Here is a 72,089-nt window from a genome sequence, read left to right on the forward strand (position 1 = left end):
TTTCTGACTCAGCGGGCAACCAATTTCTAAAGTAATTGATAATGTATTATCTCTAAATTGTCAATTTGACTATTTTTATAATTTAACTATTCGAAAAATCTAGCCTTAAGAAAAGAACGGCACAGCTCTTACAAACGTATACGACAGTTCGAATTTAAACTTAAATTACACCCACACTAGGTCGCTATTGCAACTTCACGGTTGAGTGGGACACGAGTTAGTAGAGGTTGATGATTTGTCAATGGAATCATAAGATCCATCTGTCACTTGTTTATATTTATGCAGTGTGTGGCAATGGCTCGAGTCAGGCAGCCGCGCAAACATAAAATGCAATCGAATTAGTCAAGCGATAAAAAAATTTATTGTTTTTTTTTAATCCTATAAGTGAGTGTTAAATTTGTGCAACAGTGAACATGGATCATGATTTAAGTGCCTATTAAGCGGATCTAATTTTGCTAAAATACATATATCATTTTATATACCATAACTATTCTAGGTACTGATCAAAAACATTCGTTTTTTTGGAAAAATATTCATAAGGCAAACAACGTTTTAATAAATATATCTTATAATTGAAATTAGCAATAATTATACAGTATCAGTACCAATCAAAACTAATGCTTTTTTTTCACCCCTTAACAAAAATAGGTATTCAAGTTATTTTTCAACCATAGTTAAGAGACTTCGGAGTACAGTTGGATGGATTACGGTATTGTAATAAGTTAAATTCGTTAATAGCAACCGCAATAACAATTAATTTTTTATGTTTGTTAAACACAAAGTAAGTAGTAAGTGTTAATATTAGTAACTTAATAGAAACTCAAACGTAGTTTTGTTTGTTATCGGAATTGAATTAGCAGGTAAAGTATTTTTAAGTACATGTGTACATTGCATCTGTATTTGTGTCAAATGTGAAATATAACTTTGTATAAATATAAAATACCGAAGCTACTTAAGTCAATACATAATCACCTAATGCCACTAAAGAATCAAAGATGACTAAAATATCGGAGAAAGTACACTTAGACGACATTCTGGAGAAATTCGGCGTATGGGACCGTTACCACACTGTAGCGACGGTATGGTTGACGCTAATAAACGTGTTTAACTCCATAGCGTACACCAACTATGTGTTTATCACCGAGGAGGTCAAGTACAGGTAAACATTGTCTTATTTGTGACCGCGACCGGCAAAGCGTCTCACTTTGCCGCTTACCATAAGGACGCCTTGACAAGTTATTCGTAATAAAGATGCAAGTGAATCTCGTCATTATGGCAAGCGACAAAGTGGGATGTTTTGCCGGCGGCGGTCACTTTTATTACCCAACAGCTAAAGGTCAAGCCACACTGACTGCATGTCTCCGGCTCCTTTCGCAGTTCATCGCGCAACGTGCAGGCGTATTCTTAACAAGATATAAATTATATTATCAAGATTAAGATTAGCTATGGATCTGATGTCCGTGTCAAAAGTGACATTTCTTCAAGCAAAAACGTCACTTGTATACTAACAGAAGACATCCATTTCTAATCCAGATCTAATTAATATCTCGTTATTAAAATCAGATTACACCTGGTAAGTGATGTCTCTTGACATATACATGATTTATTGGTAATATGACAGGTCGCTATAAAAGAAGTCACAACCGTACTAAATTGCACATGCTGTGTGCATCGGCCTGAAAAAGTAAATTGTAGTGATTTTTGTCATTCATTTTACCTCAAACTTTTGAGAATGTTGAACTTTGGTCAAAGACTTTAATCTTTGATAAAGCTTAGTCCGTGTCATCCACGATGACGCTCAGATTTGTCAAATCTAACCTTTAATAACGTGACAATACGAGTCAAGGCACGCGTCGTCGTGAATGCCACGATCTATATAAGGAAAACAAGAGAGTCAATCTTAACGAAAAACGAAAAAATAAACAAAAAGTAGAATGTTCAAGTACTACTTATATTACGTTATTCGTATTCGATTTTTGTTATATAAAATTGGTTCGAACGAGATCTAGTAAGTAGTTTTTTTTTAATACGTCATAAAAATTAAAAAAATTTTTTTTTTTCATCAAACCCATACGTGTGGGGTATCTAGGGATAGGTCTTCAAAAATGATATTTAGGTTTCTAATATCATTTTTTTCTAAACTGAATAGATTGCGCGAGAGACACTTCCAAAGTGAAAAAATGTGTGTCCCCCCCCCCTGTAACTTCTAAAATAACAGAATGAAAAATCTAAAAAAAATATATGATATACATTACCATGCAAACTTCCAACGAAAATTGGTTTGAACCAGATCTAGTAAGTAGTTTTTTTTAATACGTCATAAATGGTACGGAACCCTTCATGGGCGAGTCCGACTCGCACTTGGCCGCTTTTTTTCATGTCCATTTGCCATTTGGGGACCTCGAGGAATCGCAGCCATCTTGGAAAATGTGTACCATCCTGGAGCACTTTACTTAAAATCTACGTTATCTAGGAAAATATGATGTAAGACTTTATTAAAGCTTATTAAATTCAACACGAAAAAGTCCTAGACATATTTGCGAAAAAATACGTCTTGTTATTGAAAATACTTGCTGAATCTAGGTTTAGCGCTTATACACTTCTAAGGGGCATTCTCTTAAATGGAAACTCGGAGAAATATGAATTCCACTTTTGTCTATACATTTGTACATGATCTATCCCAATATCAACATTTTACTCGACTGCGACTTCACCAGAAAGTAATAGGATTATGGGCATAAATACTGATGATTCAGAACATTCTGTAGCTTAGGATACTGGCAAGACTTTTAAAATAACATGTCGGTAGATTTCTTTTGCCCTGCACAACCTGTTTACTCTTGTTTTATTAAAGAAAACTCAGTACAGCCGCCTTGACGGAACGACCAATATTAAATCATTTTTTTACAAGCTTTTATTTAACTAGCAATTACCTATGTATGTAGGTACGGGTCAAATCATGCAAGTTAAATTTGACCCACTTCCCGATTTCCAATGTAGTGGAAAATTTGCACACATATGTCAGTCAGGTGACAATGCAATATTATGGTACCATCACGGTACCACCGAGCTGATTTGATTATGATTACATGAGGTGGCCATTGGAACTCTGTGATAAAACAACGCAACCTAATAGTGTTTAGGGTTTTTAAAATTGCCATTGATGAGTATTAGTTGCCTGTGGAAAGAAAAGTAAAGTCAGCGATAAAAGCTTATACCAAACATATTTTTTTTGCCAAAAACTTATTTCTTTTTGATACTGTGGTCGTTTTGCGTTCTGGACCTCATGCTAAACAGGTCATTTTGAGATTCAGTCGTTTTGATAGTAACCCCTTCTAGTGCCAAATTATTGACCGAATTTCAATAAAACAAACATCAGTAGATTAATAATTGGTACACGAGTGCTATACAATACAAAGTTAATAAACGGAGGAAAAATATTTAGGGCTAAATATTGTGATTGCAAAAACATATTTTAGGTCTTAAATGGGGTTCAAACAATACCGACAGTAATCAAATTTCACACATATATCTCTGGGATCCATGTTAACGTTCCTTAAAATTCGAGCTTTGGAGACCACGAGGATCAGATGTCCTCTTGAGAAGTATACGTCTTTTTGTATTTTTCTCAGAATCTATGAGTTTCATGTTAATATTGTGTATGGCAAAACGGAAGTTTATTAATTTCCAGTCAAAATTGATTCATTATGACACTATGTCCCTAAAACGAAGCCTTCTTCTAGAAATCGTCATCATCCAATTCTTTGACACGCCCTACAACTCAAACGGCTGGACGGTTTTTGACATAGAGAGGGTGTCGTTGAATTCGTCAGAATTGTGTTAGTGACATAGCCTACTATATATATTTTGGAAATGGCGCCTGTGTGTGAAACAAGGGGAGACGAGTTTTTTTTATTTTCTTACCATAGCAATATGGGTATGATAAATATATGTTACTAAAAGTAAAAATACCTTTCTTGCGGCATTAACGACCGTATCTTTTTTTGTAGGTTTACTTATAAGTTTGATTTTTTCGCAGCTTCTACTGACTGTAGACCTGAATATATGTTTTTAATTTCAACTCAATACCTCCGTGCGTTCCTGAGATAAAGGTTCTTGACAGACAGACGGACGGACGGATAACTAAGTGATCAAGTAAGTAAGTGATGAAGTAAGGGTTCCGTTTTTCCTTTTGAGCTACGAAACACCTCACTCGGCGTAATATTGTTTAGGTTCTTCGCAGTAGAATTTTCGCTATAGTCAACTACTAACATGGATGAGGTAACAAATTGTCACTTTCCTATTTTAATTATTTTCTAGTGTAGCGAAATACATATCTTAAAATCGCATGTTGTTAACCGCACTCACAAGTGGCCAATATACACGCTTAGCCTAGTTTGGTCTGTGGAGAATATCCTAAATTCTTGAGTACAACTTGCTTTTTAGGGTTCCGTACCCAAAGGGTAAAACGGGACCCTATTACAAATTTTTTCACAATTTTATTTTGACTTTGATGGCATTTATCTTTAAATAACAAAGAAAGACTCCGCTGTCCGTCCGTGTCTGTCTGTCCGTCTGTCATCAGGCTGTATATCATGAACCGTGATAGTTAGATAGTTGAAATTTTCACAGATGATGCCGCTATAACAACAAAATATACTAAAACAGAATAAAATAAATATTTAAGGAGACTCCCATACAATAATCGTGATTGTTTTGCCGTTTTTATAGATAATGGTGCGGACCCCTTCGTGCGCAAGTCCGACTTGCACATGGCCGTTTTTTAAAGTAAATAAACATTGTTGTATTTTCTTTCCGCACATTACTATAATCGGTTATCTGCAGACAAATCTATAAATTTTTTTCCGAGTATACCATGTCAAGTGTAATAACACTTTATGTACGCCTGATTTTCTACACCCAATAACTAATAACAATGACTTAATAATATGGAAAAATAAAACCACAATCAATCGTTAAAAAAGAATAAAATAATAATGATAACGAATACTAATCATTAGCAATTAATTTTACCTGTTGTGAAGTAAGGTAACAAGTAATACGCATTCCAGTGTTTTTTCTGTGGTGGCATAATATATGTAGGTGATTTTAACTTATTAAATCACCTTTAATAAAATGTAGTAAATGTACAAAATAAATAGTCATCTTAAGTTTTCGAATGAAACAGCAAAACTGTCCTCGTCTGCAAAGCAAGATTTCATTTCGGGTGCAAATACTTCAATTTCTTTATACACCAATGTACGCCCTTCCCATAAGTAGAATATCATTTTGCTCCCTTGTGATACAATGTAGGTTCTATTTTAGATGGGCCACTTAATAAAAAAAGCATGCAACTAAATAAACTACCTATTTAATTTTTGAAACTTACTCATCTACCATCTACTTGATGTTGATCAAGGATGATCGCCATGTGTCCTCGCTCCGCTAAAGTTGGATACCGGAAAACAGATATTTTCCTCGACCACGCCACGTACAGAATAATATAGATTCTACCTTTCCGGGACCATAGAGAAATAAGTAAGCATAGAGTGCTCTTTACATATAAAGCCCGACCAGAAATATATGATCATTATCAAGCGGTGCCCATGAGGAAAGGGAATTTTTTTTACCACGCATTGCTGGGGTCATAAGGAATAATAAATGTTATATAAACATAAGTCGAATTATGCTTTTTAATTTTGTTAACTTTTTCATACATAATTGGGACCGTGCGCGTTGGAGGGTCTGCCATCTTGTGGTCTGAATCGGAACCATAAACATGCACATTTACACGTCAAGTGTTTTCTTGTGCATAGTAGGTTCTGTCATCTTGTGGGCTACATCGGAACAATAAACCTCACATTTACGCTTCGCGCCAAAAATCTGACAGCTCCTGTGCTGCCTCCTACAGTTCATGCACGCTCCCTATAAATACATAACGTTTGATTCTCTAGTGTAAAAGTGCCTTAGGGCGAGCTGGCAACGTTTATTGTTGCTATCTCTTTTATTTTTACAAGAGGCAATGTCATGAAGACTTTTTTGGGCATAGATTATTCAAAGTCAGGTCTAGATCCTTCTTTGTTAATAACCGCAACAAACACCGCACTGAATATTAAATAATAAAAAGGTTGGTTAATACAAAAATACGAATACGAAATATGTCTTCCTCGCTTTCTTCCTTTTACAAGAGTTTCGCCATCATAGATACTCCTTAGATTAGATGCGATAAATGAATCGCCACTTAAAAATTGTCCACGTCATTCAACATTCAGAATTACTTTAAACGTCAGTGGTGTTGTTGTTAATTTTAGAAATGGACCTGAATTTCTAGAAATGTACTTTTAAACGAATAAAATTAGTTTTACGAAGTACATACATGAAATTCTCAAAGAGGCACCGATTGATTAAGATAAAAAGATAAATCAATAATATTAAGAAAAAGAGGGTTATCTAGTTCAGACGGTCAGCCTTTAATAACGGAAGTTTAAATGGTTTAAGGAAATGATCTGTTTGAGTGTAACACTCATGGTGAAATAAGTTCCATCATGCACCTTCCGGCAACATCGTGACTTAAGTATTTAGAATATTTAGATGTTCCAGATGGGAGGACGGATCCCGGATAGCCATCAAGGATTTGCAATCAAATTATTCTTGAAAATCGTATTGGTGATAGTGAATAGTGATACTAGTATGTATTGTATGATTTTAATTGAATAATACCTGGGTTGTAATTGTAAATAGAATTTCAGGTAGGTAGCCTTTTTTTAAATAAATGAATACTAAAGATATTGTGTACGTTAATTTATGGGCTAAATGAGATACATAATACTCGTAATAAGCGTAAACTTTTAATTAAACTCAATAATTACAAAACGAACTTGAAACTACATTACTACCTTTTACTGCCATATCCGTCATGGAAAAAGGCATTTAATCTCCTAAACAAATATCACTTTCATTTAAATACAACATTGTTGTAGTTATGTGGCTTTCCACGTTTAATAGTAAATACGAGAACAAACGATTCACAATTCAAAACTTGTTGTGGGCTTGCGGGCAATTCATTGCAAGATTCCAATTATTTCGTAAATTGTTAGATTTTTCATATTTACTGATGTTCTGTATTTTGGGAGAGAAAATATTCTGAGGGTTAATAATAAGCAACAATGACATTATCCAACTCGATTTGACTTATGCAGTCAATTTAGACGTGTCAATCTTGCAACGTCGCAATCATAAAGGTGTTTTGTACTGGTGATTTACTTACAACTTTTTTACACAAAAATGGCAATATCTCTAAAATAAAGCCGAATTTAGCAGACATTAATTGACATTTTTAACTTCTAATATGGTCAGGAATATGATGTTAAATTTTTCCCTTTTCTCATGGGCACCGTGTATAGATAGGGTGGCAGTTCAGTTTAGTATGAAAAATTTAGTTCTAATGAAATTCCGCAATATGGCGCGAGATTATATATTACTGGTGAGTCTTTAGTTACATCAGTTTTGTACTAATTGCTAATTCTAACTCTAAAGCAAGGAGAATAAGTTACATATGTTGAAAAAATCCGGTCTTTTCCATTAAATTTCAACTTCTTCACACTTTATTTTAACGTTCGTAACACACGACTGACACGACTGAGCGGTTACTACAATATGGGAAGGAGAGCGATCATACGATCTTACCCTCCATCCGATTTTATCCGGGTATACCTTATAATTACAATGATTTCAAATACATCACGACGTTGACTACTAGCGCTGTAAACGGCCCACAACGTCGGGATGTATTTGAAAATACATTCATTATAATTGGTATAATCCGTTCAAATAGGTACTTTTATTTGAAGGGTTCTAGGTTCTAGGGATAAGACCTTATAACAATGAAACGAATACACATATTACAGTCTTTCTTAAACAAATTATGCTTATCATCTCACCTGTTCATTTCCTGTTGTTTTTTCACACTGTTTAACATCGTAAGCATTTTTACAATTCGCTTCTGACGCTCGTACCTTATTTGAGTTTGGCGCACAAAAAAGAAATTGTGGGTACATAGTAGGTACTCTATAATTAGGTTCGTATGTAGTTAGATAAAGATGGTCTGGCAGTATTGTTGGTTATGACTTTTTTACTAATTTTAATTTGATTGTTCACTGGAATTTTATTACCTGCTTTACAAAAACTTTAGACATATCTTTTATAAGTAGAGCAATGAATCGTCTCTAGTTAGTATTAATTGTTTGCCGGTGTACTCAAACTTATTTTTTGTTACTTAAGTTGGGTGTCTGGCAGCTGTTCGTCGGTGAATATGAATAGGCCAGATAAGAGGTTGTAATAGAAGGTAGATTAGTAATAAAGGCCGGGACATAGAGATTATAAACAAGGCAGGGACTTCCTTATTAACGCAATTAGATGATCTGTGTTAACGCCGAGATACGTGTAGAAGTGGTTTTCTCAAATAAACGTGCGAAAATATGTATTACCTACCTACAGGATTATTAAATTATTATTACCTACTATTTTATAACCTTAAAACTATTCGAGATCTCTCGGCCTGCTGGTGGTTGCAATTAGGGGACATAAACATCAGCAGTAGTTAAAAATCCATTGCCGGCGCCTTTCATTATAGCACCCACAACATTATGTTTTGCAGCCTAGTGTCACGAACACAAATATACCTAATATTTCCGCGTATGCTTAAAAAAAATATATTGAAGATCAGCCGTTTACAAAGCTCTGGCTTTGGTTAAAGACTTATGAAGGTATTGAATTAGAATTAGTAGTGTAAATATGTATGTTCCATCTCAAAACTATTCCGCCAGAGGGCGCCACTTGGTAGTTCGGCAAAGATCCGTTAGATGGCGCCACTTGGTAGTTCGGCAAAGATCCGTTAGATGGCGCCACTTGGTAGTTCAGCAAAGATCCGTTAGATGGCGCCACTTGGTAGTTCGGCAAAGATCCGTTAGATGGCGCTACTTGGTAGTTGTTCATTGATCCCCGTCAGATGGCGTTACTTTGTACGTGTAAGTAAGTTAGTTATCGATGAATTTAAAAAGTTCGGCAAAAAAAGTTTGCTGCCCCTGGCCCTACCGCCGCCTTGCCTCAGTTTAGGTATTTGTCTCCCGACGTGTTGCATCAGCCGCCAATGTGGCGCCGACGGCCACCTGCAAATTCCTACGTGGGCGTCGAGGTCGATCGAGATAAGAGAGAGAATAAGTTAGATTTAAAATATGCATATATATATCGGCTTATTTTTCTTTTTGTATACCACGTCGGTGGCAAACACTGCCCGCCTGATGGTAAGCTGTCACCGTGGCCTATGGACGCCTGCAACTTTTTTTTATACCACGTCGGTGGCAAACACTGCCCGCCTGATGGTAAGCTGTCACCGTAGCCTATGGATGCCTGCAACTTCAAAGTCGTTACATGCACGTCAGCCCGCCGCATTCCCGAGTCGAGGTCGATGGCCTAGGAGCCTCGCCCCCTCCCCCGCCTTCCCCGCCGCTGCCGCAGCCGCCTCCCCGCCCTCCTCCGCCTCCTCACCGCCGCTGCCCCTGGCCCTGCGCCCCTTGGTAGTTGTGCATATATCCTCGCCAGTTGGCGCTACTTTGTATGTATCTGACGCCACAGAGCACGTGTACATTTTTGAGTCAAGGTCGAGATCGATGGCCTCGGCTCGCTCCCCGGTGCGGTTGGTTTTGGAGCTTGTGGTCAACAAATATATGGACTTTGTACTTTTCCAACTGCCCAATAAGTTTGTTTTAAAATATGCATACGGGCATATTTGCAAGAGCACATAATATAGAGTGGTTACAACCGGATAGAAAAATATATATTTTCTTGAATACCTGGGTATTCGATATTTATCAAGGTACTAGTCGTAATGTTAAACATACATGTTTTTACTTACAGTACGGGATGTTTCATGTTAATCTAAAAGTTGTAACTATTTCTAGTTACATCTGGTAACATTTACATCACACTTTTTAGAAAAGGGAGTTTCTAAACCTAATTATGTCGTTAACTAGCAAAGTCGAGTATATCTGTATGTGAATAATAAATAAATATCGAATACCCAGGTATTCAAGAAAAAATACATTTTTCTACCAGGTTGTAACATCTCTATATTATGTAATAGGTATTTTTTAGCTGACCTAATTCCGATTCCTGGTACTGGTGAACTTATTTATACCACGTCGGTGGCAAACACGAATACTGTCCGCCTGATGATAAACTGTCATCGTAGCATATGGACGCCTGCAACTTTTTTTTTATACCACGTCAGTGGCAAACACGAATACTGTCCGCCTGGTGATAAGCTGTCAACGTAGCCTATGGATGCCTGCAACTTTTTTTTATACCATGTCGGTGGCAAACACGAATACTGTCCGCCTGATGATAAACTGTCACCGTAGCCTATGGATGCCTGCAACTTTTTTTTATACCACGTCAGTGGCAAACACGAATACTGCCCGCCTGGTGATAAGCTGTCAACGTAGCCTATGGATGCCTGCAACTTTTTTTTATACCATGTCGGTGGCAAACACGAATACTGCCCGCCTGATGATAAGCTGTCACCGTAGCCTATGGATGCCTGCAACTTCTAAGTTGTTACATGCGCGTTGTCGATCACTGGTATTGGTGAACATTTTTATACCACATTGGTGGCAAACAAGAATACGACCCATCTGATGCTAAGCAATCACTGTAGCCTATGGATCATGCGCGTTGTTGATCATTAAAGTATGCGAAATGTTGTGAAATTGCATACGGCGCGACCTGCCTGATTGTAAGTGTAGTCAGTGTAGCCTTTGGACGCCTGCAACTTCAAAGTTGTCACATGCGCGTTGCCTCGCCCCAGTTTGCGTGTTTGAGGACTACTAACGTATTCTAATCTAGAAGAACTTGTGTTATACAACTATTTCTACAAGTCATGGAATTGAATAAATATAACATCACCCAATTTCTCGATCCTGCATTTTATATGTACTAGGACGTCGGTGGCAAACAACCATACAGTCCGCTCAAGTAAGCACCCTAGCCTATGGATGCTTGCAAGTACTATAGTATGTAATGGTGAATGTTTATTTTCGGTTGGTTTTGGTCAGATAAACGCCAGTCCATACAATAAGTATGACCATTGGGCGAGGTTTTCCACAGAGGGGTAAGCTCTTAAAGGCGACTCCGGTTTAAATGCTCTAAGGATTGTAGGAATTTAACGGAAAATTTGAGGAAATATTCAACCTTAAACGCTTTGAAATAAGCTTCATTAATAATTCACGAGAGCTGATATTTGCTTGTAATTTCATACAAAATATTAAGGACAGTAGACCTTATTAACCTTAAATACGGCTTACCATATTACCATACCGTATTAAACCTTAAGCACTTTGAAATAATACAATACTTAATTCACGAAGACTGATATTTGCTTGTAACTTCATACAAAATATTAAGGACGGTAGATCTTATTAACCGTAAAACTCTATCTGTCAAAATCAAATATATTCTAGATTAACATAAAGAATAATGTCAAACAACGATCAACTCTAAGTACTAGAAATAAAGTAGAATTTTACTCAAATCGGCCGGCTGTTATGCGACATGCATAATTGAGGCGATGGAATAAAAGTTTCACTTTAAGGGGCTCCCTAGTGCCAATGACCTTCGATCTGAATCCCCTTAGTTACCTTACCATAGCTAGTAGCCAGCTTACCATATTTACTTCAAGTTTATTGTCTTCGAGATATTTGGCATCAAAGTTGAACAATTTTAGGCCAAAAAACTGGTTTTCTGGACATAACTTTTGTGTTAGTTAACTAGTTAGTTTAAAATTAAAATCTCTGACGAGTTTTTAGAGACGACAGACGAACCCAAATGTGTAGATTTCGTGTATGTAAAACCCTTCACAGCAATCGAGTAACGAAAAAAAGTGTTTTTATAGACAATATTTAAAAAAATCATAAATAAATAAGTGTTCATGTTTCTTTTAAAATCGGCAGACCAGAATGGAGATAAAATATTGAAGACCCGACAGCCGTTCGTCATAAAATTCTATCTATAGTGCAAATGTAGGAGTAACGACTCAAAACTTGTCAAAAATCTGGACTGGGGACTGTGACAAGAACAAACAATAGCAACGCCTTCTCTGCTACTCCTACTGAAAGATAAATAAGACTATCCCGTTCGGTCATTTCCCCCACCGCTCATGCCATGGTTCAGAGAAATGTTATCATAAATGAGACCACATTACCGGCAACCTGCCACTAGCGCATACGCATTCTAAAATTAATTAAAAATCAGAAAATAACAATGGAGTACGTAATTGAGCTCGTTGTGAGGCTGTGGTTCAGTAACAAGGGGTTGGGGTATAATTATAAATGCGGAGATAGCGACGAAACAAATATTGCTTTCATCTCATCAATCGAGGTGCTAGCACCTGACGTGGACATCTACAAGTGGGAGGCAGCCCGGAGCGATCTGAAGAAGCTGATCAAAGAGATTTTGGAGGAGAGGTCCGTCCTCCAGTTACACTCGGGATACCATGCGGAGGGGCTACTGCTGGAGGTGCTAAGGAAACACAACATTAGATCATTGCTCTCCGTGCCTGTTAAACAGAAAACTTTAATCTGGAAAGACGCGGGGTTGTGGTTCGTGGAGGTGATTAACCCGAAAATCATAAAAAAAATATATGTGTTTGCGGACTAAGAATAATTGTATTTGTATGCATTCCGAAAATAAAAAAGTTTAAAAGTGAATGACTAATTATTTATTTATTTACCAATCATTTAGGTATTTTATAACGTCCCCATGCAAAGGTTTTAATACCATCGTCTAAAATTAACCCTTTACCGCATACGAAGCTATGTATGGCGGATATGATATTCAACTATATTGACAACTGTTAAAGTTCAAATTTCAACAAATATCTTTATAACATGTGTAAAGGGGTTAATCTCTTTTTCATTCTTTTAATTTGTACATATTGTGCTTCATCATCATCATCTCAGCCAAAAGACGTCTACTACTGGACAAAGGCCAAATTATACATGTTATCATAAAGAGGTTTACGTAAGTCTAAACAGCAAGAGTATTTATTAAAATTTAATCGTTGTCGTACAGGAGCGGCATTAATACCTTTCGTTTTTTACACATTTAATTTTGTTTATGTCGTCTGAGGCCAATATACACGCATACATTTTTGGTCTTAACGCAACCAATTCTCGCACTATTCTCCATTTGTTTTCATCCTTCATCATGCCTAAAACTTTTTATTGACTTGTGGTAAATTATATACATTGTTATGAGAGGTCACATTAGAGTAAATTGTCTATTTATAAGGGGGATTCTACGTGTTTGCTTCGGCTCCACGCACGCATACCAAATTTCAGGTCCTGAGATTATGTAAATGACAGAGATAATAATTAAGTAAGTAAATATTCTTTATTGCACCACAAACAAAACAAATTTAAAAACAGATTTACAATGTAGAGAAAGGTAGCAACAGGCGGTCTTATCGCTGTAAGCGATCTCTTCCAGACAACCTTAGGGTATCAGGATAAAAAGAACAGTAAGTTTTTATAACAGGTAGTGCACGAATATATTAGAGGAATAGGAAAATTACACAAACATTAAGCAGACAGTACATACAGTACATTTACAATTTAAATAAACAAATAAATATTACAATACATACCAATATTAAAATAAATAAATATTAGTTACATATCTAAATATACATACATAATACATACATACCTAATATAACACAGTGACACATTAAGAGAGACAAGTAATGATTTTTCAGTAGGGTTTTAAAGCTAATTAATCCCTTGCTTTTAGATTAAATTGTCTTAAAGGACCTCTGCGCTGTTGGCTTCGGCCCCAAGCATGCCTCCCAAAGGTCCCGAGATATGGAAAGGACAAACAAACAAAATAACTAACTAACTAATAACTGGAACTGGAAGAGATCCCTGAAAGGGATAAGTTCGCCTTTGTACACATGATGTGTTTTTTTTTCTGTTTTATGTTTCTTTTTGTACAATAAAGTGTTTTACTACTACTACAATAATAATAACTCTAGACCCTAGCTAATTACGAGCGTGAGCTCTAATATGCCCTCGTAAAGCCGAAACTCTGTCGCAGGTGGGGTAGTAAAGTTGACGAGAATCATTGTAGGTATAATTATAGGAGGGTTTCGGTAGGGATTTACCTATCTGACGTTTCGCATCAAGTTCAATGAGACTCGTGCCTTCAAAGTTCTTTACACTTGTTTTAAAACGAGAACGTCATTCTGACCGCAGAGATGCATAAGTACTCCTCCCATTTGTCAGGTGGTATAGCGTAGGTGGCGCGTAAGCACGTCCTTATTACGTAGGTGCTGCCCACATTGCTTCCGATTACCAGTTGATAGCTGGGAATAGAAAACGGCTTTCCAGTCCAGTCTGCAATCCGCCATACGCCAAACATGCCTACACCACCTTAGCTGACCCTTCATTAAGAGCGCCTCCATGTCAGGCATCTTGCATCGACTAAGAACTTCAGTGGTGGGCACGCGATCTTACCATCTTAATCGCAGAATGGAACGTGGCTTGCAAGCGAATGTCGCCTTTGTACAAATACCAAGAATCGAAAGAACCATGGCTCTGTACATCGACAACTTCGTCTGCAGCTTTAGAGTATGCGATCCCCAGATACGATGTGTTAACCGACTGAAAGTGGACGCAGCAACCCTAGTTGGGATCTCGGAGGCTAGTCTGTTATCCTTTCTGATTTGGCTCCCAAGACACTTGTAAGAAGACACTTCTGTTAGGAGTTTCCCTTCTATAGTAATAATATCAAGGACCGAGGCACTTTAAGAACCAATTCCAAAACAGGTCACAACAGAACAGGCAAACCAGAATAGTTTAGAACAGGTTGACGCGTGACATACCCCATTCTATTAACTATTAAAACAGACCAATTCCAAAACCTGTTCTAACCTATTCTGGTTTGCCTGTTCTGTTGTGACCTGTTTTGGAATTGGTCTGTTTTAATAGTTAATAGAATGGGGTATGTTCTATAAGGGCCATGAACACAACGGCTCAGATAGACTGGGACAACTACTATGAAGCCAAGGCCAGGTACATACTGCGGTACTGGAGATCATGGAGGAACGTCTGCAGCAGCATCGAAAAACAAGCCCACAGCACAACTGGGCAGCCCGATGGTACATACACATCTTCCCCTACAGAGACCCAACGCGTTCTCTCCCTAGTAACCCACTTTCTAGGACGCGTAAGTCTCAACAATGAAGATCAGCAGGACGAGGAATACAGTACAACTGACAAATGGCGTACAGAATCTCGTCACCGCTGAAAAACTCAGGCGTGGGCCCATTGACAGCTTTCATCCCTACAAGACGGCTGGTTCGGATGGGATCTTCCCTGCTCTCCCACAGTGGGGTCAAGGGCTCATTTAGGAAACCCTGACTGCATTAAAAACATTTATGCCCACTAGATTTTACTCAAATCATGGTGAGAGAGCACATATTTCATTACAAGACCTTTCAACATTACTTGTTCTATATTTCTTAAAGTGCCTCGGTCCTTGATATTATTACTATAGAAGGGAAACTCCTAACAGAAGTGTCTTCTTACAAGTGTCTTGGGAGCCAAATCAGAAAGGATAACAGACTAGCCTCCGAGATCCCAACTAGGGTTGCTGCGTCCACTTTCAGTCGGTTAACACATCGTATCTGGGGATCGCATACTCTAAAGCTGCAGACGAAGTTGTCGATGTACAGAGCCATGGTTCTTTCGATTCTTGGTATTTGTACAAAGGCGACATTCGCTTGCAAGCCACGTTCCATTCTGCGATTAAGATGGTAAGATCGCGTGCCCACCACTGAAGTTCTTAGTCGATGCAAGATGCCTGACATGGAGGCGCTCTTAATGAAGGGTCAGCTAAGGTGGTGTAGGCATGTTTGGCGTATGGCGGATTGCAGACTGGACTGGAAAGCCGTTTTCTATTCCCAGCTATCAACTGGTAATCGGAAGCAATGTGGGCAGCACCTACGTAATAAGGACGTGCTTACGCGCCACCTACGCTATACCACCTGACAAATGGGAGGAGTACTTATGCATCTCTGCGGTCAGAATGACGTTCTCGTTTTAAAACAAGTGTAAAGAACTTTGAAGGCACGAGTCTCATTGAACTTGATGCGAAACGTCAGATAGGTAAATCCCTACCGAAACCCTCCTATAATTATACCTACAATGATTCTCGTCAACTTTACTACCCCACCTGCGACAGAGTTTCGGCTTTACGAGGGCATATTAGAGCTCACGCTCGTAATTAGCTAGGGTCTAGAGTTATTATTATTGTAGTAGTAGTAAAACACTTTATTGTACAAAAAGAAACATAAAACAGAAAAAAAAACACATCATGTGTACAAAGGCGAACTTATCCCTTTCAGGGATCTCTTCCAGTTCCAGTTATTAGTTAGTTAGTTATTTTGTTTGTTTGTCCTTTCCATATCTCGGGACCTTTGGGAGGCATGCTTGGGGCCGAAGCCAACAGCGCAGAGGTCCTTTAAGACAATTTAATCTAAAAGCAAGGGATTAATTAGCTTTAAAACCCTACTGAAAAATCATTACTTGTCTCTCTTAATGTGTCACTGTGTTATATTAGGTATGTATGTATTATGTATGTATATTTAGATATGTAACTAATATTTATTTATTTTAATATTGGTATGTATTGTAATATTTATTTGTTTATTTAAATTGTAAATGTACTGTATGTACTGTCTGCTTAATGTTTGTGTAATTTTCCTATTCCTCTAATATATTCGTGCACTACCTGTTATAAAAACTTACTGTTCTTTTTATCCTGATACCCTAAGGTTGTCTGGAAGAGATCGCTTACAGCGATAAGACCGCCTGTTGCTACCTTTCTCTACATTGTAAATCTGTTTTTAAATTTGTTTTGTTTGTGGTGCAATAAAGAATATTTACTTACTTAATTATTATCTCTGTCATTTACATAATCTCAGGACCTGAAATTTGGTATGCGTGCGTGGAGCCGAAGCAAACACGTAGAATCCCCCTTATAAATAGACAATTTACTCTAATGTGACCTCTCATAACAATGTATATAATTTACCACAAGTCAATAAAAAGTTTTAGGCATGATGAAGGATGAAAACAAATGGAGAATAGTGCGAGAATTGGTTGCGTTAAGACCAAAAAATGTATGCGTGTATATTAGCCTCAGACGACATAAATAAACAAAATTAAAATGTGTAAAAAACGAAAGGTATTAATGCCGCTCCTGTACGACAACGATTAAATTTTAATAAATGCTCTTGCTGTTTAGTCTTACGTAAACCTCTTTATGATAACATGTATAATTTGGCCTTTGTCCAGTAGTAGACGTCTTTTGGCTGAGATGATGATGATGAAGCACAATATGTACAAATTAAAAGAATGAAAAAGAGATTAACCCCTTTACACATGTTATAAAGATATTTGTTGAAATTTGAACTTTAACAGTTGTCAATATAGTTGAATATCATATCCGCCATACATAGCTTCGTATGCGGTAAAGGGTTAATTTTAGACGATGGTATTAAAACCTTTGCATGGGGACGTTATAAAATACCTAAATGATTGGTAAATAAATAAATAATTAGTCATTCACTTTTAAACTTTTTTATTTTCGGAATGCATACAAATACAATTATTCTTAGTCCGCAAACACATATATTTTTTTTATGATTTTCGGGTTAATCACCTCCACGAACCACAACCCCGCGTCTTTCCAGATTAAAGTTTTCTGTTTAACAGGCACGGAGAGCAATGATCTAATGTTGTGTTTCCTTAGCACCTCCAGCAGTAGCCCCTCCGCATGGTATCCCGAGTGTAACTGGAGGACGGACCTCTCCTCCAAAATCTCTTTGATCAGCTTCTTCAGATCGCTCCGGGCTGCCTCCCACTTGTAGATGTCCACGTCAGGTGCTAGCGCCTCGATTGATGAGATGAAAGCAATATTTGTTTCGTCGCTATCTCCGCATTTATAATTATACCCCAACCCCTTGTTACTGAACCACAGCCTCACAACGAGCTCAATTACGTACTCCATTGTTATTTTCTGATTTTTAATTAATTTTAGAATGCGTATGCGCTAGTGGCAGGTTGCCGGTAATGTGGTCTCATTTATGATAACATTTCTCTGAACCATGGCATGAGCGGTGGGGGAAATGACCGAACGGGATAGTCTTATTTATCTTTCAGTAGGAGTAGCAGAGAAGGCGTTGCTATTGTTTGTTCTTGTCACAGTCCCCAGTCCAGATTTTTGACAAGTTTTGAGTCGTTACTCCTACATTTGCACTATAGATAGAATTTTATGACGAACGGCTGTCGGGTCTTCAATATTTTATCTCCATTCTGGTCTGCCGATTTTAAAAGAAACATGAACACTTATTTATTTATGATTTTTTTAAATATTGTCTATAAAAACACTTTTTTTCGTTACTCGATTGCTGTGAAGGGTTTTACATACACGAAATCTACACATTTGGGTTCGTCTGTCGTCTCTAAAAACTCGTCAGAGAATTTAATTTTAAACTAACTAGTTAACTAACACAAAAGTTATGTCCAGAAAACCAGTTTTTTGGCCTAAAATTGTTCAACTTTGATGCCAAATATCTCGAAGACAATAAACTTGAAGTAAATATGGTAAGCTGGCTACTAGCTATGGTAAGGTAACTAAGGGGATTCAGATCGAAGGTCATTGGCACTAGGGAGCCCCTTAAAGTGAAACTTTTATTCCATCGCCTCAATTATGCATGTCGCATTACAGCCGGCCGATTTGAGTAAAATTCTACTTTATTTCTAGTACTTAGAGTTGATCGTTGTTTGTCATTATTCTTTATGTTAATCTAGAATATATTTGATTTTGACAGATAGAGTTTTACGGTTAATAAGATCTACCGTCCTTAATATTTTGTATGAAGTTACAAGCAAATATCAGTCTTCGTGAATTAAGTATTGTATTATTTCAAAGTGCTTAAGGTTTAATACGGTATGGTAATATGGTAAGCCGTATTTAAGGTTAATAAGGTCTACTGTCCTTAATATTTTGTATGAAATTACAAGCAAATATCAGCTCTCGTGAATTATTAATGAAGCTTATTTCAAAGCGTTTAAGGTTGAATATTTCCTCAAATTTTCCGTTAAATGCCTACAATCCTTAGAGCATTTAAACCGGAGTCGCCTTTAAGAGCTTACCCCTCTGTCGAAAACCTCGCCCAATGGTCATACTTATTGTATGGACTGGCGTTTATCTGACCAAAACCAACCGAAAATAAACATTCACCAGTACATACAATAGTACTTGCAAGCGTTCATAGGCTAGGGTGCTTACTTGAGCGGACTGTATGGTTGTTTGCCACCGACGTCTCAGTACATATAAAATGCAGGATAGAGAAATTGGGTGATGTTATATTTATTCAATTCCATGACTTGTAGAAAAATAGTTGTATAACACAAGTTCTTCTAGATTAGAATACGTTAGTAGTCCTCAAACACGCAAACTGGGGCGAGGCAACGTGCATGTGACAACTTTGAATTTGCAGGCGTCCAAAGGCTACACTGACTACACTTACAATCAGGCAGGTCGCGCCGCATGCAATTTCACAACATTTCGCATACTTTAATGATCAACAACGCGCATGATCCATAGGCTACAGTGATTGCTTAGCATCAGATGGGTCGTATTCTTGTTTGCCACCAACGTGGTATAAAAATGTTCACCAATACCAGTGATCGACAACGCGCATGTAACAACTTAGAAGTTGCAGGCATCCATAGGCTACGGTGACAGCTTATCATCAGGCGGGCAGTATTCGTGTTTGCCACCGACATGGTATAAAAAAAAGTTGCAGGCATCCATAGGCTACGGTGACAGCTTATCATCAGGGGGGCAGTATTCATGTTTGCCACTGACGTGGTATAAAAAAAAGTTGCAGGCATCCATAGGCTACGGTGACAGTTTATCATCAGGCGGACAGTATTCGTGTTTGCCACCGACGTGGTATAAAAAAAAAGTTGCAGGCATCCATAGGCTACGGTGACAGCTTATCACCAGGCGGGCAGTATTCGTGTTTGCCACTGACGTGGTATAAAAAAAAAGTTGCAGGCGTCCATATGCTACGATGACAGTTTATCATCAGGCGGACAGTATTCGTGTTTGCCACCGACGTGGTATAAATAAGTTCACCAGTACCAGGAATCGGAATTAGGTCAGCTAAAAAATACCTATTACATAATATAGAGATGTTACAACCTGGTAGAAAAATGTATTTTTTCTTGAATACCTGGGTATTCGATATTTATTTATTATTCACATACAGATATACTCGACTTTGCTAGTTAACGACATAATTAGGTTTAGAAACTCCCTTTTCTAAAAAGTGTGATGTAAATGTTACCAGATGTAACTAGAAATAGTTACAACTTTTAGATTAACATGAAACATCCCGTACTGTAAGTAAAAACATGTATGTTTAACATTACGACTAGTACCTGGATAAATATCGAATACCCAGGTATTCAAGAAAATATATATTTTTCTATCCGGTTGTAACCACTCTATATTATGTGCTCTTGCAAATATGCCCGTATGCATATTTTAAAACAAACTTATTGGGCAGTTGGAAAAGTACAAAGTCCATATATTTGTTGACCACAAGCTCCAAAACCAACCGCACCGGGGAGCGAGCCGAGGCCATCGATCTCGACCTTGACTCAAAAATGTACACGTGCTCTGTGGCGTCAGATACATACAAAGTAGCGCCAACTGGCGAGGATATATGCACAACTACCAAGGGGCGCAGGGCCAGGGGCAGCGGCGGTGAGGGGGCGGGGGAGGGCGGGGAGGCGGCTGCGGCAGCGGCGGGGAAGGCGGGGGAGGGGGCGAGGCTCCTAGGCCATCGACCTCGACTCGGGAATGCGGCGGGCTGACGTGCATGTAACGACTTTGAAGTTGCAGGCATCCATAGGCTACGGTGACAGCTTACCATCAGGCGGGCAGTGTTTGCCACCGACGTGGTATAAAAAAAAGTTGCAGGCGTCCATAGGCCACGGTGACAGCTTACCATCAGGCGGGCAGTGTTTGCCACCGACGTGGTATACAAAAAGAAAAATAAGCCGATATATATATGCATATTTTAAATCTAACTTATTCTCTCTCTTATCTCGATCGACCTCGACGCCCACGTAGGAATTTGCAGGTGGCCGTCGGCGCCACGTTGACGGCTGATGCAACACGTCGGGAGATAAATACCTTAAACATAGAAAGTAGCGCCAACTGGCGAGGATATATGCACAACTACCAAGGGGCGCAGGGCCAGGGGCAGCGGCGGGGAGGGGGCGGGGGAGGGCGGGGAGGCTCCTAGGCCATCGACCTCGACTCGGGAATGCGGCGGGCTGACGTGCATGTAACGACTTTGAAGTTGCAGGCATCCATAGGCTACGGTGACAGCTTACCATCAGGCGGGCAGTGTTTGCCACCGACGTGGTATAAAAAAAAGTTGCAGGCGTCCATAGGCCACGGTGACAGCTTACCATCAGGCGGGCAGTGTTTGCCACCGACGTGGTATACAAAAAGAAAAATAAGCCGATATATATATGCATATTTTAAATCTAACTTATTCTCTCTCTTATCTCGATCGACCTCGACGCCCACGTAGGAATTTGCAGGTGGCCGTCGGCGCCACGTTGACGGCTGATGCAACACGTCGGGAGATAAATACCTTAAACATAGAAAGTAGCGCCAACTGGCGAGGATATATGCACAACTACCAAGGGGCGCAGGGCCAGGGGCAGCGGCGGGGAGGGGGCGGGGGAGGGCGGGGAGGCGGCGGGAAGGGGGCTAGTGGCGCCATCTAACGGATCTTTGCCGAACTTTTTAAATTCATCGATAACTAACTTACACGTACAAAGTAACGCCATCTGACGGGGATCAATGAACAACTACCAAGTAGCGCCATCTAACGGATCTTTGCCGAACTACCAAGTGGCGCCATCTAACGGATCTTTGCCGAACTACCAAGTGGCGCCCTCTGGCGGATCTTTGCCGAACTACCAAGTGGCGCCCTCTGGCGGATCTTTGCCGAACTACCAAGTGGCGCCCTCTGGCGGATCTTTGCCGAACTACCAAGTGGCGCCATCTAACGGATCTTTGCCGAACTACCAAGTGGCGCCCTCTGGCGGAATAGTTTTGAGATGGAACATACATATTTACACTACTAGAATTGTTTTATTTAATAATAATATGGCACAATAATTAAAGGTTTGCAAAGGTGTTCTTAAAATTACGAACGTCGTTCCGGGTTTAGAGTCTTTTATCTTTTAACTGTAGGTTCATTTTAACATTTTTGAACATTGCAGATGCAAACATTCTGATAATGGTTTGAACATAAGTCAACATAACAGATCTGAATTTGGAGACTGCCGAGTCGATTCTATTTGCACCGAGTGGGTCTATGACGACCCGCGAAGCTTTGTGGCAGAGGTAAATTTTAAGATAAAATCTCAATTAGACTTAACTGTGACTTTCTCATTAACACGGTGCGAGAACTCGTATGTGAATTCATTACACTGCGGTATGTGATCGGTTGACTGAATTGGATGTTGTTACCTATATCAGTTTGCAGTGCAACTAAAATTGCATGCGAGTTGGCGCGCCGACTAAGAGGTCGTCCTAATACAACGTGACTTCGCGATTATCGCAAAGGAAAAAAAAAAAAAAAAAAAATGAGGACTATGTTTATATGGATAAGCGGCCGTCCCCTTTCCTCTTAAAGATTTAAGGATGTTTCACGCTGGAAAGCATCAAGTGATCTGCTCTGTAGGTCCAACGCCTAAGATGGATTAATCCGTCACAGACCACAGAGCAACATAGACCTGCTTCCATATGCATAAAGTTCAATTTCAGTTTTCACACTTCGATGTCGTGGTGTCCGAGTGACAGTTTTTGTGTTTGACACGGCGTCGGCAAGGTAAACACATACATGAAATTGCATAAAAATGTTTTCTAATAATGCTAAAATCTGGAGGCCAACGGAGAATGCGTTTGTATGGCCAAGCGGTCACGTGACGTCATCCCCTTCTTTCCTCGAAATTATTCTAGTTTAATTTTGTTTTCTTATTTTGTTTGTTAGTTCGACTTGGCGTGTCAAGAATGGAAACGGACACTGGTAGGCACCATGCACAGCTTTGGATACATGGTGGGATTGCTCATCGTGGGACCGCTTTCCGATAGGTAGGTAAGGGTATATACATACCTATGTATTATATTATATTATTTATTTATGGACAACATAATACGACAATATGCAGTAAATAAACTAACTTATCATTAAAACTAAACCACCTGTTATACCTTGTGTATAAAACTTAAAATTAACTTATATATAAATAAAAAATGCTCCCCAGGTCGCTATCATTTGTGTTTAAAGGTGCCGTGTTATAATGTTGACCGTTTGTGAATTATTTGCTGAACAAGAGTTGTAGCTCTATTTTTTATTTATTGTCAGCTAAATTATTGTATGCTCTTTAAATGATTTAAACGGCTGATCATTTAATTACTTCCCTTTCGCAAACAATTATTCGCATAATTTCATTTTGCCGAATGATCAAGTGGCAACTCAACACAATAATTAGTTTGTTTTCCAACCTAACTGCTAGCAACTGTATCTTTTGCTAACAACATCAAAACGACACTTTTTAAATCGCAACGTTTTAGGTAGCAGACTCACTTCGTAAGTCTAACACAAAATATAAAAGTGTAATTTTTGTTATTTAACATCGTACGATACAAAAAAACTCGGATCTGGCGCTAGCCGGCCGCTATTACGGCTTGTTCGCTTCGCTCGCTCGGCGCCGCTGTGCGCTGTTTGGTCCAGGGTTGCCAACTCCAAATTTTTTTTACCCCTAGAGCTCAACTTAAAAGCCCCTAAAACTGTACTATTGTTTTGGAAAACCCACTAAATAAAAAATAAAAGAAATTATACGTTTAATTAATTCTTTATTTGTACATTTTCCAGAATTTCGTACATTAAATCATTGTCAACCGGTTCGACACTTTTATGATCATACATATGAACGGTAAATAGTTTTAACATTTTATTTGTTGGAGTTAATGTCACGCAAGATCCTAATCGCTGTAGTGTGAAGCGGACCATCATCACACTTTGCAGCATTTCAATGGATAATCTATTCCGCAGCTTATTTTTTACTATATTATATATAGACAACGCGCGTTATACCCTTGCATTTGAAATGGGAACTGTTATAAACGCCAACCCGCATTTTGCGATATTTTCGAAACGTTTGCAGCCAGCAGCATCGCAATCGTCGTATACTTCAGAGTAAAAATCCGCTGATGTTGAAGTGTTTGACCACATTTTATTACTCAATTGGTCCCACTCAGATTCGATATCATTTTTGTTTCCGTAAATATGAGGTCGCTGAATGTGATTTAAAACTGATTTTATGTCAGGTTTTACTTGAGACGTAACAACTTTTGGGTCTAAATTAGCAATTACTTTCAGGATTGATAAATTATCCGGCAGCCGTTTTTGTATCTGTTCTGCAAGGCAACATAAAAAGTTCTTGCATCTTTCGCTTACATCCAATAACGTGTGCGCACCCGTCGTACTCAAGTTTGCCATCAAATCCAAGAATCAACAGCCACGACGCCACAGACCCAATATAGAGCGCTAGAAGCTTATTTACACGATACTTTTGGTGGGGCCCAACACCTAGATCAAACTTATAGCCATAACAGACTACCGCACGTATGGAAGTACCCTGCCTCTCCCTGCTCCACCGTACTTGCTTTTTATTATTAACATTACGGACTTTCTATTTCTATACGTCTTCCGTATGAAATGACATGTGCAAACGAGACAGCTGTATGAATGTGTATAGCGACGTTCCGTTCACACAGGTCATTTCGTAAGGAAATCGGGTAAAAATTCCGTATGTATGTGGCCGGCCTAACACTGCACGACCCGACAAAGGGGCCCGACCATAAATGATGGTCTAAACCGCCTTTACAGCGACGAAATATCATACAACCACGTTACAAATCACTGTGTAGCTTAGATCGGAACGTTCAGCCGTGTATGTCCTTCTCAATCGCACTTGGGTCTTTCCGCGTAACTCGGACATGACAACGAAAAAATAAACTATTGAATTTAGAATGTGTCTGAATGTAGAATAAGCAAATGAGGGTAGCAGAACAAATTTTATAACCTTAAGTCAATAATAAGTCAACGGTTGTCATAATTTCCGACATTGTAAGTGCTGCTTGCGGAATCAACAACAACGAACGTAAAATAAGTGATTATAAATATTACGACTTTAATTGATTTTTACGCAAAGAAGAGGTAAGTAACCTTTATTTATCTGTTGTCTATTAAATTATTCACGCGGTACTTTGATTACAATTATCATAAGTTGAAAGAAAATTATGTAAGAGGAGAATGAAAATTGCATGTCGTTGAGTAACGTGAGTAACGCAAAAAACAATATTTTTCATTTACTGTACTGAAGCTTTGGACAAATGAACTTATATTGAACACATAGTATATGATTTGGCTTAGATGATGTCATTCTCGCGGTTTATTTCTCCGCAAAAGTGTTATTTTAAAGAAATACTTGACTTGGGATACTTGTAACGTGAGTCACAGTGAATCGCGTTATTGCTACTGTAAAGAGAGTAACTAAATATTTTAATGTATTTTGGAGCTACAATGCCTCAATCAGCGGCAGAAAGGGCAAAAAGAAGAAGACAGAAGCTGAAAGACGAAGGAAAGTATGAAGAGTATAAGAAAAAACATAGGCTTGCCGTCACTGGCATATCAAAGTGTCATATAATGTATTGGCATTGTGGTAAGTTGAAAAAAGCACAAATATCTCAAGCATTCGACAAAGGTGTAAAAGAAAAACCAGGTTATTAACCCCAAATTATACATTATACCAAAATGGAAAACAAGATGACATAAACCCACTAGCTGAATAAAAAAATATAATTTATAGCCTTTATACAATTTATTTTATCTAATTCTAATAATAATAAGTAAAAAATATGCTATTTGTTTGCTAGAAATGATAAAAAAATATCAAAATATTCTAGGTAGTCGCAAGTAACGTGATTCACGAAATCGCTGTAACGTGAGTTCGTGAGGTTTTATAGTTTATTTTAATAAGTGTGTATCTTTGATTTCATTTGGTTAACTATTAAAGAAGCTTGATTATTTATGTAATTGTGTTGTTATTTTGTTAAAACAAATTCATTCAATAATCAAAGGGAAATCAATAAACACAAAAGGCGAAAAACTCCGTGTCCATTTCTTGTAACGTGAGTCACAGAGTTATTTTCTACTTTTCTCCAATTTCCATAATTTGTTGGAGAAAAAGTACTTCGACAATTCATTCGCAGTAATGTACTCTGTGATATTATTATCAAGTTTTCGAGGTAGAAAGCTCTTGATCTCAAATATACGACAAGATTGTTAGGAATAGTGACTACAAAGTAACGTGAGTCACCGTGGATTTACCCACTTGCGAATTCAAGCAACACAGAGTGGGATACACTATGGTATCGAGAACGTTTCATTTCCAGTATAATATGTAGCTTCTCACATCGTGAACACTTTTAGAATAATCCCTAAAAAAAACACTAAAAATACTTAGCCCCTAAAAAAACCACTGGCTGCTTTTTTTCCCCCTAAATTTAGTGGTAAAACCACTAAGTTGGCAACCCTGGTTTGGTCGCAATTAACCTAACACGCTCCTTCTCGCTTTGCTCGTCGTCGCACCTATCTTGACTCTTTCAAAAGACTGGACGTTATTGTATTAATAAATAGTTGGCCAATTGAATTATTTCGCGAGTGTAATGTATTCCAAATGTTGTATATCATAATAATAATCTACTTAACAATAATTCTAGCAAGTGAAACGTTACCATAATGACAATTACCGAATGTTGGTTGCCAATGTAAATCATCTGCGAAACATTGGTTGGCAAGTGAGATTCGGACATTAAAACTTCGGCGAAAAGGCAGAACACCTTATTGCAGGTGAATACATTTACACTCTGTATAAATTATATAATTCATTGAGACTTGTAAAGTTTTGGTAAGGTAAGAGCTTGGCCCCGGAAAATGATAAATGATAATGAGGGTAACATAACTTATAATATAAAAAACTAAGTAAATTAGGCTGAACGTTGTCTGGCAGAGTTCGCTTTTTAGCGATAAGACCGCCTGTTGTTTACTTTTTCTTAATTTGCTGTATTTCTATTCCTTGTCAGTATTGTTTTCTGTATTGAGGTGTGCAATAAAGAGTATTTATATTGTATTTTATTCTATTGTTAATTATGAATATATCCAGATTACTTGTTGTGCATCAATAAGCTTATCGCTAAAGTTATGGTGATAAACAATTTTTTGCTGAACAATTAAATAAAAAACTGTCCAAGCATGTTTATGACCGTGACAACATCGAATCGAAGCAATGATGCATACAACAAAACCGGACCAAGTGCGAGTCAGACTCGCTCACCGAGGGTGCCATACTTTGTAAATGGGTTAAAATTCTTTCCGTTGTCTTTTGTTGACCACTCTGTTACTAATAAATAAATTTTATCTAATAAATAAAATAGTCGAGTGCTATTTAATTGTACGTCTTTCTACTTGTACATTATATTTTACATGAGAAGTATTAAAAACAAAATTTCATCTCATACAAAAAGTTCCACTCTGTCGCATTTTTAGGGGACATAAAACAAGCCAACGAAAAGAATTTTGACGCAGAACCTTATAATAATTAGTTCAGAAATAATGATTTAATTACAAAATGTAAGTGCAGTTTTCAGATTTTTCCCTATACTTGGAGTACAAAACGGTATTACTTGCCAAATTCCAAATGTGTAGGTCAACGGAATGTATCTTATAATTTTAATTCCCTTAAGCGTGTCTAAATATACGTTTTTAGTGGCATTAACGGTCTTTTCTTTTTTTAACGTTAATTTATAAGTTTTATTTTCTCACAGCTTCCAGGGACCGTAGACCTGAGTATATGGTTTTAATTTCAACTCGGTACCTTCACGCGTTCCCGAGATAAAGGGACTTGACAGAGAGACGGACGGACGGACAGACATACGGACAACAAAGTGATCCTATAAGGGTTCCGTTTAATCCTTTTGAGGTACGGAACCCTAAAAAATAGTAATATACTTTGGATTTCACAGTTTATTACAAGTTACGAAAACTATAGGTACTCGTAAAGTGACATTACATGTTTGTGTAATGAAGGAATATAAAAATATGACTTTGTTAATATGTAAATAGTTTGATAGTAATACTAAATGACCTCCGTATTTATGTGACGGAGCACATGCTCATAAGCTCCATGCATTTGGTATATATATATATATATATTGGTATATATGTATATTTATATATTGGTTTCGATTCGAACTTTCGATGCATGTCTAAGTTTATCCACCCAAATATTTATTTGATTGGATCAACTTTTTGAGTTTCTAGAAGTTGTTAGTTAGAAGAAACGTTGTATCACAAAGTTCAAAGTGTTTTTTATTTGTAAGTATAATTAATGAAATATGTGTATTCGATTACAATGGCGGTAAATAAATATACATAATATTTTTGTAGCACTATGCCTTGCGATGACGAATAAAAACTTGAATTATTTCTATACATATGATAATTTAATATCTTTTTTATATTTTATCTCTGACACTTAGAGACTTTTAGTATTTTATGGTTTTATTTTTTTATCATAGTTTTTTTTGTGTAATTTGACATTTAGAGACAGTATACATCTCTAATAAAGTATTTATTATTTCATAGATTCGATATTTGTAATTGTTTTTTTTATTTATTGTTTGTAAAAATGGACATGTAAAAGTGCCCCTGTGGCCTATTTGCTGAATAAATGTTTGATATTTGATATTTGATGGTCCTGGGTTCTAATCCCGGTAAGGGCATTTATTTGTGTGATAAGCACAAATATTTGTTTATGAGTCATAGTTGTCTTCTATGTATTTAAGTTTTTTTTTAAATATTTCTATAATTGTTATATTTATCATTATCTAAGTACCTACAACACAAGCCTTATTGAGCTAACTGTGGGAACTAATCAAATTGTTTAATAATGTCCTATTTTATTTATATAAACAATAAACATTGCAAATTACCCATCGAAAAACCCTTTTCAAGGAATACGGCGAATTTCCAATCACCTGTATTTCACAGCGCGGTTTCGAATTAAGTACCATTGTCCTTCACAACAATAGTTAAAACAATACGAGTATCCGACTACGGTAATACCATGAAATCGGACTCAATCAATATTATTGGCCTCTTTATTTTTTTGTTTTGTATGGCCGTCAGTAATTTATTCTCGTTCAACAACTATTTCGATAACATGAATGTCAAAGCATAATAATATTAATAATATTAACGCAGGGCAGCTTGTGGCGAGCTGTTGGGGAGTAGCGACCTCACGTACCCGAGTGCTCCTGGGGAGTTCTGTTAGCCGCAAGGAGGGTGGGTGGGACAGGATTCTCTGCCTCTGGCTTGCCTTAGCCGGCCGGCCAGAGTGGAGTCGTTAGAGCTATAAGCTCCAGGGGTGGAAGTGAAAAATTGCATAAGACGCGAGTTGGCACAGTGGCTGCTCGCAGCCACTGGGTAGAAAGCGGCGTACACCTCTCGACACCCCTGAGCCCTCACACCGGTGTTGCCCTTGAGCCATCCTAGATGTCGCTTTTTGTGGGGGCCCATCTTGTGGGGGCGAGTCACCGTCTGCCGGAAATAAAATTGAATACCCTTTTATTAGGCAGGCGTCCGGTTTTTTATCCCATAGCCCAGTATTTAGTCCATCGCTTTCACCCAATAGCCCAGTTCATTTTAGATTCCATCAACCCTCAAATAGTCCTTACACCCTGGCGGGTGCTGCCTCTGCGTGCGTCCCATGACACGGGCAAGGGCAGCATCCGCTAGGTGTACCCCTTACATTTCATTAAAGTGTCAAAAGGGCCTCTACGTGTTGGCTTCGGCTCCGCGCACGCCTCCCAAAGGTCCGGAGCACCATTGTTCCGTGATGGGAAAGACATTTAATAATATATCCCCACTATTTAAGGTACAAAGTGTACCTTAAATAGTGGGGATCGATTTAAGGACATAATCGGTATCGTGTTCTGATTAGGGATTAGAACATTAGTATAGAGGCCGGGAAACGAGGGGTTGCAGGCTAAGTAGATATAGACGGCCGAGCGTAGCGAGTTCGGATAAGGATACGCGGCCGGCAAACCCGTTGCTCACCGGGATTTGTATAGTGTTTTCTCAAAACTTTCAACTTTCATTTTTGACCTTCGGGAAAAGTCCTGCCCTGACCTTTTGGGAAAAGTTTTCCTCGATATGAGACTTTTCTGGCCGGAATTTTTTTTGGTCGCATACAAGCTTTGATCCTCGATAGGAATGGGATCGATTGGCATCCAAAAAAAAAGTTTGTCAAAAATTACCTTTTTCTCACATCCTGTATGTTTTTTTTCCAAAATCTGTAATCGCCAATGTTCATTGATTGGAAATTGAAGGAAGGTCTTCTAAGATTGTTTTCGCGTATCAGCACGGAGTCTGATAGCTGCCCTCACTGACCCAAAATACCACCCTGTAAATATACACGTCACAGGTCAGGGCAAACTTTCAATAGTTAATGTATGTGAAGTGTATTTTTTTCCATATTTATTATTAAGTTAGAAAAATTGAAAAAAAAAAACATTTTTTTCTGCACAATAATCGCACCCCTTGCCGTATTAACGCCGGCTTACTAAAACCAAAATCTTACTTCGATAGATATATTTCACTTGCCCAGCGCTAAATATAGAAAAGCCTTATTAGATTGTTCAATATTATTATAGGTATAAGCCTATACGGTGTCCGCTGGGCATAAAATAAATAGTCAGTCGATGGAACTTGAAATATATACAACTAAGTATATACAGGGTGTGGCCTGTAACACGAGCAAAAAATTAAACCCTGTACTCCTCAAACTGACCAAAATTTGTTCAGCGACTTTTGTATATCGTTTCCAAGCAAATAGTATGCCGGATTTAGAGGTCTGAAGGCATCAGGTCATAAAGGAGTGCAGCCCCCTTGGCCCCAAATTATTTTCCAAATAAAATAGTAAATTTTCTGAAGTCTCTTTTGTGGAGGCCCCGGGGCTGTTGCTCTCCCCTAAATGCGGCCCTAAGTCCCACACTGTGATAGGTTATTTGTATAAAGCCCGACCAGAAATATATGATCATTGTCAAGAGGGCGCTGTTGTGTCTCATGTATACAGTTCAATTTAGTATGAAAAATTTGGTTCCAATGACATCCCGAAATATGGCGCGTGATCATATATTACTGGTCAGGCTTTAAATATACAACCAAATCTCGCCCTTATATTATATTTACCTACAGTAACGGACAAAGTCAACCATGATAAAATTTAACTAAATGTCGGCAAGAAAACTCGATAATTTTGTTTTTCCTTTGTAATTGTAATTTTACACTGTCATTTCCAACCTTCATGGCACTCTAGGCGAGATTTCAAAACAGTACACACATGTAGTGTAGTATGTTAGCAAGGTCACCATGCTTGGCTGGTCACGTAGCTCTCAGCAGATAATAAATAATTATTATCGAGACATGTTCGTAGCAGTAGTTAAAACAATGTCGGTACTCACGGTACGTGCCATATGATGGAATGCTTGACAGAAAAACTCAGTTAATTAAAGATAATTAAGATATAACAATATTACCTATGTAAAAAATATTACACCTGCTGTAAGACAGTAAATCTTCTAATTACCATTCATATACTGCACTCTGCCAACAGTTTCTTTTCTAATTTGACTAAAAAATCCCACCATCTTGTTGAGGTATTACTAAACCATACCTTATGGACGTCACTCAAAAATATTTTTCTCTATTATGCTCGGAGATGCTCATCAAATGCTCATGCTCACCTAATTGTAGCAAAAATAGGAAGGAAAGTTCTTTTTTATGGTCAAAATCAAATTTTTAACATTCAAATCGTTATTATCCTGTTTTGGCGGGTGGGGAATTATTACTGTATTGTTTTTTACCTTTTAAAAATATGTACCTACTAAAATAGATCAATGCAAACAGCCAATTATTATTATAGCCGCGTCTACACGGGTTAGCAGTCATTTCAAGCTATAGGTTAGAGTGAGAGAGGAAGATAAACCAACTTACCTACATGTCTTGATCTTACAAGACCGTAGTGAATAATCGTGCGAATACTGCTTAAATTGTTTTTGACGTTTTTGATATGAAGGTTTGAGTATAGTTCCAGTGATGATTGATGCTTAAATAATCACCGAACCTAATCTAACCACTCTAATCTTACCTTATTTCCTCGCAAATTGCAAATCGAAACTCATCCACGAATTGCCGTTTCCCGGCCTCTGCAATAATGTACTATTTATTGATGTGATTCCAGGTTAGGAAGGAAAACTCTCACAGTGGTGACATGTATACTGGGGAGTTTCCTCGGGCTGGCGCGGAGCTTCACAACGAATTACTGGCTGTATGTGACTCTCGAGTTTCTGGAGGCTGTGGTTGGAGATCCTTGCTCTTCGTCCTTTATGATGTGTATGTACACAATTCTATATTTACACATTATACACATGTGAAGTTAATTAAGCATTCGAATTACCGCATATATTTGAATTTATGACATTTATTTTAAGTTAGACCAAGCTAAGTTAGCAGCGATTTTGATAGCTCAGACTGTGCAAGTGTTATAAATAACACTAATATGACTAAGAACGACGAAATGCAGAGGGAGGTATACCACGTGATCGTCCATACAAAAAGAGAAAACGTTTTTCCACTTCTAAATATTTTCTATTCTCCATGGTTTTTTTGTATGTTATTGACACAATGAAAAACTAGGTTTATAAGTTTTCCTTTTTTTTCAAAATTTGTAGAACAATTTTTTTTTAATTGATATCAAAATCAACGTCGTTTGTTAAGATTTAGTAAGTGGAAAAATTTTTATAGAAAAAATATCGTTATTTCGCTAGGGTCGCAAACCTATTCTTACCTCTTAGGATACTCTTCTATGCCCGGAAGGCATGCAACAGCTCATGTCCAGTTTCGACGAGTCCTGTCGCAGGTTTGGGCTCAAGATCAGTGTCAAGAAGACTGAGGTGATGTCGCTGGACGTTGTCAGTCAACAGACACTGGTCGTTAGACTCGGTGAGGACCAGCTGAAGCAGGTAGACAAGTTCCGCTACCTGGGGAGCACGTTAACATCCAAGTGCGACCTTGATGCTGAAATTAACAGCAGGATCGGGGCTGCGGCTGCAGCTTTTGGCAAGTTAGACCACAAGGTTCTCAGCTCACACGACTTAAAACTGGCCACTAAGATATCCGTTTATATGGCAGTCGTGCTGCCTAACCTTCTATACTCCGCTGAAACGTGGACCGTTTATCGCCGCCATATTCGCATGCTGGACCGATTCCACCTCAGATGCCTACGCAAAATACTGAAGATCCGATGGTCTGATCGTGTTCGGAATACCGAAGTGCTGCGTAGAGCAAATGTGGGTGGTATCGAGGTATACCTTATGCGACGTCAGCTTCGTTGGTGCGGTCACGTTTCACGGATGAACGACCAGCGTGTGGCTAGGCGCATCTTTTATTCTGAGCTTGAGGAAGGCAAGCGGAAACAGGGTGGCCAATTCCTCAGGTACAAAGATGTGCTTAAGCGGCACATGAAAAAGTGTCGTATAGAGCCCTCGCGATGGGAGCAGCAGGCAGCCATACGAATGGAGTGGCGGGCTACTATAAATGCCAAAGTAGCTGATTTCGAAGCTCGTCGGCGCTTAGAGCTGGACGCCAAGCGCGACGATATAAAAGCCAGACCACCCGCGGCTACGCACTATAATTACGAAAATGGTGTGCTCACATGCCCGCAATGTTCGCGAACTTTTAGTAGCAAGATCGGCTACATCAGTCACTTGCGAGCACACCAGAGACAGCAACGGAGTTGATAGCAGTCGCCGTGGCCGAATCGGCCGTGGAGTTATTATTATTATTATTACTCTTCTATGCCACCATTTTGACTCTAAAATGTTTCTTTTACTATCTATAAATGAAATAGGTACCTAATATATCAAATCTCGTCGTAAATTAAATTATATATTTTATTTATTCCAGCTATAGAAATGGTCGCAACGGACAAACGTGTATTGTACACCACGATCAGCGGCTTTGGCTACACAATTGGAGGCATTCTATACCCTCTATTCTACTGGCTCGTTCCTTATTGGAGACACTTTCTTCAGGCAGTCTACGCACCTGGACTGCTTTTCATTTTCTACATATACCTGATAGATGAGAGCCCCCGATGGCTCCTAACTAAAGGGAAGAAAAACGAAGCTATAACCATCATAGACACCGCTGCTAAGATGAACAAATTGCAGTTAGAAATGGACATAAATCAGATTTCTTACCAAGAAGAGAAAGGAGCAAATTTTTCGAGAGTCCTACTAGAAACATTCAAATCCAAGTCAATGTTAAAGAGATTTTTCGTTTGCTCGGTGTGGTGGATAGCTTCTACGTTTGTCAACCATGGACTGACAATCAACTCTATATCTCTGCAAGGAAACAAGTATGTGAACTACGCATTGACGTCCATTGTAGATGTTCCTGGACGATTCGTTGTGGTGTACATACTGAACAGGTTCAAAAGAAGGGTGCCTTTGATATTCACTTTCGTAGCATGTGCCGCTCTGTGTGTTGCTCAACCATTTGTTCCGAGCGGTAAGATTTTTTTCTTGTCATGAAACTTTACTTTGTCCCCACGAATATAATTATAAGTACCTACTTTTATTTTTTTCATTTTTCCATTAGTAACATTTTAGAGCGGGCCTTAATTCGTCGAAGTTCTATTTTTCTACGAGGCACCCGCTTAATGTGAAATCTACCACTAATAAAAAAAAAGCAATGTATTTTATTTCAGAATTTTTAAATACATCATAGGGTTTGCTACCGCACTTTGAAAATTTGAACCCCCTATACAATTTATTTTTTTCGATTTATCCTTGTGCGGCGATGAGGTGTGTTAATGTGCACCTCAGGGTGTGTTAATGTGCAACTTATAATATAAAATAACGCCGCTGATTTTTCTAAAACATTTTAGGGATTTGTAAGTATTGATTTAGAGGTGTGTCCATATTTTCTTTAAACGCAAATAAAAAATACTATAAAAATTTGCAATGTTATTATAACTTAAATTGGACATTAATACCTACACTTTGAATCGTCCTTCGACAATTAAAAAACGAAAAAAAAAACATCATTATCAAAGTGCGGTAGGGACCATCAAATGTATTTAAAAATTCTAAAATACATTGGTTGTTAGTGGTAGATTATATATTAAGCGCCGCTCCGTAGAAAAAAAAAATAACTTTGGCGAAATAAGGAACACCCTATTAAATATGTACTAATATTACCTCTAAAATGTAATGCAGGTACTAATATAAGGAAATACAAGACCGCAGCACTCTCGCAGAATATTTTTTAACGATGACTCTTTTAACAGCACTACCCTGGCTCTCCATAACTTTGTACATGTCGGGCAAGCTCATGTCTTCGTTCTACTTCGCCATCACTTACATCTTCACATCGGAGCTGTTCCCCACGTACACCAGGAACTCCATGCACGCTCTGTGCTCCTCTGTGGGCAGGATAGGCTCCATCGTTGCTCCGCAAATGCCTCTGCTGGTATGTTTTAAATATACTTAAGCGCGTATAGTCCCCAAATGAATCCTTACAGAAAACGGCAGCCAAATAACACTAGACCCTAAACATAGTGTTGTGTTCCTGCTGGTGAGTAAGGTTGCCAGAGCTCAATGAGGGTGCGGGATGTTAGACCGATTGCAACACCGATGGAGTTGCAGGCGTTCATAGGCTACGGAGACTGCTTACCATCCGGTGGGCCGTATGCTTGTTTGCCACCGACGTAGTATAAATATATATATATAAATGTAAACAAGGCAGATATGATAACATAAATACTTCCATGCATTTTTTCATATTACGTATAATTAATTAAATGGATTTATTTGGATTGTCTTACTTACTTTTATTTTTCTGACTATCACAATATATATTATTATAAATTGACATTAATGTAATTTGTACTGTAATCATAATTATGTTGTGTAATAAATAAATCTAATCTAATCTACTTTTTACAACATGGTGCTACTTTACCGCACTAGTGCGATAATTAGCACATTACGTAAACTAAGTCTAAAATTTAAAGAACTATATGCATGCAGGCAATTCACAACTCATATCGATTTAAAACACTCCCTTCGGTCGTGCTTATCCCCACTCGTTATAAATTTCCTAATTTTTCGCACTTGTATCGTAATGTTCTATTATTGCACATCTCAAAAATTCAAAATACTCAATACGAATCCTTTACTTTTTTGTGAACTTTTTTACGTAAAATAAAGTGACATACATAGATAGTTACGTACATACATACAAGTTACAAAATAAATATCTTAGCGCTAAAAAACGATCCCTTCCGGACTACAATAAATGTCCGATAATAAATGCAAAAAAACTTGTAATAATGATAAACCCGTATTTCGCAAACGTTTGGGCTATTATTATCAAACTGGCCGGTAATTATCTGAAAATTGCATGAGCATGCGTGCACCAAATTATGCTTAGGTGTACACTAAACACAGATAATCTATTGCTTTTAACGCATAAATTTAGTAAGTAAGTCTAAATAGGCTCTCTAACCAATCAATATTGGCCGGGAACTTAACGATGTTTTTAATGCAAAATTTATACAGGAAGTTTATTTAGTCACCTGCAATAATTTACGAAGTGAATATATTATATGTCATACTGAACAACTTTTACTATAGGACCAATCCCGAAATCGCAAAAAAATTGCTGTTAGGTACATACATTTTGACTCTCTGACCTTGACATTTTCTATGGGAGAGTAAATTTTTTTTTGGGGTTTCGGGGTTGATTTCTTAGTAAAAATTGCTCAGTGAGCCCAGTGAGAGTGAGTGAAATTATTTCAGGTGACTAAAGAAACACTATGTATATGTCACTATATTTTTGTATTAAGACGCTTTGATGTGCTTATGAAGATATATTTATTAATCCACTTATTTCCGATTCGCTAAAAAATATCTTGTGGAAAATATGAATTTAAAATTTGGTTTAAAATAGATACATTTATATCGGTATAATTTATGACTTGTTTATATTTTTTTGAACACGGGCCCTTAAGTTTACGGCCCCTAAGCTAGCAAAAGAGGCTAATGTATTGTCCAGTCGCCATCAGATATACCGAAGCGACGACGTGCTGAGAAATATCTGCACACGCCTCTATTGTCAAGGCGCTCGCGCGCGTGCAGATATTTTTGAGCACCTCGGCCGCATCGATATATCTTGATGGCGACTGTCCATGTCCAATACTTGGAAGTACAAAGAAGTCATTACAAAATTCAAAGCGTGCCAACTGATAACCAAAGTCATAAAGCTGTGAGATACAGATAACTAATTTAATTAGACACGAGAGAAACACAGTATACATACATTCTAAACGATAAGGCTTTACACGAGGCTCTAAAGCGTCCTTCACATTGGATGCGAATACGCTGCACCGGTTTTCTGCATCACTATTCGCCCCGTGCATGACTATGTACACCCTAGTTGGTGTGGAACATACCTATTGCTTATTTGAAAGTTGGCAGCTGCCAAATACCATGAAGATGTCGTCCCACATAAGTACATATTACGAGTATCACCACGTCGTGTCTGAGTGCCCACAACATAAGCGTCCTTGAGCTTATTGTGGGGCTTAGTAAATGTATGATATAATGTCCTATAAAATGTATTTATTAAAAAAACCGCTGGACACCGCCTACTTACTTACTTTTAGACCTGACTAACCAATTGCTTTTGCAGATGGTGTACTGGTCCGGCCTTCCATCAGTCATCTTCGGCCTCGTTTCTCTGGCGGCCGGCCTGCTCACACTGCTGGTGCCCGATACCGCAGAGGACGCATTGCCAGACACCGTACACCAAGCGGAGAAGATCGGCAAGTTTGAGGAGAACGAACTCGGAAATAAGAGGTGCTCCTCTTGACAGCGGTAAACTCGTGTATATTAATTTATTATCAGAGTATTCTATATAAACAAGGTTTTTATTTTATTCCTTTGAACGCTATCAGTCAATTAAGTACTAAGTAAATTTAAGCTTATTTGGACAGCGTATGCCTTAAGCCTATTATTTATGATGATGGCTACGAGCATGACAGTTCTCAACAGAATGTTGATTTGGAGAAACATAATTTTAGGCCGAATGAACGGCAAGCCAAACGTGCTCGGGTTGGGTAGCCCACAAGATGGCAGAACCTGCTGTGCACAAGAAATGGTACGAGAACGGTAGAGGGCAGCACTTGCTTTGGCGTAAAGTATCAATGTACATGTTTATGTTTCCGATTCAGGCAACAAGATGGCAGACCCTCCAACGCGCACGGTCCCTATAGCCAACGAGAAAGACGAATGAATATTCTTACATGCGATGTCACACAAGATCACATCTTGTATTGATCAATGTGACAGACATGCTTAGGAATCCGAATTGTAGAGCATTTGTTGCCACATGGCGTGTAAAAAATATTTCATAGTGACAACGATTGCATAGCATTCGACTTCCACAGAATTTCATGTCAAAATTGCCATATAAAAGTTAGGTGTCAAATGAGTATGACTAAGTGTCCGCGAACGCGGTGGGGAATTTAATTAAATTGCATATTTATACGTAGTCACGCTTATCTACGAACGCCTGTGTATAGAAATATAATTTATTTAATAAATTAAGTTAAAAAATTATAACAGTTATATCATATATTAAGCAGTTGCTTTTTGGTGACGAAAAATACCATGAGTAATCCTGAGAAAAAAAATAAAGTGTATGAAGTCTCTAATCGTCGCTAGCGTGGGAACTTTAACACAATACCTCATTTATGTAGATATTATTCGTGCTCGTGCATGTAATAATCGCAAATAAAAAGATCCCATCGCATTGAGGAACTCCGCCTTTTTAAGTTGGTTCAAAATAGGTAGAATCATTTCGTTGGGTAATTTAAATTATTTGCATTTGACATTTAGGTGCGTCTTGGATACTTTTATATGCTCTTTGACTTACGGCTCCTACGCTAGCAAAAGAGTCTATGATATTGTCAAAAGAGGCTATGATATTGTCAAAAGAGGCTATAATATTGCCAAAAGAGGCTATGCTATTTTCAAAAGATGCTATATTTTTGTCAAAAGAGGCTATTATATTGTCAAAAATAGGCTATTATATTGGCAAAAAAGGCTATTATATTGTCAAAAGAGGCTATGATATTGTCAAAAGAGGCTATGATATTGTCAAAAGAATAGCGTCTCTGCTGACACGCGTGCGCGGCAGTAGCAACTGCCTCCTAAGGACGTTGGCTGAACGCCTTGATTGCCATCTCACGAGCTACTGGGTAGACGTATTGATAGGCAAGGCTAAATAAGCTGGATAATTTGTTTTAATTTAGTTTTATGTTAGTTAATTGGTACTACCGTAGGGTGTAAGTAAGAATTATTTTACTGTTACTAACAAAAGTATGGATATAAATAAGTGATTTTTTAAATTATCTAATACCTACTTGGGAATACAAAAAGTTTTCACCACGCCAGCTCGTAATCGGCTTATTCTTAAAATATTTGAATGATGAATACCTTAATGGCGTTAATTTCAAATGTTTTTCAGTAACTTATAGTATTTTTACTCGCGTTTTTGTGGTGAAAAATGTCGTGTTTGCCTTGTTCCTGAAAATCATATTAGCAACGTTCAAAATTCCACTTCTCGAATCACTTGCTACGTTCGTGGTTCAATTTTGGAATCTTTCACTTGCTTGCATTCCAAATGATAACCAAACTCATAAATCTATAAGATAACTAATTAAAGTAGACACTGATTGTCTAAACCTACACAGTTTCTGAGAGAAAACACCCACGCGCGAAAAATAAACTCGCCCATTACTAACTACTGAATATAATACCTACTTGAATTGAAATCCCATATTTTATTTATTTATTTGTACTAGCATAGATCACCAATTATTTCAATACTAACTGCTTACTACCTTCAGTCAGCGCCCACTTAAACCAGAGCCTCATTAAATGCAACGGTTTCACTCGCAGGTTATAATTTGCAGGGATATTATTCCTAAAAACTTGCCATATGTAAGCGAGCCGTCGCCTCAGTAGATTAAGGCTCCGTAGGTTCGTGTTTGATTCTCACTGAGCTGAGCGTAAGCGAGAGCGAGACGGATGTGCAAGCTGAGGATCGTGGATATCATATTCTTAAATTTTTGTAAGTTTTAATAAAAACAGTCTCTGTATAGATTACTCTGCAGATTGTTTCTAATTTAGTATTTTAACATCACATATTTCTTGTCATTATTATTCTCTTTGTTACATTTATTTCATTATTATAGACACAAATCAACAAAAAATATATTATTATGTAATATTTAAAAATAAAAAGATTAATGTTAATCTCGTTGAGTTTTATTATGTAAAACGGTATTCAATTGCAATATTATAGAGTTTGACTCTACTTATCGATCGAATAGATTCCGCCACCGGGTAAAACCGTTATACGGCCCGATTCGAAGAATGATTAAGACACGTTTAAAATTTTGGAATACACTTTAAAAGATCGATACCTGAATGACATGTCAAAATTGACGTTTATTTCGATTCCGCTCTGATCCCAATAAGATCTATCTACGATATTTCTAACGTCAAAGTGACATTGGTAGCCCGAATCCAGCTGCTTCTGTCAATTATATAACATACAAACGATATCTAAATGAGAACTTATCGTTATAGTATTTCATTCTTCGAATCGGGCCGTTAGTCGCGTCCAATTGCGAAGGTATGTATAATTAAAAATATAAATCATCACCAATATGATATGCCCTTTGCAGATTTAATCGAGAATTATAAAAAATCGTTTCAAATGTGCACGGTTACAACCCTATATTTTCTTAATGACATATGTCACCGTACCGTTTTTGAAAATAAACGTCACGTCATTTTGAGAGTAATTACTATGGAGGGTAGAGGTAAGGAGAACAATCTCTAATGAGAGAACTGTTGCTTAAGTGTCCAGTTGGCTATCTGTAAATAATAGCTCGAAATCTCTCCAGTGGCGCTAGAGGAGCACAAGGATATGACATGATATGACACTTAGACGTTATCGAGGGAGTGACTAAGTGCACTATCAGTGATTGGTTTTTTTTTAAATTAAAGTCAAACATTTATTCGCGATGTATTGTGATGTCGCCTTTATAAGGTTTTTTGATGGTCATTTTTCATACACATAGACTGTTCTCCTTACCTCTACCCTCCATAGTAATTACCGCTTATTATACGGAGCCGTACAGCGCCATCTACATTAAGTAGCTGTAAAGCTCAAAGCACGAATCGGACACACACACACACACACACACACACGCGCGCACGTAGTTTAGTATTACATAGTTTACTTACGTATTAATTGTTTAGTTTATACTTTGTAGCCATCATAGTTTTATTGCTTTTAGCTTCTAGGTAATCACTAAGGAAGAGCGGTGTTCCTTAACACAGGTATTTATATACTTAAAAGGGACACCAACCTGTATTTTGTTAAATATGCTTGTTAGAGAATAAATCATTTTTCATTTTCAAGCCTCAAAAAGCCCTTCAGATATCCGACAAACAGCCTCTACCAAGCAGCTAAAGTACTGACAGTCCGCCAGCTTTACATACATAAAGTCTGTCTCGCGACTCATAAAAGCGCCGCTAAGTCTGAAAATTATTCCAAATTACTATCCAAACGCGTGTTTAAGTTGCCTGTTCCGAGGGTTAACACAGCTTTTGGGAGAGGATTTGGCGACATCCTTAGCTCTTCGATTTACAACACGGCCGTAAAGTTCCTGAGCGCATTAATTAATTGCACTGTGCATATGGCTAACAGGTTATTATTTTAAAATTGGTTGTTGTCACTTGATTCTAACGAGACTGAGACATTACTCCTAAAAGTTGTTTAATATTAACATTACTTTAATAGTCATATAAAAATAACTAGACTAAAATATGAGTATATAACGGAAATTATAAAGTAATAGTAACAGCGCGGCTTACGTGGGCGATGACTCGCGAATGCGATGCGGCACGGCGCGGCGCGGCGGCCCAACGGCATCGGAGATCGCCCACGTAGGACACTTTTTTATGTTACCATTCAGTGCAATGCACGCTTGAGATCCTAAAAAAATATAAAATATATGCAGTCTTTAATTTTATTAAGCAGCATTCGCACCATCATACACGACGGCCTTGTAAGAACGAGACATGTAAGGTCGTTTATCTTACTATCTCACTCTATCATTTAGCTTGAAATGATGCTGATCGGGTCGTGTAGAGGCAGCCCACGGCTATATTAATTGGCTTAGTGGACACATGTTTTAAAAAAAGTAAAAAACAATACCGTAATAACTTCCCGTCCGCTAAAACACGACAATAATGGTTTGATAGATAGATAAACCATTTATTCGAATTTATTTAATTTGAGTTTGACCATAATGAAAAACTTCGGGAAGGTACTGTAATCGGTTACGGGTACGGGTACTGTTTTCGCTACAATAACATGAAAATATCCAAGCATATTGGAGTAAAAATATTTTTATCTTTATCTTTTACATATAATATGTCTGTGCCAATTCTTAGAAATAAGTTTTCGAGCAGACTTCAAGGTGCCTAAGTGAGCCGTCGACACAAATGCCGGTTCAGCGCCAGCAAGATGATGACTGGTTTGACTGAGGCGAACGCTCGCCTGCGTTCAGTCGCAGATGGAATACGGGGGAGCACTTTACTCTGAAGCGTAGTTCGCCGAGAGTCTATTAACAACAGATGGACTGACTGCTATGGTTGTCTGTGAATGACCTGTATTGGTACGAGTATTATTGACATGCTCAAATATAACCTCGTTATATATGGGGATTATCGGAAAAAATATTTTTTGAGTTCTATCTACTCTAATCACGAAGATAGAACTCAAAAAATATTTTTATAAAAAAAAGTGTTCTATACAAAATTTTAGAGTCAGTTTTGTAACCCGCGACCTCCGAATTGAATGTGAGATTGTCGGACTTCAAATCCACTCTTTCAAATCCGCTTTAAGATTAGCAAATTTTAGCTATTTATCTACGTCAAACAGTCTCCGAAAAAAAAACGATTTGTAAGACCGAAGTGATCCCATTCAATACTCCGTGATCAAAGATTTGTATGGAGCACTAAAAACGAACACACTTAGTTTAGGCGCTAGGCGCCGTTTTTGGCTCTAAAAGCTTACTTACGTTCTACAGTGTATTTCTTAACTTTTCAACACGAAATCATGGAAAAAAAATATAGGAATTTACGTTTTGCGTAGAACATTCTTAACCTATGACTTTTTTTCCTTAGCCACCCACGTGCCTCTGGGCTACAACTTTTTTAACGTCGTTGCGGTGCGGCGAGTCAAATGTACGTACGATCATCATGAGAGGGGTAAGCGGGCTAGCGTGGTGACAGAGCACTTAGCTCCGCCCAGACGCTCAAGGGCATTGGGCCTATCTAGCGTCTTAACAATGTTACTTGGAGGATGATCTCACATTTTTTATTATGGTTGAGAAATTGCTTACTGTTTATACCGATACTTTGAGTTGATATTTAATTAATAACTAGCACTGGTACGTTTTTGTCGTCGAAAAACCGGGCTATGGTTACCCACGTGACGCAATGTTGACTACATATTCGATATAAAAGTATGCTCCAGTAGCGAGTTATATTAAATTATGGGGATGCTTTGAAATGGCCATTGACTCTTTTCTGAAATACCAAAAATATCTAGGCTAAGGGGTAAGGTATTCATTCGTACATGTCTTCTGACATAATACATGTACCCTACATAATCATATATCCCATGTACCTCTCACGTTTTGAATATTTTGAAGAGCGCCGTTTACAATTAGCTTTCATCTTCCCCATTAAACCTTAATTAAAGACGTAGAAAATTTCGTAGTTTAAAATGTGTTTTACTAGGTATTTAAAGAAAAAAAGGTTGAGTAGGTAAGTAATAAAATTATCTGACAAATAAGAGCGAGCTTGCACACAGGGATCGGAAACCGGTATTTTTTGTATGGGAACGTGAACGGTATTTTTTCGTTCTGTGTTAATTATTTCATTTCTAATTGGGCAATCTAATAATACGAAGTCGTTATCTAAAAACACAACCGAGTCCTATATTTGAAGTATAAAATAAACGGAAATACTCGTATATATTTATTTCAAAGTTTTTGCAAAAAACCGGTTCTGATCCCTGCTTGAACAGTCTTGAGTGGAAATATCTAAAGGCGGGATTCCACCACTGTGCACTGTGCGGCACTGTGCCGCATATTCAGTACAAAAATGCTTGTGCCGCACAGTGCGGCACACTGGTGGACACGACTTAAGCAATCATATAGATATTGCACTAATCACAACATTTTTGGATGCCTTAGTCAACTATTATAGTACATTACGATACAAGTGCGAAAAATAGGAAATGCGAAACGAGTGGTGATAAATTTAAACATGACCGAGGGGAGTGTTTTAAATCGACACGAGTTGCGAATTACCTATTTGCACATGTATCGTACAACGTTTTACAGTACACATGGCCTTTGAAACTTTCGACATAGTTACGTAAAGTAGGCATATGTGCTGTAATAGTACATTACGATACAAGTGCGAAAAATAGAAAATTCGAAACGAGTGGTGATAAATTAAAACATGACCGAATGGAGTGTTTTAAATCGACACGAGTTGCGAATTAACTATTCGCACATGTATCGTACAACGTTTTACAGTACATATGGCCCTTTAAATGTTCGACATAGTAACGTAATATGCTAATTTTCGCGGCCTCCTCTCATGCACGAGAGGGCTTGGGCTATAGCCCCACGCTAGCCCAATGCGGATTGGGGACATACACCTTTGAATTTCTTCGCAGATGTATGCAGGTTTCCTCACGATGTTTTCCTTCACCGAAAAGCTAGTGGTAAATATCAAATTATATTATCCATCCCTTCTTAGTCAATAGAAATAGGTATAGCGAAGGTTATTGGCCTTTGGTTATTGTCCATAGTCCTTTTTAAGACGAGCAGTTACGGAATGACATGCTCTCGGCGGGTCTTTGTCTCAGGTGACGCACGCGAAGTAGCGCATTAGCCCATAGCATTAGCGTGAGGATCATTGTAGTAAAGTGCTTGGAATCGCATGAGATGTGGCACACAGATGTATGGACATTTCTAGATGTAGCAACTTGAGTTAGACCAGGTTCTCTAGTACCGTATACATAACTATTAGATCGCAGGTCGACTTCTGATGTTCTTAGGCTTCAAAAAACCCTGTGTTGCTAGACTGAAAAGTGGTGCCTTTACCAGCTCTTTGAATTTCACCCTTACAATTCTTCTTTAAAAAAATCATGCCTTTTTCAGAAATCGGACTTAAGCACTTGGTCTGGTGATTCTAATGGAAATTATGTCATGAACATGGAATAGTCAATTTATTCCAGCCTTTTCAGATTTAATTAAAGCACTATTATTAAAATATGCCTATAGATTTCAGCAGAGATCAATTATGATTCGTTCACCGTTCATTACTCTATAGATAATGACATCTAAAATCAATTTACACCTAGAGTTCGATATTCAAATTGCTTGCAGAGACCAGTTGAATTCAAAACCGTGCAATTGTGACCCTGGCCGTGTATTTTTTTTACTCATCGGCTGTAATGGTTGAATTAAGATTCCGTTTATTAAACTGTACTATTGCAAACTTTTAATGTATGCGCTCTTAACTCAACTATAATATTCATACGCAAACGCTGTAGTCAGCTATAATAAATTTGGCCAATCACGTGTCATGACTCTCCAGTGAAAAAGATACCAACACGCTACTATTTCATGAGTCATATTCATATATTATGCACGCGATGATGTCTTTTGTAGTACTGAGATAGTTGCGTAACTTTCTTGTTGTATGAAATAGTGATATAATGAAGCTTAAGTTGTTAAACATTTACCACACACGCACACACACACACACACACACACACACACGCGCGCGCGCACACACACACACACGCGCGCTCACACACACACACACACACACTCACACACACACACACACACACACACACACACACACACACACGCACGCACGCACGCACGCACGCACACACACACACACGCGCACACGCACACGCACAGAAATAATTTTTGTTAAAAATTGTTTTATATACCTACTAAATCACGTTTGTTTGTGCTAACTCAAGAAACATTTTTATTTTTATTCATTTATGGTATAACTTTTTTGTTCAAAAGTGTTTAAAAAAAACACGTTATCACTTTAAGTCTAGTTTAAGACACGTTAAGCTTCCTACCCTTTTTGTAATTCTAAGAAACCAAGGTATAAACTGGAACAATATCAGTAAAACGTTTGTTTGCCCATCAAATATGAATATAATATAATATTAACGTATAGTAAACATACGATATTTTTTTGATTGCGCTAACAAGCACTTTGCACATAGTCAAAAGAGCAGAGCTCCTTGCTGTTTAAATTCGTTTATCCTCATCTAAATAAGTACCGTTGATTTTTTTTTTTTTTAAAAGAGCCAAAACCTATTTCGGTTCTTTATTATTAGAAGAGGCATGCTACTTGAAAAAAAAACCGTAAACATAGAGCAACCATTTTACTATTCCACCAACCAGGTACTTCCTCCTCCTTTTCATAGTAGAGGGTAATTTTGTTCTGGGGCTAAAATTAATTAATATATTACATCTTTATTTAACATATTACGAAGCAGCTTCAGCCAAGTCTTCAAACAGTCTGTAGCTAACCATCATGACCACTATGACTTCTTACTCTACTCTGTGTGTGTGGTCAGGAAATGCAGAACTGATCATATATTCCAACGCTTCTCCTTCACTCGTATTCTGAATCAGCGCAAGATTTGAACTCAGTCACGCCTGAGTTGGCTACCTGGCTTAGCGGCCGCTATACACTGATTGTTTTTCTTTATGCATGCCTATGCCATGCATATAAACTGAACTCGATAAGCAAAGATAACATTCATGAACAGTGGACTCAATAATTTAGTTAGCCCCTCCATTCTCTCTATCATGGCGCTGCAAATAATTGAATCCATGGGCGATGGTTCGTATCAGCCTTAGAATCACTTACCATGTACCTTATTCACAAATCACAGTCTTGTGACCAATATATGTATAGTTTTACTTCGGAATAATGGGTAAGTGTAATAGAAGATTTGTTTTATTGTCTGCCCTCGGTATCTTTTGTTATTCAATTCAATTGTTATTTGTTCATGGTTAAACCACTGAACCGGTTAAGATGTCATTTGATATATATAGTTTGAATCCCGTGGTAGGAATAGGATAGTCTTTGTCAAGGTAATCATCATTTTACGTCGACGAAGTCGTACTTAACAGAACCTAGTAAAGTTTTTAGCATAGCATTATTTAATCTGTATAACAGGTGCCTTCTAACAATAACAAAATATAAGATACTTATTTTGTTATTGTTAGAAGGCACCTGTTATAAGAGGTTCACCAGATGCAGAGGGTCTACCGTTTCCTATCTCTAGCAACATATTTGGCTTCGCTCTAGCTCAGTCCAACAGCTATGTATTTGTTTTGTCAGCTGTCAAAAGTGACATTTCTTCCATCAGAAACGCTGGGAGCCACGCCTTCTCTCGGGCGTTTGCCATCTGAAAACTATGCTTGCATTTTTCGCTTCTCCTCAGCGAAAAGAACAATGGAATGAAGGTTAGGTTATTCATAAAACTTTTTATACTCAACCGTGGCCTTCTTCGGTACCTACCTCTAATTTGACCTTAAGATTAATAATTAGTGTCCTAGATTGAAAGTTAAGCTATATTGGTCAGGTTGTTGCGTAGTGATTTGTGAATAACAGCGTCGAAGCCCGGAGGTACGTAACGTAAGTGCACACACTTAAATCGCAGTCATAGTAGGAAATAACACACAGTATGAGATCTCACAGAACACGTCCAAATAAAAGTAATGATTGAGCTTGGGTTCCGAGCGTCACGATCAAAATGTATAAACTTGAATGAACCTGTTTTGGAGGTCTGCCGCTCCGCTCGCCGCCGTTTGGGTCCAGTCTGCGAGCTGCGGCCTTAGGCGCATCAAGATACGGCGCCAGTATGAAAACCGCCCAATAAGATCGCCTTTTACCTACAGTGCTTTACATATACATTGTTTTTTTTTTGCGAACAATAGAATAATATTTGAATTAAATTCATTTTGAGTATTCCAAAAATGCCTTATTTAATTTTGGAAAATATCTGATACTCTTCAAACTGCTGAATTGATTTCAATGAAACATAGCTAAGAATCAGCGCAAGAAAACTTGCTTTCACGTAAAAAACCGCATTGAAATGGGCCCATCCGTTCGGCTACGATGCCACAGACAGACATTGGCGTCAAATATATTTGCCCCATCTTTTTGCGACGGGGATTAATTACGAGTGACGACGCTCCAATACTGTTATAAGGTACATCTACCTGTGATACGTCACATGAATGTATGTATAAATGTAAACAAATAATAATAGTGGATATTTAAATCACAAAATCTTCTACTACAAACTCTCCGCGCAAGTTCATTACCAATCGCCTAATATATCACAATAAGTGGCTACTGAATATACTGCATTTTATGCTTATATTGTGTTATGTTCTGAGGCAGTGATTGTGCTATCTCCCTTCAATTAGATATTGTGCATTCGAGTGGCCGCACTGATTCCGATGATTTGTCTATGGCGGACTGGTATTTGATTATTTGCCCATGTATTGATATTGAATACCAGCTTTGATACCAGTACCCCTAGTGTAAATTTAATCGACATCATAACGTGACGAACGCGTTTGCGTTAAGTCTCATTTTGTATAGGATTTTGAGTTTCCAAAACGTCCCGCTTGGCGCGCTCTTTCTAAATCCAATACAAAATGAGACTAAACGCAAACGCGTACGTCACGTTTCGAAATCGAAATTATTTACACTAGGGGTACTGGTAACACAGAGATTTTGAAATAACATCAATTTGGATATTATTTTAACAGACTCATAAAGTCATAACTTAAGAGGATATATGTGGTCATTTCTCCATACGAACTCTCTCGACATTTTCCTCTAAATCGAATAATTGATTTATATGAGTTCAATATTACCAGTATCTGTGTCTGTACGTTTTGCTTTTTTGATATTTTTGATTTTATAAGAACTAGGTTACTTCAAACAGCTATAAAAACGGCCAAATAAATGCGCCGTAAACGGACGCCTAGCATACAACATTCTTTTGCACTTTTATTGTCAACTGAGAAAGTACCTCTCCTTTGTACGTCTCTCAAGTACTTCTCGAGACCTTTCAAATGAGCCTAAACTCCATTAGGCCTTTATTAGGCTTTGAACGCATTTGTAAATGCAGTAAACTAAGCAAGCTACTGACAATCTGACTTCTAATGAACACTCAGAATTAATCCGGTCGGATTAAGCCTCAAATTCTGAATTGTACTTGAAATTTGTCGTAACAATTGGAAATTATGTTCATCCAATAGTCGAAACAGGTAGTGGGAGCCATAGAAATTAGCACACATCTACTGGAAAATGGAAACACATTTTCCATTCAGCAAACGTTCCAGTTTTCTTGCCGCCTTTGTCTGGTTCGCAGAGCTGCGGAACCCAATCAGGGGCCTGTCCAAATGTCGGCCCAATGGACGATCTGCGTAGGCAACCTTTTCTTTTTCGCGTCAATCGTTCTTTCTGGTCGGCGGCAGACTGGAAATTGGAGAGAGACGAAGTGGTGCACCTAGTATAGGTCGATTTGCCAAAACTATAGTCTGTACATCTTTAGGTGTGTTTTTATATTTTCGGGTAGGTACTTCTTGAAACATTTATCAGTTAACCAACCAAATAGAAAACTGCCTGGATCTGTTCCTTAATCGTTCTGGCTTCTAACTTATTTCATTTAATCGTGTAATGTTTTCGTCTACCCTCAAATGGCTATATATTCGTTCTCGTTTTAGGTTTTTTACTAGAGCAAATTAATAGCAAAAATTACAAAACTAAATTACTATTGATTAATCCTGATATAATCCTTTTAACAAAATAGCACATTGATAGGAGCTTCGGTGTTACGTTGAGTAAGATATAGGTATATCGTAGTAAAACTTTTGTAAGATTATGCAAATCGAGTAAATTAATTCACTTGAAGAAGTTTCTTGCCCAATAAAATACCTAAGTCATTGTGGTTCCTGTACATTCTTTTAAATACTTAAAAATAACGTCATACTATAACGTCAAATAAAGTCTAAAAATATTTAAGTGTCTGAATCTCTGACTGTTACCATGAGAGATGTTAAATTCGTCTCAAATTTGGTAGTGACAAAAAGCCATTAACAGTAAATAAAAGAGATAATAATATATTTGAGGACGATCTTACACAGATCGACTTAGTCTCAAACTAAACGAGGCTTAAGTACTGATGATGAACTAGGTATGTATTTTCATGTTCATTTATTCTTAAAGAGGATTGTATGACGAGTTAAATTACTAAAAAAGGTATTATATTACGTCCATCATACTCATCATAGCATGTTTTGCTCGCTGTCTATTTTGATCTAAAATTTCAATTGTCAATTCTGCTTCTTCCTAAGGCAGGGGTTCCCAATCTTTTTCAACATGCGGCGCAGTTACAAGTTTAGTATTTTGCAACGGCGCCCTTGTAAATTTAAATTCACGGTCGAAAAAGAGTGACACGACGCTATATTATTTACCGATGCGAGCGCTCAAATAGGTACCCGCGAATATTTGTGGTTTCGGATAATGATAGAACTCACGGCGCCCCTCTTTACTTTCTACGGCGCACCAGGGCGCCGCGGCGCACACTTTGGGAACCCCTGTCCTAAGGGAAGTTCCATGTCTAAATTTAGTTATGTCCGATATAGCTGGTGTCATAGATATTTCGCGACATTTCGTGGTGAAATAATTACTAGGTGGTAGTGGTACTTAATAATAAGTTTATTATAACATTCATATTAATAACATACCAAAAAAAGATTATCGAAATATAATGATTGTAAAAAATGTTGAATTCAAACAAACCGATCACTGCCGTTCCTGGTCCTGGTGCGGAGTTTCCCATGATGCTTGCAGCATCTCCACGCTGGATTACTGTGGACAGCCTTTCCATCAGGAATAACTCGGGGCGGTGGAGAGCCCCTTTTTGTTTGAGTGGATGGTCTAAGTAACGTGTAAGTCAGGCTTTTCGCATCAGCTCCCCAGCAACTTATTATAATCATTTAAATAAAATATTCATTATCGAATTTAAACTGTTGTGAGACATATTAACATAAAAATAATTTCACGGATTACACTCGCGTATTTTTAGTCACTCACGCAACATATTACGGAGAGCTTAGGTCTCCTTTCCCAAGCACTAACAGTGCTAAGCTCTCCGAAACATGTCGCGCGAGTGACTAAAAATACGTGTGTGTAATCCGTGGAATTATTTTAATATTCATTATGATACTGTACTCCATACCTCCTTAGAATGGTGCGGGCCTTTTCGTCTAGCGCTGGAAAGAAATACTAATCTTCTTTGTTCAAATTGTCAAAGGTAAATCACTTTGGTAGGGGAGACCAAGGTGAGTTGAAACAAAGGTAAGTTGATACAGCGTCCATATCTCGCCAACTATGGACGCTATAAGTATGACCACCAAGAAAAAAATGGTTCATTTTCTATTCTAATTAACTCCCTAATACATGGCTTAGTCCTCATATATTATGAGCAGTTGATGTTTTACAGTGGACCAAAATATTGCTACAAGTAAGTTTCTCGTCATTTTTATAGGCCATTTCCTTATCAATTTAGGGATTTTATACTTGGGTTACCAATTGAAAGCTTTTATAAAAATAAGTGTATTAATAATGTTTCAGTCATTAACTGTATGTAACTTTATTTGACGAAATATTGATTAAAATATCATATTTTCAGGTTATGAAGACGCAATCTGTATTTTAAAAAAAACAGCTAAATACGAAATTCTAAACAACAATTTAGAAATGGGTTATCGATGAAAATGTTCATGATCAATGAATGACACATAAATTATAGATGTGTCAACGAACCTCGGCACCTGCTTCAAGTTACCTTGGTATTAGGATAGATGAAACTGACTGGACTGATGCTCAAAAAAAATGTTTTAAATAGTTCCAAGTACAATATGGTGTTTCTATTCTGGGTCTTGAATAATTATAAAATTTGCTATCATATTTAATTATGTTGCTGTTATTATTTTGTAAATCTAGCTTCTTATAAAACAGAGTTAAGACCGGAAAAGTAACATTTGTTTCAATTTGCCTAGGTCTCCCCTACAGAAGAATTGATTACTGAGGGCTTACTGAATATGCCCCGATTAGCATAGCGCGAGACGTGCAGCAGGATAATGGAACTATGGACGAACTAAAAACGCTTGCTGGCATATTGGAAATCATGTTTAAAGGCAAAATCCAAGTCTTAGATACGCCGGCGAGACTGCGTTGATTTTTTTTTTGAAGCAGGTACTATTTTGATGGGGTTTGCCTACCCCACTACTAAACTTTACATAAACAGTATCTAGTAGTGCATCTGTGACCGGGATAATATATATTCCCATAGCTTTAACTCACATAGGTATAGAAACATTGAGATAATTGTGAACATTTATATACGTAATCTACAGCAGTATTTATATACGGGACGGGTAAAAATATGGGACGCGATACTTAAACATGATTACAGTCCCTTATATGTGGGACGTATGGCAACCCTAGCTATAGACCTCACGGACCCCCATGGCTCACAGTAATTCGGGTTGTGTGAGAGCGAGGACTTAATTAGTTTTATTGATGGGTATTTATAAACTTGTGTTTTCGTCACCTTAGTTCACAATCGTAGTAATTACGGCAAAAATTTTGTTACAATAGTGCGCAAACAAAAGGTCTATATTACCACCAAATTTTGTTGCAATTAGTACCATAGTGCGCAAACAAAAGGTCTATATTACCACCAAATTTTGTTGCAATTAGTACCATAGTGCGCAAACAAAAGGTCTATATTACGACCAAATTTTGTTGCAATTAGCACCATAGTGCGCAAACAAACGGTCTATATTACGACCAAATCTTGTTGCAATAAGCACCATAGTGCGCAAACAAACGGTCTATATTACGACCAAATCTTGTTGCAATTAGCACCATAGTGCGCAAACAAACGGTCCAAACCAAGCAAATTTTTTTTTTCATTTTTTTTTTGGTTACGACCAAATTTTCCGCGTACTTAGTACGATTGTGACGTTATGTGACTTTCTCAATATAGACGCAATTAATAAAATAAATTTAAGAAAGATTCAGAATCATGTGTAATTTTTATTAAAATCATAGATAATACACTAAAAAACCGGCCAGGAGCATGGCGGGTCACGCTCAGTGTAGGGTTCCGTAGTTACTATTCTATCACAACAGGCTGATAGGGACCTTTTAGTAGTTTTATGTACCCCACAAGCAATACTACTTAATAAAAAAAAATTAAGGGGACCTCCTCTAGCATACATTTTTTTTTGTATCTATTATTTTACCATATTAAATTGTACGGAGTATAAGTAAATAGGTATACTCCATACATATACAACTCTCACTAATTCAAACCTATATTAGCAGTACGGGAGTAAAGAAATGAAACAGAGTAACAGCTCACATTATCGTGACATGATAACAACACAACACAGCGCGTGTCACCTGTACCTATTTACATATATGTATATGTATATTATGGTATCTATTCTAACCGCTATTGTACGTGGAGTATGGTCCAAGTAAGTACCGGCCCGCATGCTTGTCATACAGTCAAAGCATTTGTATAGTCCCAGACTTCAGTAGTAGTGTAGGACGTACCTTTATACCGTATTGCACGTACATTTATTTCTCCTTCCTTGAAGTTTCTCTCCGTTTCTGAAGATTTTAGCTCATCAGTTTTGTTTTTTGATATAAGAAGTAAACAAACAGACTAATCGCCTGATGGTAAGCGATTACCTTCGCCCTTGGACACCTGTAAAACCAGAGGAGGTGTAAGACTTATAAGTGCGATGCCGGCCTTTAAGATGGGAGTACATTTTCCTAGTCGTTTCGTCTGCCCACCTATATACTATATTGATGGAATAACAATCAAAATGGTATTACATAAATGATATTTGCTCTATTTGGGCCAAAATACCTAGCTGACCTGGGTGAAAATACAAATTGACACTAATAATTAAAAGTACACATCAACTGTTTCAGAGGCCTCAGTTCCACTCCCAAAGTTTCCCGAGTTTAATACGCTAATCTCGCGTCGCAACAGTCATCAACAGATGTTATCAAAATTCTTGATGATCACATTGTAGTAAACGTCTGTACTTTATTATTCTGTTTGTTTGCTTTACTCTGGAGCTAGCATACGTAAACGTGAAATAGAAATGGTCGCTAACTTTTCTACTATCTCACAATACATGGCACTCACGGAACGGAACGAATATAACCGCGTTAAACTGGGCAAAGAATTCCCAATACTTTTGTGAACTAGACTACATAGAAATAAAGACAAATAATCAATAAAGACTGGTAACCTATTTACAAGCTGCATTCTTCATCGTTGTAATGCCAGAAACAAGCTATTGAAACACGGCGCGACTCAATATACCTACGGTCAAACAATTATATGCCAATCTATGCCACTTCGTATTCGTACCTTCTATTAAATGTCACTATGAGACTAATGGTAAAAAGTGGCGCAAAAAAAATTCTTGACTTGAACTGTGCAGTTTACAAACTCGTAGTTATACGAGAAGAGTGTAATTTCATCACATTTCTATAGTGTTTTTAAATCTTGTTTCATATCATCGGGTCAGTAACACACAGAACACACTGTGCTTTGCGTCTGGATGGGTGGAGCCACGGCGGCGGCGGTCTAACACGAAGAGTTGGAATCGCGTTTGTGTTTAATCGCGTCCAGTATTCATAAATTGTGATCATGGTTGTAAAACATTACATGAATTTAATTATGTTTCATGAAACACAATAATAATTGTATTGAGATCAACTGCCCAATCACACTATCTCAAAGTTTATGACAATGTTCAACTGACCAAACCATCAAACCAGAGCATCAAAGCGACCCACTGAGCGATTACCTGCGACAATGACAAAGAACCCAAGTTCGTATGGAGATTAACTGTCTTAATATTTACTTGTCTGTGATATACGCTGAATATTGCTTCTTGGCAGCCCGAAGAAAAATGCAGCAAGTATCAATGAAGTTCATATGTTTGTATTACGTTTTTATTTTGAGAAAGGCCAGTGAAGCGAGTAACTTTCGCGTTTTATGCCTTCCGCAGAGCGTTATTTTCAATTCACGATATCAATATGCACAATTTTATGGCTTCGTATGCTTATCGAACAGTTTTTTATCTAGTATATGTGTGAATAGGAAGTTATTATTATTGTAAGCCTATATTGATATCCCACTGCTGGTCAAAGTCCTCCCCACTCGATTTCCATTCGTCTCAGTTTTGAGCAATCTCCGGGCAGTACTTGAGATAAGGGCCCAGAAGGCCTACCGCGAACCACGTTCGACGTGTTGCCTCTCTGTCGCACTTGTAAATTCATACGTAAGTGTGACAGGGAGGCAACACGTCGAACGTGGTTCGCGGTAGGCCTTCAGGTCGTCCCGCCATCTCCGTCTGGGCTAGTTCCTCGTCCGTCTGGCGGCACAAATACCATGATTATTTTATTACTGGTTGGATCTAAGACCACCTAGCTGAAATGGAACTGAGCCGGCCATGTCTGCCGCATGCACTCATAAAGGTGGAATAGGAAGTATGTACAGGCTGGATGTTTAACTGTGTCACCTGAAGTAATTTACTGGGTAAACATAACAACTATACTGAACAACTTTTACTATGGGACCAACCCCGACATTGCGAAAAAAAGTTTGTTTCATACATTTTGGCTGTCTGACCTTGACATTTTCTGTGGGAGAATAAGTTTTTTTTTTGCGATTTCAGTGTTGGTCCCATAGTAAAAGTGTGTTCAGTATGGTCTATATATTCACCCCGTAAATTATTGCAGGCGACTAAATAAACACCCTGTATTCGAAAAAAAAACCTAGTTTGTGATACTATTTCAATCATTTCAAAATTAGTGCATTGCAACGCGAACCGTTGTGTGAAAAAGCATTGTAAAATAAGTTCTCGATTTTTCCATATTTTACCTGTCACGTTACTACTTAATAGGTAATATTTTTGACCGAAAGTAATAACACCTTCCCATGGTGTGTTTTTATCGATTTTTCCACAGTTTATTCTGTGTTCCCACTTAAGAGTATACCACGTACTCGGCCATACAAAAAGAGAAAATGTTTTTTCAGCTCTAAATATTTTCCATTATCTATCATTTTTAGTAGGTTTGTTATCGACACAATGAAAAACTAGGTTTATAGGTTTTCCTTTTTTTAAATTTGCAGAACAAAAAAAACTTTTTTTTTAGCGAAGCCTATTAACCTATGATATATATGCTGAAACCGTCGACATCAAAATCAAATCCCCTTCTCCCTAAATGGAGTTTCATAGAAAAAGTACCGTTATTTCGTTAGGTTCGCCAAAGCTTTTCTTCCATCTCTATCAAAACTACTGCACGTAAAATGAACTCAAAAATACTCAAAATCAGTCCATGGACTCAATACTTTAAAATAAGAAATAATGGTTTTGACTTATTTAGTGTTAGTGTTGGTAGTTGCTATAACTGTTCCAAATTTTAAAATAGGAGATAGCGTCAAACGGATTCAGAGAAAAATGCATTTGACCAATTTGCAAGACTGAAGTGATCCCATAAGTGCTCCATGAACAAAGTTATGTTCAGAGTACGACATAGGTATATTTTGAAAGGAATTACGTTTTCTACATAAATATATGTTAAAGATTTATGGCGTTATTCATAAACGCGTTACTGTACTGAATTAGCTATGAATCGTTTGTCTCTATTTGTAATTTTGACTTATGTATTTATAAGAAAGGTATAAAACATAATTTAACTAAACCAGGCCCGTAAAGTTTTATGAATAAGGGGGAAGGTCCTTCAGTACTGCTTGAATATCTACTGTTATGTACGAGTAAGTATAAATATAAAGAAATAAGATTGTATTAATTTATTTATTTTGTATTGATTATATTAGGCTATTATTAAAGTTAACTTTAAATGTAAGAAATAATATAACATATATCACCTGCCATGTAAAAGTCCTACAGAAAAGTGCCGAAATTAATTAAGCTAAATTCCGTTTTTCGCAGCCATCTTAATTAATAGTCCCCGAATCTTTTGAACCGGGACACAATGACCACTCGTTATCCTGGACCATTGTCCCGCCCTGTCCAGGACTTATCCCGATAATTAATTAATAATTAAGAGCCACTTTATTATCCTTTAATTTCCGGCCTTCATTTCTTTAATGCGTACCTATTGTGCTTGCCATGTGTGGAATACAGGGGTTTTTCAAAGCATACTGACTTAACCTAATTAAGTTATCGGTGATAGGAAATTCAAGTATTTCATTTTCTCAATAATAATAGGCTTTGTGTAGCATTGTAGTCGTTTATATTTCAAGGACACTGTCTATTAGGTTAGTATTTTATATGAACGGGGAGCGAAACTTTGGTGCCGTCTACGTCATTATCACGCAGATTTAATGCACATATTTGATGTTCTTATAAAAAATTGCGATAACCTTATAACAGCATCATTCGGAATACTTTAATGATAATGATAATATTTTACAAATAAAAATGTTTGGTATTATATTCATAAAACAGGGTGACACAAATAATAGTATTTTATACAATGGTAATATAATAGAGAACTTTTCAGTCGCTGGTCGCATACCGTGTTTAGGCAACGAAGCTTGCTGAGATGTCTTAGTAAGGTACGAGATTAAAAGCTTTATTATATCCCTATTGTATACAATACTTTTTCTTCGAGTCATCTAAAATAATATTTGTTTTAATATAAGACTTTAATCATTTTTGAAAATGAGTAAGTATCTCAACAAAAATATAGACATAAACTCGCGCCTGACGCCCCCGCCCCGTACCCGTTTAGTCCTTTCTATGGGTGAGCAGCGGCACGTGACTGGTAATTTTTTTAAAGTTAATCACGGTTTTTATCACGGTCGATTTAAGTCTAGTGAAACTAACCGTGAATCATTCAAAACTTTTTTATAGTTGACTACAGCTTATCGAAAGGAATCTTATAGTTGAATAGGAGCCCATACACGAAAAGTACGCAATTACGCAATTATGGTTTGGCATACAAAATCTTAATTCAACCATAACATTATAGGAGTAAAAATAGTAGTTTATGTGACTGCTACATAATAAGAGGCATTAAAATACACGAGTGTGGGTTTAAGAAACGAACGAAGTGAGTTTCTTAATAGGATCACACGAGTGTTTTAATGCCTAATTATGAACAGTTACATACACTATTTTAACTACACACATATTACAAAATTTCTATGATATACTCACTAACCCGAATTATAGGGCATCGTTGCTCTCTTGGCGAAACTCGCGGATATGTGGTGGCGTCACCGAAATATTTTTATCACTCATTTTACACGAAACGCTTGCTATTGTTACTTTAAAAACAACAAAACATATTCATTTTATACTTAAAACTAATTAAAAGATAAACTGTACGTCAAATGGCGGCAAATGAAAACTTTTTTCACGCCACACTTGCTCGTAACGTGGAACTTATTGGACCACTTTGAGGCTCATCATTACTACACACGAGTTAACGTTTCATTGATAGCAAGAAGGCGAAATTGATCCTTTCGGACATTCTCGGCTCCATTCGGCTCAGCATTGCACCGAGTAATTATTAAGGGCAACGTGTCAACATATTTAGTTAAACTTAAAACTTTTTCCCCACAATCATTAACAGTACAAACTAACAGCTGAAAACCCTATTTAAAAGACTATCTTTATTATACTTACCCTTCCATGTATATATATATATATATATACCCCGGATATTTGCAAATTTATCAATAACCGCCCTGAATTATGTACAAAACGCAAAGATGTAACATGAGCTCGTGAAATGCGTTATAAAAACTAACCTTTGCTACCAGCCTCACGAGTTAAGATGCTTTCAACCGGGCCTTTTGTAATGTCGATAAAAATATGCAATAAATTGCCGGAAGAATTAAACACAATGAATAAACAAGTGAAACAGCATTTACCCGCAAGCTGAAACAATTTCTACTATCTGAATGTTACTATTCCCTAGATACTTAGAAGAAATTGTAACTAGTAACTAATACCTAGAATTAAGTAAAAGCTAGATTATTTTATTATGTATAGTACCTTCCTCCTTCTCATTTATATTTATATTCCACCTGTATAATCATTATATGCAATGAATGATTGAGTATTGAGTATGGCACCATTTCTTTGGAAATAGTTTGTTAGATAAACGAAAAAACTGAGGTTTGCTAAGTAGGTTAGCAGGCTAAAATATCGTATTAAAAAAGGAGGTAACTAAAAACAGTGGTCCAATATCTGTAACTAGTTAACTACCACATCGTAAATAAGCTGGGTCGCAGACAGGTGTGAATTACAAAAAATATATGGATACCCGCATCCCTTGGGTGCCGTTAATGAATTGGACCAAAATAAATACGTATGTACACTTATATATCTGAGTTAAGGGTGGTTTACACAGCGTGTGTTGCTGCTTTGCCTGTTGACAAGTTGGTCCTAACCTGTTCTTTGTGATTGCCAGAAAAAACACTTGATAAAAACTTTGAAATGACTTTATTGTAAAAAAATCGGGATAAGAAAACAGATGTATAAAATTACACTTATACGTAATTTGGCAAATACGAGTATTTAAGAAGTCTACGGCTGTTTATTTGTGCTTAGTTTTTTTATGCCACATCGGTGTCAAACATTACTGTAGCCCGATTGTGGCAAGCGATTGTATTAGGTAGTAGTCTCTCTTCTTCTTCTTAGTCGTATACTCTTGTCAGAGTAGTCGTTGTACGGCCTTTTTCGCTGTTTCCCGCCATGCTTCTCTATTTATTGTCTGCCGCACGCACAGATTCAAAGGTGACCCGGTGAGAGATTTCACCTTGTCGGTCCATCGCATTGGGGGCCGCAATCTGGGTCTTGTGCCGTCCACTCTGCCCTGAACAACCAGCCTCTCCATCGCGTCGTCTTCCCTGCGCGTAACGTGACCGTAGTAGCTAAGGATGCGAGAGTGAACGATTGCCGAAAGTCTTTGTGTAACCTTAAGTAGAGGTAGTCACTCTATACAAATACAAATAATTTATTGAAAAAGTATTGCACAATGGTTGCTCTTAAAGACTAAGGATTGTTATTAGACAAAAGTGATTTACAAATGCCTAAACTAAGATTTCCGTGTTTCAGGCGGAAAAGGAAAATTTTAATACATTTTTAATTAGAAGTTATAAGTAGTACACAATAAAAGTCTTATCACCTGTGAATGCAACTTAAATCGAAGACCACGAAGTCGTCGTCTGCTACTCCTGAAATACTTTCTACAACACATTTTCCCAGACACATATGTGACAGTCCACACCGAAAGGTACCTTGTGGCGGTCGGCGATTACGCCGCGTAGTACCGCATTAGTATTGAGGCGCCACTATTAATGGCGTAAGCGCCGACCGTCATAAGGTACCTTTCGATGTGGACTGTCACATATAGTTATTTGTACAACAAGAGAGCAAAGTTTGATATTTCTTCGAGTGCTTGTTTTGAGTCCCGTGCAAGCGAAAGATTCTATAATAGATTCACGAGCATAGCGAGTGAATCTAATTTAGAATCTTGAGCGTAGTAAGGGACTCAAAAGCGCACGAGATGTAAATAACTTTGATCTCGTGTAGTACACAAAATTTTTCACGTCAGTCAGCCATCAAAAAATACAACCTGAAAAAATGTAATCCAGACGGACGGATCACTATTTCACTCATGTTTTCTGAAGGTATTCTAAAAATTTACTTTAATTACCGCAATAAAACAAAACGAAAGAAATTTCAATAAAATAATACGAAAATAATGAATTAACGAACATCAATTGACAGTTCAATCGACAACTTTTTTTTTGTAAAAAAAAAAACTTTGTAAGATACGGTCCGAATTGCGGATACTACTATTTGTCAACTATAGTAGAGATCGTTAAAAGTAGTTAAGTAGAATTATTTACTGCGTAACAATTGCGTAAATTTGTATAAGTTCATTGTTTTGATTGTATAATAAAATACGTAAAATATGGTGTTTTTATTAAATTTTAAACTTTTATTTAATTAATTAATTATTACGAATGAAGACTCGTAGGGTGTTTTGGAACGATGCGGTCTGACTTATTTCGGGGGTCTATTATAAACCGTCAATATACCGTTGAATTACGTATGCACTTTTTTTGTCTCTTTCTTTTTGCTAATGACGTGAAAGGGATAAAGACAATAGAATCCAAATATTTCGAACTTGTATTAGGCCCCGCACGTTGAAATGACATTCGAATCTAAAGGTCACTTGAATGTTATTTTGTCTCACTCGGTGAGCAAAATGCGATTTTGCTCACTGTTTTTAAGCAGCAAATTACCCTCGTTCGAGCTGCTGACGTGAAAAATATATTTATGCATAAGTGAGACAGCTCGTCCATATGAGTACAACTGTATCCTCAAGGGTCTACGGCGTTCTAGCAAATGTATGTGCGAAAGTGACGTATGACACGACACGTAATAATAAAACGTGACTATGCTACTGCCGCTCTGGCAAAGCGTTTAAATCAAACATCTAAAATAAGTTTTCACTGTTACTGCTCAAGCTCTCAACGTTTCCCGCTGGCACGACACACAGGGTGTGAGGGTGCCCAAACTTTCATCCCGCTGTCGCCACCGCTCGTCATGCGGAAGAGCCCATCTACTTTGCCGCACGCCTGAATAAACTATTCCTTATAAACTTGTGCCCATATTATACACTGCAGGAGTTGTTAGAAACTGAACCCTAATTTAATGTCTATAATACCTAAGTAGAATGTTGGTTATTAGAAAAGTCTCAAAAATTGTATACTATGCTGTAAGTTGTTTACAATAATGTTTGTATATTCCTAGATGTAAGTATAACATTGCTACACCCTAGTACGGTCGATGTATGTACTGGTAAATTATAATTAAATGGAAATCCTGTAAACACCGTGGTTGCAAGAAATAAATTAAATGAAGGAGTAGTTGGTGCTATTTGGGCGTTAGTACCTAGATGTACACATAAACCCTTTTCAGCACACTTGCTTGAAAAAAATCTTATTTCATGCAGGTGTACTGAAGAAAAAAGGCCTATATTGTTCCCGCGGGAGTTATGGATTGTGAAAATAAACTTTGTCTCCCTAAGAAATTATACCTTTTTTTAAATTGTGTCACTAATTCAAGCGAACCAAGTAGTGAATAAATGAGTTTAACTTTTAAAACACTGACTTTTAAGATTTATTTTTGTTTATGTTAAAAAATACTTAATTTGATTAATAAATAGCCGCTTAAAATTATTTTACGCAATTTTCAATCGCGGCTAAATGCCGGATAAGTTTACCTAACCTGTCAAGTCAACGAATGAATATGTATAAAAAGGTCACCGTATTTAAAATTATTTCGCATTAGATTTAGTTTTTTTCTTCGCAAATGTGATGAAAAACATTGGTGGAAAATTGCAAACTCAAGTATTTAATGCACTCCAGCCTGTGGCTGTCCTGCATCTAAGACCTCGTTTGCAAAATTTCACTTACCCCCTCGTTGCACAATTTACTATTCTTTCATTGTAGAAGTAATCTCAAGTCAACCAACCGGCTTCGTCCTCGGTCCTTACCTACTTTACATCTTAATCGAAGCGACATTAAACTTTTATTAATGTTCATTGAAAAAAAAGCGAACAATATTTCCCTCGAGAATGGTTCTCAAGAAAACGACACTCTATGTATGCCTGCTACTCCAGAGGAGTTACATGCGCGTTGCCGACCCTAACCCCATTACTACCCCACCCCGCTATTTTTTTACTGACATTAATAAGTAGGTACCTATTGTTAAAATTCTAAATTTCTATCCATCCATTTTTTAGTTTATATTGATCCTCGATTTTTATACTTTGATATGACTTTGCAAATTTTGTATTACCTATTAATATTATTTTATGCTTCGGTAAATAGTTATTGCCTGTTTTATACAAAATTTGCAGGCCTGCATGCACGGATGTCTTTTATTTTGTAATATCTTCTCATAACTGTGTTCTATGCAAGTAAATTCTTTGAATTCAAAGATTCAAATTATTAAATAGATCACAGTGCCAGTTGAAGGCATACTTTCTAATTAGAAACGATTTGATTACTTACGAGCATCACTAGAGCGGCGGAAAATGATTTAACGCTAACGGACTATAAGTAATTTATTTGGTTTATATCGGATGGGTCAAATCGGGGAAATGTCAAGGGCACCCTAAACCGGCGAGCGAGAAATGTTATGAAAGGGAAGGAACGCAACGAATTATACTTACTTACTTCGTTGGCTCAGTGAACCAAATTGAGTCTCTCTTGGTATTGCGCTACTTCTCGTCAATTATTCGTCTTGACTCGACCATGTCATGTATGGAGAGTAAGATGTACTCTAAAACCAAATTGAAAAGCATGGTTTGATAGTGCATCGCCCTGTTTCAGTCCCGCAATCACTGCGAGTGAGCGAGATGTGCTAGCAGTACTTTCAAATCCTTGTCACATATTGTTCAAGTATATTTTTTAAAGTCTTATAATATAAATCTCAATAAGACTACAGTTAGGTAACTAGTAAGAATGTAAATGTCTCTCCGGAGAACTGAACTCGACACTCCTCGGTAACTGTTGGATTTTTATCATCCTATGCGGCTAACAAGCAACCCGATACAAGATTGAGTACTTCCTACATTTTATAAGACGCTTTAAAGCAAAACTTGACTACAACTATTTAATGTCTACTGGCGTTTTTCATAAAAGCTTAAGAAAATTAACCCAATTATGGGCAACCAGGGGAAATAATTCGTATAGTTTTGTAAATTGGTATAATTATACCTTGTGGTGTCCAGATGAACAAACCAAAAGTCCTAGAGCACAACCACCACCCTGGTTGAAGGTACCTTTTTTCAGATTTTTGCCCATATGGTTACCATTATGGTTACTTCAGATAAAAATTTTGCCATAAAATTTCCTACAAATTCGTTTATGTTTATTTTTACTTTACGATCAATACTTTAGGAGCTACAGGTTGTTTAAATTAACAAAGAGATAAAAAAATAGTAAATTTACGAAAACGTCAACTTTTTGTCTCAACTATAACTCAAATTTTTAGTTTAGAATAAGCAAGCTTAGAACCTACTGCACAAACTTAAAAATCCGGCCAAGAGCATGTCGGGCCATGCGCAGTGTAGGATTCCGTAGTTACCCGTCCGTCAAAATAGACTTTTTGCAAAAACATAAAAACGGCTGGATTGATCAGGTTTGTTAAAGCTTTCCTTGCTTTTCTTGAAAATATTAACTAAAATTCAAAATTCAAAATTCAAAAATGTATTCTGCAAGTAGGCCTCAAGGGCTCTTTTACAAGTCAATACAACATTTATAGTAACATCATATAGTGACATGAAAAATACATAACAACATTTATAAATACAACAGCCAATACCTGGGTAAACATTACATTATAATAATCTTAAAATAAATAATTAATACAATACAATAGAGATGTATAGTCTCTATGGTTAAAAACACATTAAATCTGGAGATGTAAAAGGTCCCCAATGTCAGAGTACTAATACTAATAAAATTTGGAGGTGTAAAGTCTCTCCAAGTGTCAAAATAAAATTTATACTAAATAAATAAACCGCGTCTAAGCTTTACTAAGCTTTACTGTCACGATTTTTTCATATTTTTTGGACCCATGGTTCAAAAGTACGTAACACGTAAAGTACGTACGTGTTAGTAAGTAAATAGGAAGTAGAAGGGGGAAATATTTTTTCAACTCAGCAGCTCGAACAAGCCTACTTTCGTCACTCCAGGGCACTCCCTGGAAAGCGCGACTTTCGTCACTCCAGGGAGTGAGACAAAGTAGCTTTTTAATTTAGTGAAGGCCATGGATACAGGAATATTTCAGAAGCTTTGGTCATAATGATGATGCCTTTCATTCATGAATGTAAATAAATGTGGTTAACTTTACTTGATGTTGAATTTTTTTAATATTTTTTTTATTGAGGAACAAACTGTAATTCAATAACATTAATCAGTAGATTAAGCAGAAGTAAATAGACCTATAGTTTCCTTAATTTATTCTCACTACTGAGGTGAAAAGTTGTATGTGTCACACGAGAGTAAAGTTATTTTACATCTCGTGTTTTTGAACACACTCAACTCAACACTCGCAAGAAAAACCAACTTTCCTCTCTTGTTGCACAAATAACTATTTTTTTAATATTACGTCTATCAAAAAATGGTTCTTGAAAAACCCAACGACAACCCACTCAAAATCATTTATTTCCACTGATTTTATTAATTTTCTTGAGCTATGTCAAATTTAACAAAATATGCTCTTACAAACCGTGGATAATCGTGTGTCCCGTCGTCGTCGTGTTGAAAATAATTAATGAAAATTGGTAAGTATCTCAGTAGTCAGAAGACAAAAATGTAGTACACAAAATACCCCGCGCCCGTTTAGTATTTTCTATGGTATGTAGCGCGGCGGCACGTGACTGGTCAATTTTTTTATAGTTGACTACAGCGTATCGAAATTAATCTTATAGTTGAGTTGAGAGCTGATAGATGAAATTTATACAATTATAGTTTGGTATACAAAATCCTAATTCAACCATTGCAGTCGACGAGTAGAAAAAAAATATTAGGATCAGTTTCACAATATCCAAGTTAAGTCCTGAATAAGCTACTTGCCATTTAGCCGAATAAAGTCATCGTTGGCATTTCACAATTTTCAAACAAGCTTAACTGGTAGATGACGTGCTAGGTTTTTCAGAAAGTTTTATCTCGCAGTTAATTTATTTATTAATTAGCTATCCAATACTTATCTCAGACTTGGTGAAACAGACCCTTCGTATTCGTATTCGTATTCGCGGGCTTGGTTTCCGCAACTCGACGTCGTAATTCGCGCCTATTTTGCGTGATGGTGGGTTGACGGCACTACTCCTGCCAACCCAACTCTATCAGGAAGCCTAGCAGACCCTTGATGTTGCCGACGACTTCTGGGAGAAAAAAAAACAGACCCTTATTATGATATACTTAACTTACATACTTTTAGATAGGTAATAGTGTACTCTGCTAAATTAAATTATTGGCATTACCAGAGAAACAGTACATTGATCCCCTCACTAGGCTCAGCTTGTAACGTGGGAATCTCAGAGAATGGTCGAAATTGGGCGGTTTTTATTTTAACGGAATATACAGGTGATGATTGACAGACGTGAGCAGGACTAAACCTACACAATCAGTTAATGTTAATGAATCGTTCACCATCATATTTAGTAAAACAGTCACGCTTTTTAACTGTTATTTAACTGTTGTGTGTATGTATGTATGGACATATGCGTGTGGAACAATATGAAACGAAATTCAGAACATCTAATTTATTCATCCATTAAAACTAAATTAACTATTCAGTAGAGAGTACAGCAAAGAGTAGAGCTTTCGAAAACTGTTTTTTTTTAAATCATTTAACTACGAAACTTGGCTGGATTTACAGGCAGAAGAAGTTTAGTGAAAAAATATTGGACATTTCTTTGGATTGTTAATAGGAAAGTGGATGACCACTTCGCAGACGACTCCCCATTTTCCTTTCTGGTAACAAAAAATAGTACATTACGATACAAGTGCGAAAAATAGGAAATTCGAAACGAGTGGCGATAAATTAAAACACGACCAAAGGGAGTGTTTTAAATCGACACGAGTTGCGAATTACCTATTCGCACATGTATCGTACAACGTTTTACAGTACATATGGCCCTTTAAATGTTCGACACAGTAACGTAATATGCTACTTCTCGCACTAGTGCTATAAAGTAGCCCCATATGTACTGTAATAATAATTTTAATTCCAAATGTTAACTTGCTCGTTCGTTTCAATTTCGATTTTTACATTTTATTTTCATTATTAGTTAGGAGCAGACCTAGAAGTTTTGGTGGCAGAATAAAGTGATTGACAAAATGAAATATCGACATGTCCGTTATCGATGTTACCTTAACGTTATAGATATTTTTAAAATTGTATGAGAAGATAGCTACCGCGAAATACACAACACTTGCGATATCTTATTTGATATGTTGGTATTTTGCTATTGTTTTGGCATTGTATACTACAGTTTTCGTTTTTATTTTTAAGTGCTAAATATATGTAGTTTATAAAGAAATGATGTACCGATTTGTAATTGATTTTCATTCTTGATATTTCTCGGTAATTTAAAACAAGTTGAAGTTACACCTTTTAATTATTAATCTATGACTGACTTATTGATAACAGATTTATCGATGTTTCATTTTGTCAAACACTCGTTTGTGCCACAAAAACTTCTGTTTGGTAAGGAGTAAAAAAAAATTTGTGAACAAAATGGATACTTTCCTCTTAAAGTAATTAACCCATTTTATATTCGGATCGAAGAATTATCTAGGTGCTCATTACCATCGGAGCCAACTCTCCGGATTTGACTAATTTCATTCGACTCGGCAAGCCGCCAGGGCGTTGTTGCAGCTTTTTGCTACATTGAACAGAGGGCGAGAAGGCCCATTTGACAAAATAAACAGTTTACTAACAGCCAAATTTATAAATATAAGGGTGTTCTAACTTTGTATGGAGAAAAAAAAGTGTATAGTTATGCAAGTATTTTATTAGGGTTCTGTAGTCAACTAGGAACCCTTATAGTTTCGCTATGTCCGTCCGTCTGTCCGTCCGCGGCTTTACTCCTTGATCGGTAGTGCTAGAAAGCAGCAACTTGGCGTTAATACACAAATCATTCATGGCGACAGAACAGTCAAATTAAAACCAAAAAAATAGGGTATCTCACATTTCGTTTCGTTTGTTTTCGCTCTAACCCAATTATGTTGGGTATTGTTGGATAGGTCTTTCGAAACGAATATGGGTCGCCAATAACCATTTTTTATGAAAAAAATATTTTAGGAAATAAGCGCTCCGAAAGAAAAAAAAATGTGTGTCCCCCTCTCCTATAACTAAACAGTTGGTCAAAAAAATATGAAAATAAAATCGCCAAACAAAAGCACAATAAATACTTTCAATGAAAACTATAACGAACATGATCGGTCCAGCTCTTTTTGAGTAATTCCGAAAAGTCTTCTCTTCTTAATTAAAATAAATTTAAAGCGCTGCGAAAGTACTTCCTTTTGCTTGTAATGTAAATGTTACTTTATACCATTAGCCACCGTTTAACCTATTCTCACATAATGGTAAATACGGAACCCTACATTATGGCCCGACATGCTCTTGGCAGTTTCTTATTCAAAAAGCAAATATGTACTAATTTGTTAGTGATTTAGATGGGAGCTCTAATTTTGTGATTTGCAATAATATCGTAGAAATAAAAGAATACCAACTTACCAAAAATAAATATTTCTACCCGCATGTTTTGTTCTTACTTTTGACTAACAGTAACACAGTAGTAAAAAACATATAATCCCGTAAAACATCTCCAAGTTACAATTATTGATGGGTATAAAAATATTCTATGTCTACAGGGATTCTATGTTTATTTACAGAAAATGTAACAACACGATTAAACTTACGCAGTTTCAAGGATTTTTAAAGCTGCCTCTTCATGCCAAGACGCCATTTTTATAGTTTAATTAATCTGCCAACGTTTCATTAGGCGAGCAACTCCAAAGTGAATTTTAATGCATCTTCGTTGTTCGGAACCTTCCACTTTGTTGTTGCAAGAAAAAAGTTAGAAAACTTGCCGGGTTTCTGTTCCAGTTCAACTGCTGGTCTGGAATGGCGGATGAGCTAGCCTCGGCCAACATTTCTGAGACGTGTCTTAAGTTACTGCACTTAGGCTTTGTATATAATATCATGGACGAATAAAACACGCAGAAATGTCTGTCAGGCGTATTCAAATTTTAATTAGGATATTACATCGAATTCGGTTCGATTTGAGCTGACCCGAATATTCGTATTCGGCAAAGTCTATGTACTCAGACAGTTCAAGAGATCTAGCCCACTGGGAGACATGTCATAGTGCATTATTATGGTTTTTCCTCGTATAATTCAGTATAGCGAGCAGTGTATGATGTTTAATCCAAACACAAATTTTGGCTTTAGAAAATTAGGAATATCTTGTTTACTAATCCTTTTTCGCCCATGCCTAACAGGTATACTTTTAGGCAGCAGAATTTATGGTAAATCTTGTTTAAGTTAACCGTAAATTCTGCTACATCCTGTATTTATGTACAACCCTACAGCAATATTTTCGTGCCACTGCTCGGAAATGTAGCAATAGATTGTCTAAATATTGACTAGAAAGTAGGGCTTAGGTGCACGTCTCACCTAAATCATGAGTCCAAAAAAGTATTTTTTTTACAAATTTTTTGTCCACCTACTGATTGGTGACATTCAGCCAATCTCAGCGCATCATTTTCATTAGGATTTTAAAAATAAAAATAAAGGTTAGGTGCAAAAACTTATTATGTAAGGCGCTTTTAAGCTTTGATAATAAAACGACTTTGGCATATATTTTTTAATTAAAAAGTACCAATAAATATTGGATATTACTGTGATTGTTGAATTTATTGTAGGTAAATAGGTAATTGAGACGACCCAATTACAGATTAGTTGTAAAAACGAAAAATTACCTAGATGTCGATTTAAAACACTCCCTTCGGTCGTGTTTTAATTTATCGCCACTCGTTTCGAATTTCCTATTTTTCGCACTTGTATCGTAATGTACTATTAAATAATGTTTGCATTAAGTAATTATGCAACATTACGCATTTTCAAGACCTATTCCATCAGGTACATAAAAAACAAAAATAGTGCATTTTTTTTGTTTTAAAAATAATTGTAAAATAATTATTACATCAGGGAGAATATGTTTTACATGGTATCACTCGTCTACACGCACACTTTCAAGCCATCCGCCATTCCAGTGTCACAGTTTGTCATAAGTCATATTACCTCTGGTAATATCTTTACTCTATGAATCGGATTTGCATTGTTAGTAAAACATATGTCAGTTGATTCATAGAGATCTATACTAGTTACCCTTAGAATATGTGATTGTATTAACCCTTATCTTGGCATTGTAACACCCATGATACATGGAACAAAAAAATCTAGCATTTTCACTTTATTACCTAACAAAATAATTCTGTTATAAAAGATGTCGAGCTGTATTATAGCAAAATATAAAACACACAACTGCCATTGTAAATGAATTAGTAATAATCAACATGGCACCGCGGAAACAACAGATGTCGTTTTGTACTGTAAGTTTGCACTTATTTCATAAGGTAGCTTAGTATATATTTTTGCATTATCTGTTTTTTGATACATTTGTTTTCTGTTAGCGCATAAATATTAACATAGTGCGTATTTAAAAACATTTCCTACACAGAATATTTACATGAACCTGTTATGTACCTATCATATTTGATACATTTCCTAAAACTGGGAAAAGTAAATTTCAAAGGGACTATACTAGTATAATAGTCAAAATAGGTTTACAAGATATTTTTATTTTATTTTTATATTTGTGGGTTTACAAAAAATATTTCAAATATGTCATATTCATATTAGTTACCTCTTGTATTATTTCGTTATTTAACTTTGATTTTTTTTAAGCAGTAGTTGTTACTTAACTGTATATTTGTACGCTGTAGCCTTCTTGCTACGCCGTAGACCGTAGCGCGGAAAATTATATTTATGTTAAAAAAATTAACTGCTACTCCTAATTATTTGTTTACTTTTCTTACGCAACTTTTTGTTGACGTGCTTTTTGAATTTCTAGTGGATAAAATTACGATTTCTGTTGCATTACAGGTTCTATTTTTATTAAAATCCATTTTTTCATCTAAAAACTAGGTAACTAGTTTGTCGAGGGATTGGCATTGTATCAAATATGATACATATGATTTTAAATAATAATAAATCATTTTAGAAACTGGAAAACCTTTTTTCCTTAATTTTGGATATTATGCTGAATCTTAGACACAAATTTAAAAATATGTTTAAATAATATATTTTGGACCTTCCCGAGATAAGGGTTAAAAAAACTACACATTGTATAGTATAGACGTTTCATGGCATTCCATTCATTCATTAGTCATTACCAAACGTTCATTTTTAAATGAAAATAATCTCATTAAACATTTGAAAAACCAAATTACAACATATTAGGTATCGTTAGCTAAAAAAACAATCGACAAACGATTTTAATAAACGTTTTTCCGGGTTTTCAATAAAAAATAATCGTAACCATTGAACGTCGGCCATATTTGTACCTCAAAGGCACGTTTTCTTTAGTTCCTCCTAGCATGCTCAAAGTGTTTTCTGAAGCCGTGTTTACTAGGCGATGTCCGAGTGCTGATCTCAGTGAAAACTGAATCGCGACTCCATGCGTAGCTCTCTGTGGAGGCAGGA

The 72,089-nt window shown here is 37.1% G+C and overlaps 1 protein-coding gene across 5 annotated transcripts; it reads left to right on the forward strand.

The window, feature by feature from the left end:
• The first annotated feature begins 294 nt into the window (after positions 1-294).
• LOC133517439 (solute carrier family 22 member 3-like) lies at positions 295-39,036 on the forward strand. Of its 5 annotated transcripts, none has more exons than XM_061850761.1 (9): positions 295-384; positions 949-1,159; positions 22,437-22,560; positions 23,210-23,310; positions 32,589-32,740; positions 34,313-34,918; positions 35,700-35,881; positions 38,105-38,271; positions 38,646-39,036. In XM_061850761.1, the coding sequence occupies exons 2-9, from the start codon at positions 996-998 to the stop codon at positions 38,749-38,751; spliced, it is 1,602 nt and encodes a 533-aa protein (XP_061706745.1). In that variant the 5' UTR covers positions 295-384; positions 949-995; the 3' UTR covers positions 38,752-39,036. The 5 variants fall into 5 exon arrangements, with proteins under 5 accessions (XP_061706745.1, XP_061706744.1, XP_061706742.1 ...); XM_061850760.1 differs by lacking the exon at positions 295-384 and adding an exon at positions 575-709; XM_061850758.1 differs by lacking the exon at positions 295-384 and adding an exon at positions 587-709 and having other exon boundaries at positions 858-1,159.
• The last annotated feature ends 33,053 nt before the right edge of the window (positions 39,037-72,089 follow it).

This window comes from Cydia pomonella, chromosome 4, assembly GCF_033807575.1.
Source record: "Cydia pomonella isolate Wapato2018A chromosome 4, ilCydPomo1, whole genome shotgun sequence".
In the NCBI taxonomy this organism is placed as follows: domain Eukaryota; kingdom Metazoa; phylum Arthropoda; class Insecta; order Lepidoptera; family Tortricidae; genus Cydia; species Cydia pomonella.

Coding starts and splice junctions, on each gene's coding strand:
- LOC133517439 (XM_061850761.1), top strand. CDS start 996: ATGACTAAAATATCGGAGAAAGTACACTTAGACGACATTCTGGAGAAA. Junction 32,741..34,312: donor CTCTTCGTCCTTTATGATGT/GTATGTACACAA, acceptor TATTTATTCCAG/CTATAGAAATGGTCGCAACG. Junction 35,882..38,104: donor CTCCGCAAATGCCTCTGCTG/GTATGTTTTAAA, acceptor TTGCTTTTGCAG/ATGGTGTACTGGTCCGGCCT.